The sequence below is a fragment of the Lytechinus pictus genome, chromosome 8 (genome assembly GCF_037042905.1).
Source record: "Lytechinus pictus isolate F3 Inbred chromosome 8, Lp3.0, whole genome shotgun sequence".
NCBI classification, from domain to species: domain Eukaryota; kingdom Metazoa; phylum Echinodermata; class Echinoidea; order Temnopleuroida; family Toxopneustidae; genus Lytechinus; species Lytechinus pictus.
Genome location: NC_087252.1, coordinates 35,917,436 through 35,989,524, shown reverse-complemented (window position 1 = coordinate 35,989,524; position 72,089 = coordinate 35,917,436). Strand labels below are relative to the sequence as shown.

At 36.5% G+C, this 72,089-nt stretch overlaps 1 protein-coding gene across 1 annotated transcript; it reads left to right on the top strand.

Moving 5' to 3' along the window:
* The first annotated feature begins 34,021 nt into the window (after positions 1-34,021).
* On the top strand, positions 34,022-53,795 carry LOC135155294 (uncharacterized). Its single transcript, XM_064104243.1, has 4 exons — positions 34,022-34,088; positions 35,096-35,149; positions 49,100-49,447; positions 53,467-53,795. The coding sequence occupies exons 1-4, from the start codon at positions 34,022-34,024 to the stop codon at positions 53,763-53,765; spliced, it is 768 nt and encodes a 255-aa protein (XP_063960313.1). The 3' UTR covers positions 53,766-53,795.
* Positions 53,796-72,089: the final 18,294 nt, after the last annotated feature.

The window sequence follows — 72,089 nt, the reverse complement described above, 5'->3', positions numbered from 1 at the left end:
CTAACTCGAACATGCTTGTTTTGTTTTTTATTATTATTTTCTATCACAATAACATTAAACCACAAGCAAAATTCAGTATTAATGCCATGTTTCTTCTCACCCATCAGAGAACGTTATTATGCCTATAGGCCTTTAGCAAGAAAACACTAAGATTAAGCCTAGTAGTTTATGATTCTTAAATTGATTAGAATTATTTTATTTTGATAGCCATAACTGTTGAGATACGGAAAAGGCAGTACAAGCTCAAATTGATTTTTATATTTAATTATTGATTTTCTTTTAATTATCATAATTATCATTTTGACGATTATCATCACCATCATCCCTGTAATTATAATTGTTATTTTGTATTATCATTATTATTATTTTCGTTAGTATTATACTATCATTATCATTGTAGTTACCCTGAATCACGATTATCGTTGGTGATTGTGATTGATTAAGCAATCGATCTTTTTTTCTTGTTTCATCTCTCTATTGGATTTGTTGGTATCTTTGTTAACATTTCGCTAATGCTATTGTTTCTTCAAACGACATGAGAAAATTTGACGGCGAGAGGTTTGAATCATAAAGGGTTTGATATGATTCTAATCCCTATAAGTTCACAAAGTGTACAGTAAACAGTATACATTTCCAGATCCCGCTTTCCCTATCTTGAATAAGTGATTATGATTATTCCCGCTACAGTTTTAGTTCAGTTCAGTTTCCCAAAAAATACAAAATTACAAGTATCATGAAAATAATGCAAAGTAGAATACATGCAATCTACCTTTCAGTTATATTTATATATTTTCAGTTACATTTGTAAATGTGAAACCAAAATTGATAAAAACTCATTGCAATAAAAAACTATGGTGAATATTCCGCTGGAAATGAAGAGGTCCACTTAGAAGCTGGATCGTAGACCCCTCGGATAACAATAGTTATAATGAATTACATATGAAATAAATACATATGACAATGGCCAACAGAGAGAACCCTACAAAAAAAGAAAAGACATGGGAATACACAGTGAACCAACATAGTGAGGGGAGAATGATAGATTTGATCTCTTTCGTTCTCTTGAACTTAATAAATACACACGGATTCACTGACGATCAATATTTTAAAGGATTTGAGAATCATTCTTTTGAAAATGCCATCTCAAGTTTAACGCTTAATGAAAAAATCCTGATAATGGGCCTAAGATTAAATAAAATATTATTTCTCAATTCAGCATATCCTTTGTAATTTCAATGAAATTAATCCTCACTTACAAACCGTGTTTTGAATACGTTTTGTCCTTGGCTTTTATTGAGACCCAATAATCGAGCTCATCGCCCACGCCCCCGCCCTTCCCAGTTCTATAACAACCTTCCCGCCCGCGCTTCAAAAAGATAGATCAAAAGCATCGCTTTTCAAAAGCATGCCTGTTAAGAAAGATTTACTAACGGGATGCAAATTCTCAACTCCAGCTCATCGATTTCAGCTAAATAATCCCCTTCATGCACCGGCTACGTGCGAGTACTATGAATAGCCAATCAACAATGGCGTACGTTGCTAGGGGCGGAGCTTAGTACAGCGCGAAGATTTGAGCTTGCTGAACGAGCGGAGTGTCAGAAAAGTTCGAACTGACCGAAAAAAACACTCGCAGAAAAACGGCTTTTTCGATACTTTCCCGTTATCATTTTCGATTGATTTTTTAACAGACTATACTTGAAACATTAAACATCCCTAAAATGTAGAAATAAAAATTTCGACATTTTTGAAAATTTTTAGCATTTTACCCATTTTCTCAATTCGGTATCGAGCGACTTCTGTCTGATTTAGACAAACCATGTCACATATAGTCAATAGACCAGCATGTTTCCAATTATATTACACTTTCATTTGACCGACATGTTTCCATTTTCATTACAGTGGACATTGTATAATAATTTAATGAAACACAAGTGAAGACTCTCTTTAATTGATATGTAATTGCGAAAATATTCTGAGGAAAAAATAAAAGATATGTTCTAAAACAAACAATTTAATCAAATATTTGGAATGTAGCAATCATTATAAAAATTTTAGCTTGAAAAGATAATCATTTAATTATAAATAAACCCACTGAGCTGTAAGAAACTTCAACCCGGGCTTCAACCCTTCACAATCATATGCGCACTGTTACTAAACCCATGCCCACACGTCCAGAGAACACATGTACAGCACGCTATGCATTACCTAAAGCGATGTTCGTGCAGGCTCCACTCCACTTCACTACCGCTACACTGTACGCTCCAACAAGGTCGTCAACATCGCTTGAGCTGAGGTAGCTTCGCATCACACATACACACACGGAACACACAGGCACCACACTGTCTTAACTGAATATTCAGTGAGCGGCTGAGAATGGAAACCGTCGGTCGCTAGCCAGCACTAAGTCATTACTAGATCTACCTCGAGCGAAGTTCGTGCAGGCTACACTCCACTTCACTGCCGCTAGTGACAAAGGTGGGATGAAAATGTAATTTATTGTAAAAATTATAGAAGAAAAAAAAAACGAGGAAGAAAAACATTTTCCCAAACTCGTAGAATATTTTTGGTATTTTCTGAACCATCCAATAATATAAATATTTATGCTGTTTGACCTGTGAGCGATCGCATGCGATGTGTTGAAATCGGCCGTGAATAGTGACGTGAGGAAATAGATACTGGCCCAAAATCAACAATTTAGAGGATAACCAAACGATGGACACGGAGTGAAATATGGGTGAAGAATAAGAAATTAAGCCATTTTTCTTTCTCGTTATATATTTTTTAAATGATTTTTACAATGAATAACATTTCCATCGGCCACCCCACCTTTGTCACTCGGAATATCCGATCGAGATCACCGTCCCGAAGTTTGGGTAGGTGGAGTGTAGTGTAGCGGTAGTGAAGTGGAGTGGAGCCTGCATGAACTTCGCCCGAGGACGGTATACACTACACTACAGTTGACATTGTCATTGATTTGATTTATTTAGATCTAATCTATCTACCCCTTTAAATAAATTTAATTGCACAAATTTTATATTTTGAGGTTTATATTTTCTTCCTGACATTTACAAATGAAGATACAAATGAATATATAAATGGCATCATAATATAAATATCCTTGTGAAGCTCATAAAACAAGCTTGGCCCACGGCTTCGCCCCTTCATTTCGTTCAACCACAACGTCAAAATGTCCAACACTCAAATGCACCGATGGGACTGTAGCAGCGCACACGCGACGATACATTGCATCGTCTGGACTTGTCATTGCCAAAACCTTGTTCGTAATCATGAAAACCAACACTATTAATTTCATATAACTGCATAAAACGTATCAATATATTCTAGAGAAGTACAGCGGGAATTTCTTTTACGAATTCAAAGCAAAATACTTACGAATTTCTGATCAAGAAGTCACTTGACACATCCAAGACCGCAAGGAAAATTCTCTTTGCTTCGCGGACTTTTCACAAACTTCTCAAGTGCGCATGCTCGAAAAGGTCAGGAAATTTATCATTAACTTGATTTTTCTGTAGATTTTACAAATTTTCCGTAGAAATTGCACTTTATACATATCTGTTAAATCGTGTCCGTAAACTTACATCTACTTTACAGTTAATTTACAAAGAAGAATGTAAACGTCTCCTTACGTCAGTAAATTTACAATTTAACCTGATTTTTTGTAAATTTTACAAATTTTCCGAAGAAATTGCACTTAACACATATTACAAATTAATATGTTATATCTTGTCCATAAACTTACATTATACTTAACAGTAAATTTACAAGACGTATTGTAAACGTCTCCTTTCAATAAATGATCTTCACTACAATTACGGGCAACGTCAGTAGATTTATTATTAACCTGATTTTTCTGTAAATTTTACAAAGTTTCCGTAGAAATTGCCATTTCTGTTAAATCTTGTCCATAAATTTACAGCTACTTTCTAGTAAATTTACAAAGATTTGTACCGTAAACCACTAAACGTCTCATTTCTGAGATTAATTTTTAATATGTGTAAAGTGGAATTTCCACGGAAAATTTGTAAACTATACAGAAAAATCAGGTTATATGATAAATTTTCTGACGTTGTCCGCAAACTTACATCTACTTTACAGTAAATTTACAAGATGTATCGTAAACGTCTCCTTTCAATAATGATCTTCTGTACAATTACGGATCAAAACGTTTGTAAAATTGATCATTTACCTGATTCTTATGTAATTTTTACAAATTTTCCGTAGAAATTGCACTTTACATGTATAGTACAAATTAATCTGTTAAATCTTGTCCGTAAACTTACAGCTACTTTCTAGTAAATTTACAAAGATTTGTACCGTAAACCACTAAACGTCTCCTTTCAAGAATGATCTTCACTACAATTACGGACAACGTCAGAAAATGTATCATTAACCTGATTTTTTTGTAAATTTTACAGAATTTTCCGTAGAAAATGCACTTTTCATGTATTACAAAGTAATTTGTTAAATCTTATCCGTAAACTTACATCTACTTACAGTAAATTTACAAGATGTATCGTTAACGTCTCCTTTCAATAATGATCTTCTGTACAATTACAGAAAAACGTCCGTAAAATTGATAATTTACCTGATTATCATGTAATTTTTACGGGTTTTCTGTAGAAATTCGTAAATTTACCATTTTATTCTGTATTTTATCGTTTACGGATGATTTCTGTTAAATTTTGTCCGTAAAATTACGGCAAATTTTAACAGTGTATATATAGGAGCAAGAAGCGCGAACTGAAAAATATTGAAAAATTGACCCCAGAATGAGCCATTTTTGAGGGTTTTCAGGGTTATTTCCCTTTTATATGGGCTCTTTTAAATTTCAATTTTATTTTGTTTTGTTTGTTCACCACTTATTATTCATCATAAAACCAGGATAAAGAATAAAAAAGTTACATTTAAAAGGGTGTTAAAATAAACAGGACACACCTAAATAACACCCTTAGTGCTTGGTTGCCGGTTGCATGCGAGGAGGCCGGGTTACAAAAACATAAACATGAACATATATTATTCTACTTAATTCATCTATCTCTTTCTTACGATACAGGAAAAGAATTAAATGGAGTGTCCAGGCTAGAGATATTTCTCAATAAATAGAGTAAAATTCACAAAGCAAAATGCTGAAAAATTGATCAAAATCGGATGACATATAACGAAGTTATTATTTTTAAATATTTGCACTATTCTGGTGAAACAGTTCTAGGCATGTCTTCGTGAGTAGTCATTAGGTGGGCTGATGATGTCATATCCCCACTTGTTCTTTTGTATATCATATGAAATTAGGTTTATTCAACATATTTCTAGCAAGAACTTAAACAATTGGATTGTCAACTGATTAGGTGTATTAGTTGTTTAATGCAGCAATTTATTTCATCGCAATGGAGACATATCATTTACACATGTATTGAAAAAAATGATACAATTATAATTTCATGTAATAACATAAGGAAAATGGGGATGTCACATCCTCAGCCCACCTAATGAATATTCATGACGATGTGCACATATCTGTTTTCACAGAATATTGATAAACTTTAAAATTCAATAACTTCGTTATTTGTTATCCGATTTTGATAAAATTGTCATCATTTTGCTTTGTGAATTTTACTCTTTTGTTAATAAACAAATTTTTCAGCCTGGACCACACCTTTAGGGTTCATCAAATAAATTAAACATCAGAAAATTCAGCTTTGAATGTTGATAAACAATTATGAATCTCAGTTAGAATGCCATCTTGGATTTTTGTTTTACATGTTTAATGCGATACCGGCCCCTGGAAGTTTTTGTTGCGAGAAGATATATTTTTCCTATTTTCTTTATATTTCTAAAAATATAACTCACTGACAATTTTTTTTGTGCTATTTATACAGGTGAAATAAACTAAAAATAGGATATTTATTTTCTATTTTTAGGCCTATTTTGCTTTATATCTTTGCAACCTTAATTGCCATGTTAGCAAGGCTGTTTTATAAATATATTTCTGTTTAAATCAAATAAATTTGTATATTTTCAATCTATTTTTCTTATCTATTTTCATGATGCGAGGCTATCTATTTTTTTTCTATTGCAAGAACGATCTTGTATCTATTTTTCAACTGTTCTTATTTTGCATCATGAAGCCAGCTTTTTTTCCAATTTGTGACTGAGAAGTTTGTATATTTTCAAATTATTTTCCTTAATTTTCCTTAAAGTGTCACGATGTCAGGTTATTTTTTCCTCCTTTTTCAAAGTTTGATTTAGACTTTTTTTCTTAGTTGTTTCGCTTTAAAATGCTCTCACTATATTTGCTTGTCTTGCTCTGGCCCCATCCCTTATCAAAATACCCTAGCTGCCGGCACTTGATCTAAGTTTATTTTCTTTTACTAATTGAAAATTATAAAGGGAACTACTTTCCTTCGATCGCCAGACAGGATAAATGTGTGTTTGTAAAAAAATAAATAAGATTAAAACATTTTATGTGCATATATACCAATAAATAAATAATAACATATAATATGCACGAACGCACGGATTGCGGCTAACTAGCTTTGCATGCGTATACGGTACGTATTTCCGGTTCCGCCAGTTTAAAAAAAAAATCGTTACCGCTCAGCTAGCTTCAGCTGAACCTGAAGCTGAAAGAAGAAGGCCGTCAGTAATTCAACAAAAACTAACAGAATACGGATCAGATTCGGACGACTTTAAAGTCATTTACGCAATAGGCTAAACAGTAAGTAGATCCATTTTATTTTCGTAGTTTGGTGCGACATGCAATTAGATTTCGACTTACGGCCACTACACTGGCACTGGCATGCCTTGGCCTTGTTCCCGATCGATCCCGCTCGCTCACCGGGCGGGCGGTGGCCGCTGATCTGCGGTGTGCGCTCCCGGGGACGGTCGACTGCTGGCTATGATGGCGGCGGTGAGGGTGTTTGTAGCCAGCCAAGGGCCCCGTTTCTCAACACCGTCGTAAGTCTAAGTTTTTGACTAAATCGAAGATAGTGAGCTATACTTCTACTTGTCCGCTAATTGTTTAACGAAGCCCTCTTTGCCAAGAAATAAATACAAGATCGTATCGGGGACAATTGACAACTACCTCAACTTCCATGACTTAATTTCAAGCGATGTTCGTTCAGGCTCCACGTCCACTTCACTACCGCTACACTACGCTCCACCTACCCGAACATCGAGCCCGTGAACTCGCTCTGATATTCCGAGTGACAAAGGTGGGATTTTATGGGGGGAAATATAAAATTCATGCAACATCACGATATTTACTTTAGAGCCAACATGGAGTTCCTCACACGTATTCGCTGCCGATTTCAAAAAAACACACGCGTGGGTTCGAGCTCAGACCCTCGCGAATGCATTGTTTTTAAATAGACAGCGAATTATTAATTTTACTGTACGTGTGAGGTTCTCCATGTTTGCTCTAAATCACAAATTTTGAGACTGATAGAAGCATGGAAAAGAAGTAAAACTTTGTGTAAAGTAAGAATATTAGTTTTAATTGTTTTTAAAAATCATGATGTTGCATGAATTTTATATTCCCCCCCCCCCATAAAATCCCACCTTTGTCACTCGGAATATCAGAGCGAGTTTACGGCTCGATGTTCAGGTAGGTGGAGCGTAGTGTATCGGTAGTGAAGTGGAGTGGGGCCTGCACGAACATCGCTTGAGGTAGGGGACAGCAACCTAACTAAATATTTGACACCTCTGAACCTTCAGCTTGTCATAACTTCTTAATGAAGGATGGCATCACGTGGGTAGACTCTATGACATGCAAAAGTGCCTAGAAGTAGAAATATAAAAATTATAATCTTAAGTAATCAATCATAGAAGTTGAAATTACATCACAAAACAAGTGGGATAAGGCATTTCAATGTAATTTCAATACAAAGAAACTATATTCATTTTGAAATCTAGTAAAATAATTTAATCAATAAAGATTCTACCACGTCAGGTCATCCATAACTGGACTCGTATTTGTTGTTTTCAGACCCTATTAACATTTGGATAATTTCTATAGATTCTAATTTATGCATGAAATTTGCCAAATCGTATTTTGGTATGGTATCAAAGATTTAAAAAGTTTATGTTAAACTATATTTTGATGTTTGGAATCATAAAAGACCGTATGATCATCATTTTACAAAGAAAACCGTTATGATTTAGTTTCGTAAACTATTAAATTTTGATATCCTGGAGGTACCCATCTCAACGTCCACATGTGATTTTTCTGGTCATGAAATTAATTATTGATTTAATTTTCTCAGCAATTTAATGCTCCAGTCCTCATGTTCTAAGTATGTATGATGCGTAATTTACCTGTGCTTTTATTTTGAAAAGATTTATTTCCCAATTCATCACAATATTTGCAATTTTGTCATAATTTTTCTTTATGAAAATTATGCTATTTTGTGACTACATGACATGCTACGTCTCGTCTGCTCTTTCTAACGAGAGCATCAATATCAAGGTATTCTAGTTAAAAAGCTTTTTTTAAACGGGTTAAGTAAGATTGGAACTAACTTCGTGGTTGGTGGATACTGATATGAACTTGTCCAGGGGTTGAGAAAACGGGCCTGAGATTATTATCACATCGCTGACGTGCGTTATCTCCACGGAGCCAGGGACGGGATGCCATTGCACTACAAGCACCGAGTATTTACCAACAATAAAGTTGCTCAAAAACACACATTTCCTTTAGGGTTTTGAGCCCAAAGTACAATGTAAATGGGCTTCAAAGTACAATATAATTTGGACCTTTTTTGCACTGAAGAGTAAAGAGTCACATTTTTAAATAATATTAAATATAAAAGGAATGAAAATATCAAAAGTAGAGGAGGGTTTACTCACACTCCTTTATTGTCACCATCTTGCCGTCTTTGCTATTGTAGCCTAGCTACAAGACGTGTATAGAGGGCAATATGATGAGCAGTGCTATTAAACTGTTTCAGATGGAAAAAAATTGCATCATACCATTTTGATAGTGAGGACTTTTTTTGCACCTGAATTGTAACACTGAAATAAGGAACTGAACAAGTTTTACTATCACGTTTTTTTTATTATTCTGCAAATAGAATTTTACAATGTCACTCAAATATATTTTATTTCATTAAAGATTCAAAGAGGGATCTCTGGATGACAAAGCAGCAGGTCCAGCATTATCTGAGGAAGATACAGGTGTACACAGAAAAGTCCATGTTCATGTTCAAGACACAGTTGGAGTTCATAAAAGGTGATTATGTAGGCATTCACTTCAGTATATATTATAATTGCAAAATTAAGCAGATTGTATTCATGCAGTGGCATACAGTGTAGTTGAAAAACGTCAGGAGAGGTAAATTCATTCTTCATTTTTTTTTATTCAAAAGTTTCAATATGTGCTTATAACAATTTGTTTGCATTGTTAATTGTTTGCCATTCTTGAATATTCGGCTTAGTTTGCTTAAGGGAGCTTGTCAAAAGTCCATGCACCGTTCTTTATCGTTCTTACCGCATCCGGGTTTCGCTTCGGCTTTCCCGCCCAACGTTCCCTTGTCTTCAAAGGAACGGCCGCCATGAAAGGCCCATTGATGCCACCGTTCTTTTGTTCGTCTTTCCTGCAAGTCTTAATTTCTGTCGAAAGACCGAAGAATCTATTCTAAATAGCTCCCTCTACGACCAAAACAAATGCGTGCCTTCATATTGACAGTCGGATCGGAGAGTTCGGGTCACTGTTCTGAACTGTGGTTCGCATCTATAATGGAAGTTCGGGTGCATTCTTAAAGCCACGGTAGCTTAATAAAAAATCACGCAAGTGTTTATAAATTCACTACTGATCTTTCGAATTTGCTGCAATAAAAATGAAAACTTTTTTTTTGCAATTGGAAGAGAGTCAATTCATGATATTTTAGTCGGGAAAATAAGATTCCACACATTTTCGTTTCGTAGACCCAAGCCATTCGTAGAATTCACGTCAACTTGGAATATTCATTAATACTCGCATCTGAAACAAGTGACGGGACCCCCCCCCCCCCCCAAAAAAAAAAAAAAAAAAAAATACAGAAGGAAATAGAATGATAAAATAAATATGACCGGAACAGCTTTACACCATTAGGCATTAGATAGATCAAAGATTAATTAGAAACTGTTTTAAATAGTTTGTTCAATTTTTGGACGGGCAACCATTTCCCCCAGATAAAGTTTTGTCTCTTAATTTTCTTTATCTCCTTGTTTTAATGAAGCGGGACCAAAGGGAAGGTGAAAAGAGGAAGAAGAAAACTAAGAAGTCATAGGGAGAGAAAAGGAAAGGGAAACAGAGAGAAAATAAGAAAATAATATTGGGATGGAAGAAGAGGAAGAATGAAAAAAATATGGAGGAAATACAGTTAAACAGAAAAAAACTAGGAAATTTGAGAGGGGAAGAAATTTAGGATCGAGAATCAACGGGAGAGGGGGACAAATTGGAATATGGAAATGGATAGAGACAGAAAATAAGGGGAAAGAAGAAGATAGAGCTGGTGGACGATGGGGGAGAAATAAAGGGGGAGGGAAAGAGTGAAAGCGCAACAGAGGGGAAGACATGCGGTGGCCATGCTGAAATGGTTCTTTATTCTTTGTTCATTGTTCACTCAGGTAACAAGAAGAGAATGAAGAAAAAATGAAAGCTCGGAGTTAAATTGGCCGCAATATAAATCTGATTGCGAACCCTTTCTAGCAATATATACAGAGCAAAATAAGTGAATAAAAAAAGGAAAGATAGAAGGAAAATTAGTGAAAATAAATTGAGAGAAAATGAAATAAATAACTAGAAGATTTAAGAAAAAACATGATAAGGAGAAAGGAAAAATCATCTACAGAAGAACTACATGTATAGTTATCGAATTGTTAATGTAGGAACCTAAAGCACTTATACCACATCAGTAATTATCAGGATAGGAAAGATAACAAAAGCAAAATGATTATAGGGGTTGAAGCGGGTTCCTATTTGCGGCGAAAAAATGGATTAAAAATTCAAAGATAAAAGGAAGAAGAATTAATGCTAGGAAACATGAAAAGGGGAAGGGATAAAGAAATGAGGAGGTGAAAACATTAAAAAGAAAGACACTTACACAATTGTGGTCGTCTATTTCGAAAATTGCATTCGAAAATCGATTATTGGCGGAGCAACAAAAATGGAAAGAAAGAGGGAAAGAAAGAAAAAGAATTGAAGTCTGTCCCGACAGATGGTTTCCAATACAAAATATGCAGACATTTTTATCGGTCGCCAAATCGCTGGAAAAAAAAGAATGTGTGAAAAGGGCTAGATTTTCCAATAAAACACATTTGATTTCATACCCATCACATCATAATCATTTAAGGGCCATGCTCATATAATATAGTAATCAGGAATGGAATGGTGACATGAGCTTTTCTGACCGGGATTTACCAAATGAATATGATTATAAACTTTAAAGCTTTAAATCATAAAGAATGAATATAAGAGGACACAATGCAGTTCAAAAAATAAGAATGAATTAATTAGAAGGCTTACAAGAAGCATGAATTGTGTGTGAATTTTATTTCATCAAAAAGTATGTTTCTTGGTATTATTCATTGAATGTGTGACCTTCGTAACTTTCAGTATTTTCATTTATTATAATCATCAAGGCTACCGCTACCACATTCACTACCACCACCACCATCATTATCAGTGTTAATTATCATAACTATCATCAGCAGGATCGTTATAGTCAATCATGTCAACAGAACCATCTTTGTCATAATCGTAGTTATTGAAATGTGGATAATTTTGGTAAGGAAATAATAAAAATGAGAGAAAGTTTGTAGCGGGAAGGGGGGTGTGAGTTTGTTCTAAAGTAAAATCAATGTGAGTAGAACTAAATTAATGTTATATCTATATTGCAGTGATGGTAAACATCATTACAATACAAGGATGCCATGATGTTCAATAATTTAAGCTTCAAAATTCAGTACTTCACGGGTGAAGATATGGGGCCGTAAGCTGCAGGGAGATATGTAAAATAATCTTAACATTAGATCATTACTCTAAAATAGATGGAATGTAATTATTATTTATATTAGTTAGTAATCTTACTGGCCTAAAAGCAAAAACAAATGGGGCCATGATATAGTCTTCTCCATCAGGACAATTGACCATTATTGTCCTTTCAGGATTGCTTGGCATTGATACTCATCGAACTGTTCTTAGTCATTGCCCAGGCCTATGATCATGAAAACGCAAGATCACTCACCCGTATAGTAGAGAATCATTGACAATAGCATGCTCAGCGGGTTCGCACAGAAAACAATGGGAGAGACGCTCACAGACTTTAATTCCCCATATCTGCTGTCGTAATTATTGTCGTGATTATTGTCGTAAATTAATATAAGCAAAAATATCATAAGAAAGATAAGCGCAATTATCCAGGCTGAGATTGTTCATAGCTTAATAAATAGAATCGAATTCACTGAGCAAAATGCCGAAAATTTCATCAAAATCAGATTAAAAAAAACTAAGTTATTGAATTTAAAAAATTAGCAATATTTTGTGAAAACAGTCGTCATGAATATTCATTAGATGGGCCAATTATGTCACATCTCCACTTGTTCTTTTGTATTTTATTATATGAAATTAGGTTTATTCAATTTTTTTCCTCCAAGAACTAGAAAAATTGGATTGACAACTGATTTAGTGCATTCGAAATTAGGGAAACATAATTTCACACAAGAATGAAATAATGAAAAAATCATGAATTTATGTGAAAACATAAGAAAACGGAAAGTGTGGATTTTACATCATCATCCCACCTAATGAATATTAAGGACGACTGTTTACACAAAATATTGCTAAACTTTAAACTTCAATAACTTTATCATTTGTTATCCGATTTTGATGAAATTTTCGGCATTTTGCTCATTGAATTCTACTCTATGTATTAAGATATAAATATTTTCAGCCTTGACCATCTCTTTAAGGTACTCATGGTCCTACAGGTATGTACTTGTACAAAGAGATCTAGATGGTGGCAAGACACCTTATTTCTTTTAATTTAATGTTCATGTTATGATCGTAATTGTACGTGTTTTTTTTTCTACAGATAAAGCAACCTCATGCTCTACAGACGTGGATGAAAAAACTACTTAAGGAGGCTACCAAAACAAGCTGTCCAACGAATGGTGACTACTCAAGAGGAGTCAGAAAGCCGATTCAGGTTTAACCTATCTAGGCTGGGGTATTTTGGGAGTTCATATGGCCGGGGGGGGGAGCCTCCCAGGCCCCCCTTCAGATCTCGATCATTGACTGCGTGATCGCGCTGAAAATTGGCACGCGGGTTGTCCGGGATATTATTTACAAAATTAACGAGTAATTAAATTCTTAAATTCAGTCAAATCGCTATTAACCCTAGAAGGACTGGACTATTTGAGATATATTGAGGACGGTGGGGGCAGATGGCCCCCCCCCCCCCCCTTCTGATCTCGGCTGCCGGTCCCGCGATCGCGCCGAAATTCGGCACGCTCATTCCTTACCACATAAACTACAAGATAGTATTAAAAAATATCTGAAAATAATTATTTTTTAATTATTATGAATAGATATGCAAATTTATTCATGAAAAATATTATTTGCATATTTAACACCCAATTACATTTCAAATTTTCGTTTTTTTTCTCATCTTTGTAATCTAATTTAAAGGTTTTCACACTAAAAATTGTGAAAGCCAATTTTTCCTTTATGTATTTCTTTCTTTTTATAATTTTATTTTTTTGTTTTTTCATCTTTTGTTCTTTCATTGTTTTTTCAATGGAAATTATTACAGACCATTTAGCAACTAAATTACACCCTAAATTAATTAGGCAGACCTATAAGAACGAAAAATAATCACCCTTTTATGAATTTCATCTCCCATAGATTTTGTACACAAAGTATGAAAATGAGCCATTTTCGGCATGACTTTGTCTCGTAAAAAGTCATGTGACATCACGATGCTATACCCACATGTCGCGTATTTGGTCTCAAAAGTTGCACGAGATTTAAAAAAAAAAGGCATAAGATTTTGCGGCGCTATCTTTTTGCGTTTCAGAAATATTGCGTGAAGCGTCGAGGGGGGCATCATGGCCCCCAATCCTTTTATTAAATAGTGATTATACTAATTTATTCGTAATTAGTATGCGAAATCATACTTTTTCCTGTAACTCCCTAAATAAAGCTCCAAATGTTCTAATTTTTGGTATAGAAACTTTGACACAGTTTGTGGTGTTCTTATCAAGTGTACATGAACAAAATTTGATTTTAAATCATTAGCTATGTCTTATATTAATTTTTGGCAATTTCTTATGTATTTCTTTGTTTTTTGACCTTTTGTTTTTGGAATGAAATTTGTTGCCGACTCTTCTGCGATCATAAAAAGCATAAAATAAATACATTTAGACCAGGGGTCGTATTCTCAAAATTGTCTTAACTTTTCTTGTAACTTTTCTTGCAGGTCAGTAAAATAACAGCTCGCTAAAATTTTCTTTAATTGGTATTCTGAAAATTGTCTTATCTCTGTAAAGACATCCTCTATTTTATCTCTGACACGCCCAATATTTCATCAACCAATCGTTAAGCTTTTATATGCTTAGGCCAACCAATAGAAGCGTCTTTTCTGAAAAAATAATGAAGCGCATTGTTGAAATGAGGCGTGATTTCCTTGCGCCCCCGATGCTTATGCTTGTTCGCTTGTATGTAAAAAATACACGTAGCTCTTTTCAAAGACATATTTTCTCTGAAAAGATTCGTCGTCTAGAACACCAATTTTTTATTTCTGAAAAATCTACCAATCCATCGTTGTAATGTGTTTGGAATAACTCCTTTTGTAAAACATGACGTTCTTGCGGGATGCAGCAAGAAATAATTATTAAAGACGGACAAATATCGCATGCAACAATAAGTTACATGTACAAGAATAGCCCCCTACCTCTTGTAAATTTTCTTGAATTTTTTTTGCAAGAAAATTAACAGAACGCAAAGGATAAGATAATTTTCAGAATACCTTTTATCTCGATATGTTATCTTGCACAAAGGAATATTTATGCGCCGTTTTTAACTTTACCCTAATTCTAGCTCCGATATCATATGCACTCAGCGAAAGTTACAAGTAAATTTACAAGAAAAGATACAAGAACTTTCGGAATACGGATTTTTTGTAACTCTAAAGATACAAGATTATTTCTCTTCGCATAATCTTTCAGAATACGGCCCCAGGAAAACTAAAAATAATCATACATTTATGACTTCTGGTTGAAAACAAAGTTGCATTGACTTTGTACACAAAATCATGTTTTTAAACAAATTTTTGGTCTGACATGCACTTACATAATGTTGGGTCGTTTCGGAACCACGTACCTGGGTGATGCAAACTTGGTCTCAAAAGATGTGCAATACTGGAAAGGGGCTTGGTAAATAAAATGTGCGGCGGCGTAGTCGCAAAATCTGGAGAAGGGGGGATCAAATTGGTCTAATTAACTAAGGGTTAATAATTGGCTGTTCGCTGACTTTTTACTTTCAAGTCTTGCACATCTTTTGAGACCAAATTTGCGATGCCTGGGTATGCTGTTCCGAAATTACACAACATTTTTATGAACTAATCCAACACAAATGCTGTTTCTTGCTAAAAAAATTCACAACCAGTATTATATTAATTTATTCAAGATTAAAGTCTATTTATTTAAGTACATTCATAATCATAAAAGCTTTGATAAAGTAGAAGAAAAAAAAGGGCTGTATAAGAAATTTCAAAAAGAATGAAAGGCATAAGAAAACACAAGATCACAACGTCCATTGCTAGGGGGCTTGTCTATTCAGGAATAATTGGGATTTTATTCAGTTTTTCACTTGACATGACATTCTCACAAGATCCCTCCATTTAGTGTATGAGCAGCACACGGCCATGATTAAAATTCATATAACATTAAAAGCCAAGTCCACCCAAGAAGAATGTTGATTTGAATAAGTAGAGAAAAATCAAACTAGCATAACACTAAAAATTTCATCAAAATCGGATGTAAAATAAGAAAGTTATGAGATTTTAAAGTTTCAATTATTTTTCACAAAACAGTGATATGCACAACTGAGTGACACGCACATGATATAGTCGATGATCTCCCTCACTCACTATTTGTTTAGTTTTTTTTGTTTGAATTATGCAATATTTCATTTTTTACAAATTTGACAATAAGGACCAACTTGACTGAACCCTATTTAGTATTGAATAATGCTAATTCCACATGTTCAGGGAGGAATTTATCGTTGTTTCACTCGACAATGAGGAGAAAATTAGAATATTTCATATTTCATATAATAAAATACAAATACAATATTAATATACAAATACAAATACGGATCAATGCGGCCGGAACGGCGTAACAGAAAATATGCGAAGCTTTCGAGCGGATTTCTTTAATCTTTTTTCTCGATAAGAAGAAAATGCCATGCCTCGGAGCGGCTTTCTTAGTTCTTTTTCTCAATATGATAAAAATGCTATGCCCTATTTGAGTGTAAAAATGGGGGTCCCCTCCGCGGCACATACCCACTATGCATTATATACTGAGTGCCCCCCCCCCCTTGGGTTAAATAATTGATGTTGCTACTTCAAATAAATGAGGTCAATCAAATTGGTCATACTTATTCAAGTCAATTTTGAGCTATATGTCATAATTGTTTAGGTCATGTACTAATTGAAATTACTAAATGACTCGAGTAGGTATGAATTCAATTTGCCACATGACCTTAATTATTTTATGTGGCAACATCAAGTATTGAACGTCATTAAGTTATTAATTATGACATGTAGCAAATCGAATTCCATGCCGCAATGTCGTGTTTATGATCGGATCATGCTTACATTCATATATAACCCTTCGATCCGTAGTTGGAGCTATTCTTAGACAAGAAGACTGTGCAAAACAATGATATGCCTATTCAATGTCAAAAAGATTAATGTCTCAATAGATTTGATCTACATTTCGGCAAAGTAATCTTATATTCATAGTTTTTCTAACCTATGGTGAACATTCTAAATCATGTGAAATTCATTCAAAAATGTCTTTCATTATTTATGGACTTTAGTGAATTCTGTGCAAAATGAGTGATTATGATTACGTTCATGTACTTTAAATTTATACTGGTGATCACCACATCATAATTTCATCCCTTACCGACCATATGTGCACCATGCATTATCTGTACATGCACAAGTGGTCATCCATTGTTTCATAACATGGTTGAGTAAAGAATGTTCTACGTTTAGTATTAATCCAATCGGGTGTTGACAAAAAGGGGAAAATGCAATTGCTCAGCTAGTAGAGGTTTTTTTACAACTATAATATTGGTTAAGCCTTGGTTACATTCGCCGGCTGGTGGCCTTACGGCGAGTCAAAATTGGCCGTTTTAATCATCCTTGTACCAGCTACTACCAGCTAAACGTAGGTGGTTTGTACAGGAATACCTAAAACTGCTGATTTTGTCTCGCCGTAAGGCAACCGGTCAGCGAATGTGACCGAGGTATTAATAATACTTGCTTATTGTTGTGTTAGAGGGAAGGATTCTGGATCGAATCTAGCTTTCTTTATGTGATCTCAAAATGGCAGCAATGTATGAATAGTAAAATTAATTCATGTGGCATCTCAATGTTGGTGGATATAAATCTTTGTACATGTATTATCTCAAAGATGAAATGTTACTGCATTATTCTAGCAGTCATTTTTAATATCAAAGATGTTTTATATTGTGCATAGTACAACTCATACATAATAAAGGTATGTAAATATGCTTTTAACGTCTTTGCAATTTTTTTTCACGCCTCTTTTCATTTGTGAAGATGTCAAAATTGTTGAGCTGGATCACAGAAAATCCTTACAAACTACTACGCCTAACAAACCAGTGCAGGACGGTGTAATGAGAAAATCGCACAGACTACTACAGTCCTGTGATACTATACCATAGGATCGTCACAGGAAATCCACAAGAAGACCCCTACGGGATAACCACAGTAAAGTATCACAAGAAAGCTGCAGGATGAGACCAATAATGCCACACAAGATATCAAAGAACATTATCACAGGAATACCACTGCAGGAATTGTACTGCGGTAAGGTCTCTTGGTATTCCTGCAGTACTGCCCTGTAATATTCTTGTAGAAGTGTCCTGGGATACTGTCCTGTAGTACTGTTCTGTAGTACTTTCCTGTAATACTGGTCTGCGGAATTCCTATATTACTGTCATGTCATACTGTCCTGTGATACTATCCATCACCACAGGATAGTATCACAGGACAGTACTACAGGAATACCAGACCAGTATCACAAGACAGTACTACAAGAATACCAGACCAGTATCACAGGACAGTACTACAGGACACAGTACCACAGGCCTGCGGCATTCCTGTAGTACTGTCCTGTGATACTGTCCTGTAATACTGTCCTGCGATACTGGTCTGGTATTCCTGTAGTACTGTCCTGCGATACTGTCCTGTAGTACTGTTCTGCAGTACTTTCCTGGCATACTGGTCTGTGACACTATCATGTGATATTCCTGTGATACTGTCCTGTAGTACTAGTAGTAGTGTGGTAGTGGTTGTAGCGATTGTGGTGATCATGTCCTGTCATACTTCCTGCCATACTTATGCGGTTATTACCACAGGAAGTATCACGGGACACGGTCCTGTTGTACTCCTGTTGTACAGTTCTGTGGTACCGTCCCAAATTACGTGCACGTAATTTATGTAGTACTTTCCTGCGATAGTTCCTGTGATAATAACCGCATAAGTATGGCAGGACATGATCACCACAACCGCTACATATCACAGAGTATTACAGGAATTTGTTGTAAGGGCGTGCTAGTGTATATGTAAGATAATATCTACTAACGTTTTATAAACAAACTCAAATGGATATCCCCTATAATTCTTAAATCATTATATTCAACGCTAGTCCTACACCACTTAAATTACGGAATACTAGCACGGGGAAGTAGTGCAAAATATGCATGTATGATAAAATATATTATTTTGTTCAATAAAAAGGCTATGCGGATTATTAATCAGGTTAATTCTAGACATCACACAGACGGTGTCTTTAATGCAAAAAATGCCCTCAAAACTAATGATATTTATCAATTGAACCTGGCAGTACTAATGTAGCAGTATAACAACCACGAATTACCTTCCGTTTTCAACAATATTTTTCGAGTAAATAATTCCCCATTACCCAACTAGGCAAATTGATTTGTATCACCTGTCAATGTCTCGTACAGCACTTTCTCAGAAACTTTAATATTCACTCCCCCCCCTCCCCCCCCCCCCCCAATTTGGTAATTCCCTTCTTCTGAATATAAGAGACATCCTAAGGTTAAATACATTTAAACTAAAAGTAAAATTAAAATACTCTTTGCCTCGAATATTTGACAACTTATAAATCCCATCTCTGACGATGTTCCCCACCCCCCCCCCCTCCCTCCTACTTCTCCACTGATATTAAGTTGTATCTTTTTACTGGCAAAGTAAGTCCCCTCACAGCTTTGTTCAGTTATTTTTATCATACATGGCCATGCATTTATCATCCGTGAAATGAAATATCTGCTTACACTCTAATAATTTTCTATTTCCTTTTTTTATATATTTGCGTTCTGTTCGAAAGATCAGCGTCATACAGGCCTCGTTTCTTAGCTGGTCTGTTTTTTGCATTGAGGCCTACAGGCGACAATGCATTGTTCTTGTTCCGTATTCCTATTCCGCAATCTTCTTTGCTTTGACGCCCAATGGCGACAATGCATTGTTCTTGTTCCGTATTCCTATTCCGCAATCTTCTTTGCTTTGACGCCCAATGGCGACAATGCATTGTTCTTGTTCCGTATTCCTATTCCGCAATCTTCTTCTTCTTCTGCCCAAAACCCCATTCACTTAACACATAGAGTTTGTTAACTCTGCCCAGGCCACGTCCCTTATCCAAATCCCTCCAAACTTGGGAGACATGTTTTCCAGCACCCCTAGTTGTGCACCTTTTATTTCATTTTCAAAAATCACTCATGCATGACCATCCAGGCGCCATTTTGTAAATTTCAAGTCCATTTGCATACCATTCCTGATTTCGTCCTAACCCCCGCATCCTGCATGCTACAGACTTCTAACAAATTGCAGTAGATTGTTTAGGAGTTGCCCTTTCATATAAAAATTACGACGTGCCCCTCAAAATGCCGTCTTCTTGTCCTAAATTCGAATCGAAGATAGTCTACATTCAAAATGTTCATATTTATTGAAATGCAAATTAGGAAAATCGTAAAATGGCCATAACTTCCTTGTTTGTACTCAATTTCGTCTCATATTTTGATGGTTTACTAATGGTATCATCCTTCATTTCTCAACAATTTTTTACGCATGAGTGACTTTCAAATTTACAAATAGCGCCCTCTATTGCAAAGTCAACAAATAGTAAAATGACAATAACTTTGTTCAGGGCTGGCTAATGATATCATCCTTCATAATCCATATTCTTTTTACGCATCAGTGACCATTACATTTAGAAATAGCGCCCTCTATTGCAAACTAAAGAAATATTAAAATGGCCATAAGTTCCTTATTTTCATTAATTTCGGTCTCATATTTTCAGGGTATGCTTATTGTATCATTCCACATAATCTATATTTTTCCTCGCATCAGTGACTATTACTTTTTAGATATAGCGCCCTCTATTGAAATATAAAAAATACTAAAATTGCCAACTTCCTCGCTTTCTTTCATTTTGGTCTCATATTTTCATTGGTTGCTTATGGTAATATCTTTGGAAATTCACAGGCGTCAATGCATGCACATCGTTCTGATATGATTGCAGTTCTAGTTGCATTGACGTCCAATGGCGACAATGCATTGTTCTTGTTCCGTATTTATATTCCGTCGTCTTCTTCTTCTTCCACGAAATCCCATTTGTTTAACACATGGTTTTTGTTAGCTCTGCCCTGGCGTTTACCTCCTCAGAGGAGGAAGCAGTTGCAGACTGCTTTCTGTGAGATCCATGATTTGGAGGTGAAGTTCCCTGATTGAGACATCAATCGTGCTGGTAGGACCTAAGGATTGGACTGTCAACATATTCAGTAGAGATGATGTGAGGTAGTATACCTTCTCCATTTGCCCGCAGTACGTTGCAGCTGATGCGCGGCCATGCCGAAAAGGAGAATTCTGTAACGTAGTGTCTATTGTCCTTGACTGATCTTGAGTCCCTACACCTGCATAATTTTGCCCTTCCTCCTTGACATTGACTTCTCAGCAGAATCTGGGGTCTGCTAATCCTGAACAGGTCGGATGTTCCCATTCTAACTGTTGGTGTGGTCGCACTTCTTCCCCAGTGCGAGGTACATGTACACGTAGCTCACCAAGGCGCTGCTGAGATGACATCTCTAAGTTACCTTCAGGATGATGATCAGCTTGATTCCTGCCCTCCTTACCATCAACACCAGATGTGACAACATGATAGGTACACTGGCGAGACAGAGGTTTCATTGACCCTGCTTTGACCACCGGACTTCTACCAGAGTGATGTTGCTTCTGAGGGAATTCCCAGCTTTGCTTTGTGGACACTGAGCCGTTTGATGTTGCATTGTGGCTGAACAATGATTCAGTAGGCAGACGGGTGCTGTTTTCATCCCTAAGAATCCCAGGAACCACATAAGTATCAATAGCTAAACTCTCGAATCTGTTGCTAGTTGGAATGGTATATAGACCAGTCTCATCGTAGTGTGTAGTTTGTGCAGCTTGAAAACGAGGCGACAGGTCTTTGCTGTTGTTCCCACGATGTGTTGCATGATCTTTCCCACGAGCAGATTGATAATGGCCACCCTAGTGTTAACCCATAGGTCTAGAAGAAAGGTTGGTGCGGGCCTGTTGACCATGATGGTATATATTGATGATTCAGGTTGTGAGCGATGGTGGTATTTCTCATGACTATTGTTATCCCTACTCTTTTGACGCTGGGCACTATTTATAAAGAATCGGTTCCTTTGTAATCTCGGGGGATGTGATGTATTAACACCAGATGGGCTTAGTGAAGGTGACCTGTCCAATGGGGCAGAATCATTTCTCATGACTATTGTTATCCCTACTCTTTTGACGCTGGGCACTATTTATAAAGAATCGGTTCCTTTGTAATCTCGGGGGATGTGATGTATTAACACCAGATGGGCTTAGTGAAGGTGACCTGTCCAATGGGGCAGAATCACACCGAGTTGGAGGGATCGTAGCTCGGCTTCCTTTTTGACCAGCACATTTTACAACGAAACTACTTCTTTGTCCTCATTTTCGAGTAGGAGCTTATCATCAATATGCTGATCTTGAAGACTCTTGAAATTCCTCCGCAACTGTCGGAGTTGATTCAGAAGTTGCTCGTTCTCCATTAGAATAACAGTTTTGATACTGGATTTTCCTTTATGACATCCCTGAGAACTTTCAACTGTTTGGAAGAAGAATCACACTCCACGCAAGTAGATGGTCGGATATCATTGGTGTTATGGATAGCATCGTTGACTCCCACTTCATGACTACTGTCTCCCGGGTTTAGAGAATCCTTCTTTCCATTTGCACATTCACAACCAGCAACTGGTGGGTAATCATTGTTGTCGGTGACAAGAGTAGCCATTATGGATTCAGTTCGGGTGGCATGTTCTTGATCATTAGGTGCTTCACCACTGCTGTCCTTTGATTTGTTAGTAACATCAAACATCAGGCTGATCCGGCGGTATGGAAACACGTAACACACCATTGATGGAGGAGCGAGGGCTAGAAGATATGGAATGACCATCCACCGGGCATGTCAAGACATCTAACTATGATTCAAATTGATCTACCGTAGAGGATTCTCTGGATAGATGACTTGGCGAGGAGAACTCACTGCGCTTGTCATGGGCAGGCTTGTCTCGAGGGTGCAAACTGGCAGGCAAGGGTTCAACTACACTCGGGCATGTCAGGAAGTCAAGGTCTGGGCCTGATTGCTCTTCAGTATTGGATTGGTTTGGCAAGGAAACTCGCTGTTATCAGATGTGGGTGAATTTGAGGCAGACTTACATGTAATAGCAGCACGCGACACACAAGTAAAAGGGGCATTCTTGTCACCGATAAGCTGTGCTAAATCTTGGTCCCCCACCCTTGTACACTCAAAGTCAATCCATATGCTGCATGCACAGTGCCGTACCTAGGATTTTCCACTGGGAGGGCAAAACCGTCCGCCAAAAAATGTGACAAGCAAAAAAAAAGGTCTTCAATCAAAAATAAAGGAATTCGTACCGGAAAAAAAAATTGACAAGCAAAAAAAAAAGGTCTTCAAGCTCGTCAAGGGGGGGCAATATAGGTCTTCAAGCTCGTCAGGGGGGGCACAAAAGGTATTTCAAGCTCGTCAGGGGGGCAGGTATACGTCCTCTGCATGGGTTGTGGCTCGTCGGGGGGGAGGGCAGAGTGCCCCCCCCCCCCGTAGGTACGCTAGTGTGCATGCATGACATTGAATCGTATAGTAGCATGCATGTGTCTTGTAGATGGGGCACAACACATTCAGCTCGTCAGGGGAACACTCGCATACCTTGGCAGTAACACTACTACCAATTTTCTGTGGCGAGCTTGCTATCCTGCAGATTTCATCCATGAGGCAATTCAAGCTAACTCTTATTGAGGAGTCAGATGTGACATCGCTAACTTGTAGGTTGACTTTTTGGAGTAGAGAAGACTTGAGCTCGTTGAGCAAATGAAATTGCTTGCCACTGACAAACATATTGTGGGTCTTCTCAAAGATTACGATGGATACCTTCTTTACCTTTCCTACATCTCCACATTTTTTCTTATTGTAGATATCGAAGCCACATCTCACTTGGCCACTATATGGAACGGCCATGTGTGTTGGATTGAAAGAAGGATTTCTAATCAGAGAGTCACATACAATATTTTTTGTATTCTTGCGTACAGATAATTTTGGAGTGCTACGTTTACAAATTTATGACCACCTTTTGTACGACCCTCTAAAGAGAAAGTCCATGGGCTTAGCACATTTTGAGGGTGTACATGATATTGACATGATGAATGTTAAGCGTTTTGCAGAAAAATTGCCCCAGAGATATTGTAAGATGACAGTAGCATATAAATCTCTGGCAAAATTAATGTAGATAATGAATAAATGAAGTAATAAACAAGGACGATAGACACTTCAGTAATAGTAATACAGATGACAGCACATTCAAACCTGAAAGATTGAATCTGGGCTAGTTTTTATTTAAGCAGACACAACAGACTTGGGTGAACAGTACACTCCACATGTATAGCTACATACAAAGCAGGATGAAGGGAGACTACATACATACAGCGACGTTGGATTGGCAGATGCAGTACAAATACAGTAACAAAATCTGACGTGACAGTAATACAAACTTTACAGCATGCAGAACAGGAAACAGGGCCACATACTTGACAGACAGATGACAACAAGTACATGTATACTGACTTGATTAAGAAGTGATAAGGCTCTCATTCAGCTCTCAGAATCCAGAGACTCGGTTTCAGCCTGGGGCTGTCTTGCAATCCTGTCGGGATTCCAGAATAGCGCTTTACGAATTATCAGGGACCAAACGTATTAACAATTTGCCTAATAAACTATAAATAATCACAACTGTCTAGTTCAAATGACAGAATATGAAAATTTATGCTCAAATTTTTGCAGCAAAATTGGAAAGCAGCCTTCACACAGCGCTAAGACCACTCCAACCCCTATGCTTGATACCATTACATCTGCTCAAGCAAGGTATTCTGGAAGCATGAAGTTGGTCCCTCCTTTCCTGTTCTCCAAGGAGTAAGGCAGGGGGAGTGTTTTCACCATGGTGTACACTCTCTACATCAACGACCTTATTAGGCGTCTGAGGGAGTGTCATCTTGGCTGCTCAGTCGGCAACCTATATGTTGGGGTGATAGCCTTCGCGGATGACATTGCACTTCTTAGCAACATATGTTGAACGTCAAATGTCATTACACCCAGAAGCGGAAGTACAAGATCAACCTCTCCAAGAGTGCAATTATTGTGCTCGATCTTCAGAACAGTGACAACTCTTGGCAGATCAATGGTGAACCGATTGCACAGGTCTCCTCACACAAGCACATTGGCATCGTCAGGACTGACAATCTTCAGTATGACTACGCTGCTGATGATATCACGAAGGGATACAGATCATTTTACGCCCTTGTGGGAACCTCACCACTGGGGACAAGTTTAGTTCCCCATGTCGCTGCAAACTGTGGAAAACTTTTTGTGTTCCCATGATGATCTTCGGCTGCTCTAGCATTCCCTTCTCATCGGCAATGTTTAATCGCTTAGATAAAGCACAAATTCACCCATTTAAGCGGATTCTGGGTCTACCAACCAACGGCCAACGTAGCAGTACATGTATATCTTCTCACTGACATAATCCCAATTAACCTGTCAGTTATCCAGGAAAAGCTCCTACTCCTGGGACAGATCTTGAGCACCGACATGGACAGGATAGAACGAAGGATGCTTCTTCATAGTATCTGTGCCAACACCAAATCCATACAAGAATGGCATGCTGCACTTCCAACAACTCAGCCTTCCCCTACTTGATGAACTTTTAAGGAATCCCCCTAACTACCATCTATGGAAGCGAATGGTTCAGTCGGCAGTGATTCAGGTGTCTGAGGCCAGACAGCACAACGTCCTTACCAACAAGACATCCTTGTCGTTATGGACTAGAACCCTTAAACCAAAGGCGAAAGATCTGTACCCTGTGCACATTTCCAATCCAATTCTGCGCTCAGCCATCATCATCTGTGCTCAGATCTCTTGCCAAGTCTATCTGAACCAAGTCAGGCTCGCCAAGATAGGCAAAGCACCTGATGATTGCTGCCGTCTGTGCATGTCAGCCAGCGAGGATGTGGAAGATCTGGTTGCTACCGGTCCAGCCATAGCACCTGTCCGACAGGACCTTATCCAATGGTTTAAGGCTAATGCTAACACCAAGCAGTTTGGACCATGCTTTGAATCTACACCTGCCCTTTTTGTAGAGTTGGTCCTTTTGTATCTCCTGGGCGTATCAGCAACAACACAAAAGCCCAATTACATACGCTTATTCTATACTTCTTACGAAACCTCCACACAACTCGTCAAAACTAACTCAGTATTTCTTCATGATTGCAGCTTAGAGCCTTCAATGAATTGCGGCCCTTCCAATGGTGCCGTTGATCTCCGACCTTAGCGGAGGAAGAACACAGGAGCGAGAGAGAGAGTTGCCAGTCAGCCGTCAAATCATATATTTCATAATTCATAGTGCAAGTGTGAAACGAACGGACAGCTTGTCGAATAGGAATGGGTAAGAGGACAGTTGAGATATAATGAGGAGATAGTTGAGATATAATAGGGAATATAACAGGACATGTTGTAAAATGTTACATTTGTGTATATGATTTGGAATCGCATGGATTGATTTGATAAGTACTGATAAATTCCTGCGTCAATTTGACCTTTCAAGAGCGCAAATGACCTAAGGCGTCTTGTCAAAGGTGTGCGTGCGTCTTTACCTTTATATTCAACGGCGAACCCGCTCAGCGTGCAGTTGTCCATTTTTCTTTCTACGGGTCAGTGCTCTTGCCATTCAAGACGCCAGCGTGCCCTTTTGCAGCGAAAACGGAAGCGTGCGCTTTTATCTTGTCTTTTGACACCCCCCAGTTGGCTCTCCGATAAGATGTTTTTGCATGAGCGCCCTCTATGTCCACGATATCGGCGTTTTAGGCAAACTATTAAACGCCCGATCTGTATTCACTGATCTGAATATCGTTGTGTCCTTTTATCGGTGTGCCTAGTCCAATGGGGTATATATTTTCCAAAGTTACGCTTTCACAATTTATTTTGATAATTTTTCGTTTCAGGTTTCAGTAGTGACAAAGTTTAATTTGATTTAGATTTGATTTTTTTTTAAATAGAACAATTAAGCTTTAGCACGAGTTGTTTTATTTTGAAGAATATACCGTTAAGACGTTGACTTTCTAAAAGTAAATGTTCAGGCGCGGGTAAGATTTTTTTTCATCACACTGAGCCCACACAGTCAGCATTGTCGGGTGAAAAGGAAAAATATGGAATTGTCCTTAACTTCTTTGTAAACGAAATGCAAAACCCTTCGCAAAAGATGCAATATAAATCATACCTGGGTTCCAAAATGATGGCATTTAAATTTCTACATTGAAACGCTACTGTGACAAAAAATAATAAACACATAAAATGCAAGCGTTTTTTAATGGGGAAAAAAATAAAACTAAGGGCATCGTTGAAATTCATATTTGAGCTAAACATAGGCCTATATCTAATTCATTGTACATATGTTTAAACATTAACATGTTAGAAACTAATATATTCACACATAATACAGATGTCGTGCAAAACAAACGAATAAAATATCATTAATTTGAACTTTTAAAAAATAAATTGGATGCTCAAGCAGTCATATCGGTCATTGTTGATTAAATGCACAATTCTTGAATTTCATTGCCCGAAATTTAGAACAAAAAGTACTTTCGTTACTTTGTAAGACCATTTCAAACATCTTTACCTTCAAACGAAATCAAAAGCACTTAACAAATTAGTATTAAAATTATCAAATTTGAGGTAGTCTTGACCATGAATTTAGTTGAATGTTTATAAAGGAATTATAGCGTCTTTTAATGAATCCCGTTCTAAACTTTGAATGACCGATCTCTTCGGGGGGGAAATATCGCGTGAATTAAAATGCAAATCAACACATTTAAGTGACTCCGACATGAAATCGGACAGAAAAACCTATATTATATTTTTACCTGGGATCTGTCTTTATTCTTTTATCAATTTCCCCTGTGATCTAGAGTACTAAGTGACCAAGTGTTCTTGATTACCATCCAGGAGCCACAGAACCGAAGGGGTCTGGGCTGAAGCCTCCACACTATTTCCCCCCCAAATAGCGTACAAAACGTAAAAAGTACCATGAGTTTATGCATGGTGATCCCCCTTCAAAACCGTTCTGCAGTTGGGGGAGGTTTAATTATTTCTTTCAATTTTCCAGGTCTACTCACAATATTTAATTTTTTCAACTTAATTTTATGGCTCCTTTTTTTCATCCAACTTCATTTCTTCCTTTGAATTTGTCTAAATCTTTTCTATACTTATTTCTTTAACCTTCACGTTTGACTTATGCAGTACGTGCATATTGCCGTTGATTTCTTCTTCCTATCAAATATCTGAATTTATCTGCAATGTGTGTGTGTCAAAATGCAAATTAGATTCCCAGTGTCTAAGGTAAACATAATTTACCGACGTGACGTAAGTAATACGGAAGGCTCTTTGGCCTAGTTTCCCTTCTAACTTTGTACTTCACCTCTTAATCGCATAGTTGTATTCTGTATAGCTTTTTTATTTTTTTATTTAAATACTTTTACACACAAAAAAAAATCAATAAACCTTCAGGAAATGGTAATGCCTCGGTCACATTTACTCTACGGCGGCCGTACGGCGAGTCGAAAACAGCCGTTTTATTCATTTTTTATTCAAACCACCTATATTTTAATAGCTGGTACGAAAACTGTTAAAACGGCTGTTTTCGACTCGCCGTACGGCCGCCGTAGAAAAAAACGTGACCGAGGTATTAGGCATACTAGATCAAGAAGGATGGAGTGTATGCTGGCGCAGATCCTGCCGAAGTAACACAATACAATCTAATAGGCGCCGTATTTATTTTGAACAATAGTTGGCCTCTCAAAAGTATTGTGGTTTATTCTGTGACCTCTACTAAAAGAAGTCAGTGGGTCTATATTCTGCACCTGGAGGGTACGGTAGTGATTCCGGGGGGGGGGTGGCATCCGGCCCGTGCACTTTGAGAGCCATTATCAATTTGTTAATGTAAATATGCCATTTTTACACAAGTGTGCCCCCTTTGAAACTCACAGCATGTATTTTAATGAGGATATGTCGTTCATGCACAAGTGAGGACCTTCACTTTCGCCTGGTAAACACCCCTTTTCCAAATATATTTGATTATAAAAATGCACGGAGAGATGATAGGCAAAGAATATAACTCTATGTATATATTAAGAGTAGACCTATAAAGAGGAAAGTTACATGGTTAATTAAAAATGTGTTGATGAAATATCGGTGGAACGTTATGTTATAATTTCCTGCGCCAAACAGGTTTTATGTAATAATGTTCTTTATAAAGACAAGTATTAAACTACATTAAATGTCGAAATGCTGATAAATATAATGGAAAAGATATTAAAATACACATTACGAAAAGAACCAAAATCAAGGCTCTAGTATGGGGACAAAACGAGTACAAGAAAACTACCCATTTGATGCTCATTTTAATTCCCCGAAAGCCGGACGTTGAAAATGACCTGGGCCAGTGCATTGCTAGCTGTATTTAATGGGAGAGCTCGGCTTACCCAATTGTCAAGGTAGATTTAAATTACCCCATTTTTGATTGGGGAGATTACCCTATTGTTGAACATAGAGGTGGTCTGACTGGTGGCGGATTTCAATAGAAGGATGACCCCTTGATTGGTGGGGGTACTTCAATGGGAGATTACCACTTTGTCAGCGCGGGTGACTGTCTTGATACTGGTGTGTCCCCGATGTGTCTTTTACTCGAACACCGTGTTTGCAACTAATCCCAATTAATGAGACTATTTGGCATCAAAATGAAAGTTTAACTTCCACCCTTTTCATAGATTTCGTTTGAAAATATTTACAGTGTACGTTTAAGGTAAAATTGAAATATGAGAAGGCGCTTTTTTATGTAAACCAAATAATTTGTTCATAAGTATTTTTATAATAAATGTTACAAAATCAACTTTTATAGAACAGATGTTATACTCGATTTTATTACAACCAAAATAATTCAAAGTCATCGAGAGGGTAAGTATCAGACTAAATAATGCAAGCGTGATTTGTTCAGGCGCGGGGAAGATTTTTTTTTCAATCCCACTGAGCCTGATCTCTTTTTTTTTCATACAAAAGCCGGGATAGACATGTGGTTAAATAAGCATTAATTGGATTCGTGCTTTCGGGAAAATAGCATTTATTCACGAGCAAGAACATTGAACTGTTCAGTGTTGGCACCACTGCGATGAAGTTAATTCGAATTGTGTTTTTGAACAGGATCAAAACAGGATCAAAATAGTAGAAGTAAAAACGTTAAGCTTATTATATATATATTAATCATTCTGATTTATGCATTATTCTGGACTACACGTGTCTATAATTGAATGATTTAGATGTATTCAATCAGTGGCAGATTTTTAGGTGGGGGCACATTTTCCCTTGAAAACTTTTTAGACAAAAAAGCTGTCACTAAAATAGGGCATTTTGACCCGTTTAAAACGTGGTGTTAAAACATTAAGGTCTTTACTTGTGTGTGAACGACATATTCATATTACAGATATTTGCTGTGACTCTCCAAAAGTGAGTACACTTGCAGGGGCAGATCCAGCCTTCGCAAAAGGGGCGGGGGGGGGGGTCTTTTTAACCACATTTCCCCCGATCAGCCGCTCAAATCTGATTTTTGTTTGTTTAAATAAATGTAAAATAATCTCATAAGCCTTATTTAAATAGTGCGAGCGCGAAGCGCGAGCTATTTTTTTTAAATTATTATTCCATGTATTTTGTCCTAAAATGGCATTCTGGCAATGCTTGTGATCCTAAACGAGATGAATAAATTTAATATACGCTTTGATCATTCTGATAAAAACAATCTGTTAACGGCTGATTGCAGTTAGCCTTGAAGATGTTACATATTTCAAAAGTCAAATAACGCGAGCGCGAAGCGCGAGCTGAATTTTGACCTTTCTACCTGAAGAATTGAAATTTTTGTAATCATGAAAAAGTTGAATATATAACAAAGCAACTGATGCGAGCGCGAAGCGCAAGCGGAAAATTCGAGATTTGTAGGAAAATTGTGAGTGGATATGGATCACAGTTAAAGGAGCTGGTATGTTTCATTATTATTACTTTGAGTTTTGACATACATGTAGGACCGGGACATTCTAAGAACATTATTCCATCGTATGAAAATTATGACTGTCTTCCTATTTCTCTTCCTATCAATGCGCGAGATGAAACCTGTCGATATTTCATTCTGAAAAAGGGACAATTTATCATTAAATTAATTTATTAATCTAATAAGCCTAATCAGAGCGAGAAATCAGTCAATATTATAGCCTGAAAACTGGCCATTTAAAGCACTTTTGTAATAATGAATAAGATGCATGAGTTAATATATTTCTAACAATCAATGTGCGCGCAAATCGCCAGCCGAAAATTGTTGATAAACTGTCATAAAATGGAGATTTTAAGTAGTTTGTTATAGAATTAATATTTAAATTTGTATAACTCACCAATCAAAATGCGAGCATGCAGCACTAGCTGATACGTTTTTACAATCTGACATGAATAGGGATATTTTGATAACTATATGGCATACAGGAAAGTAATAGGTACCTGACAAATCAAATTTTGTGAGCGCGCAGCGCAAGCAGAAAATGTTAATATTCAAACATTCAGACAATAAAAAAGAGATTTTTACAAAACCCTTTTTTTTTTTTAAGTTCGATTTCCGAGCTGAAATATGTTACGTATATCTACTTCAAAATTTGATATTTAAAGTTCCATATATGTAAATCACCTAAAAGGTAATGCGAGCGCGAAGCACGAGCGAAAATTTTATAAAACGATATGACATATTTTTTTTATTGTTTTCGAAGTCTGCCCCTCATCTTATTTATTCACTCGTTTTCCTCCTCTCATGTGTACCATTTCCCCCCCTCTTTTCCTTTTTTTGGTCTTCCTTTCCCCCTTTTTTTGCTCCGCCAATAGGGGGAGGAGGGAGGGCGGACCCCTTGCCCCACCCCTGGATCCAACTCTGGAACAATCTACCAAAAAGTATTAAACAAGCAAATTCAAATTCAAGAGAGAAATTCAAATCCGTGTTAAAACTCTTTTTTGTTTAAATATAGCTTTCTCTCCGCATGTGAAGCCCCTCAATTGTTTACAGCCTACTGTGAGCTGTACAACTACTTTATTTTTGGTGAAATTCCTTCTCTCTATATATTTTTTCTTAGCGTTTAGATAAACGTTTTGTGCTAAGTGGTATACAAATAATGTAAATTATTATTAATTAATGGCGTGCGTTTCCCGATCTCCGTATCGAAATCAATATTAATGAGAGAGCGCAATTTCATTGTTCTCGCTCTAATGGGGGAGGGGGGGGGGGTCAGTGTTCTATCAAGCAGAAGACGTAGGCCTATATGTGCATAAGTTCATGTCATTGGTGTAATGATAAAGAATCTAATGAATTCCGTGTGTCGACGTTATAATAAAATTAATACAATCAATATAATTCAGGCGTACACCGCTTTAATTGCATGGTATCATGCATCCAGAAATCGAAATAGCCGATGTATTAAAAACGTACGTAGCCGGGATGGCATGCAGTTCGGATGTTACAATACTCTAACATTATAATAATCTCGTATTACAAATGCCAATTTTGAGAAAATGCACACAAATTCATAACTTGATAGACTCTGGGGAATGATGTCGATATAAAAATCGCATCGACCTCGATATGCAATCATGTTTGATACTGCGTTGGACTTGAGAACCCGCAAAATCTTTTCCAAAATTAGATGAAGGCCATCCATTCTCTCGATTTTTAATTTAAATATAATCTATGTATTTCAGGATCATGATGTGAAAACTCTTTTAAAACAAACATGATAAAGAAAAAACGCGTATCAAGGTATACATGGTTCATTGCCGCAAAATATACCAATCATCTTTATTTGTTATCATTTAATCATCAACATTATCACTGATATTATTATTCGTATTATCATGACTGTTAATATCACTTCAAAGTTATAATTATCATTATCATCATCACTGTTATCATCATCACCATCATCATTCATTCATTATCTATTTACAATCGTTCTCCAATATCAATTTCATATTTTATATAATTAAGAATATATGAAAGATAATAGTAATGATTATGGTGATGCTGGTAATCATGAACATTAGATCCGTTTTGGGAGATAATTTATGCGATTTTACGTGCTAATCGCTACTCGATGATGGTGAAAGAAAGAGGTCGGGACGGTAGTTACTGTATACACGCACTTTAATACACTATTGTACAAAAGATTCCCCATCGGACGGGCCAACGGTCTTTTGAAGTAGGTTCGTCTATTGAAATTATGACAATAATCACGACAGCGGATATGGGGAACTATTCTCTGAGCGCCTCTCCCATTCATTGTGGTCTGAGCATGCCATTGTCAATTAATGATTCTCTACACGGGTGAGTGATCTTGCTCTTTCATGACCATAGGCCTGGGCAATGGCTAAGAACAGTTCGATGAGTATTAATGCCAGATAATCCTGAAAGGTCAATAATGTTCAATTCTCTTGCTGGAGAAGACTATATCATGGCCCCATTTGCTTTTGCTGTAGGCCAGTTGTGTACAACCTGATATAGATGATAAATAATTATCTTTCATCTATTTTAGAGTAATGATCAAATGTTAATATCATTCTACATAATTACCCTGAAGCTTACGGCCCCATATCTTCACCCGTGAAGTATTGACATTTGAAGTTTAAATTATTGACCATCATGGCATCCTAGTATTGTACTGATTTTTACCATCACTGCAATATAGATAAAAACATAGAGTTAATTCTACTCACATTGATTTTACTTTAGAACAAATTCATCCCCTTCCCTTCCCGCTACAACCTTTTTTTTCAGTCCCTTTCATTATTTCCTTACCAAAATGATCCTAATTTCAATAACTATGATAATGACATAGATGATTTGCACGCCTTTGTTTTGGTCGTAGAGGGAGCTATTTAGAATAGATTCTTCGGTCTTTCGACAGAAATTAAGACTTGCAGGAAAGGCGAACAAAAGAACGGTGGCATCAATGGGCCTTTGATGGCTGCCGTTCCTTTGAAGACAAGGGAACGTTGGGCGGGAAAACCGAAGCGAAAACCCGGATGCGGTAAAAACGATCAAGAACGGTGCATGAACTTTTGACAAGCTCCCTAAAGGTGATCTTTGCTTGCGTTTTATTTTTATAACCTTTACATGTACATTTCATTTCTCATAAACTTCAATTTGATGACAAATATGATATGTTTATTCCGATCATCAGATAAGTCATAACTGAGAGGTACCAAGTTAGCACGAATCGGATTCTTAATGTGCAAACCCTCAACTTAACTTTTACAAAAAAAAATGCATATAATTACTAACTTTTTGTATTTAAAACATGATATATTCCTTACGTATTGTAACGAAATTTGACAATTTATGAGCTTAAATGACCCTTAACTGACATATACGTAATTTAAATGTTCAGTGATCCATACTTTTGCATTTGATTTTACATAAGGTATAAAATAAGACCAAACATGATACGTTTATTGCGTAAAATATTAAAATCATGTTTAAGGGTTATGTGAAAAAGCAGGCATTGCCTTTGACGTCAATTAAAAAAAAATGCCCAAGGGTGTCTAGGTGGCAACTGTCGGTTTCTTGAAGTAGACACCCTATACTGCAACTGTCATACATACCCTACTTGACTGTTATGTTATGATTCTAATTGACAAGGTTCCTTACGCGTCGGTATGGTCCCATATACTGTTAAAGTACCGTTACTGTAAAGGTCGTGCATGCAAGCGTACAATGTAATTGCCACGTGGGAGTTCCTTTTATTATTATTTACCTACTGCTGCTTGACACCAAATAAGGAATATGTAAAACTGATAAATACCGTTATTAAAAGATTTAATCAAATGTCTTAAATCATGTTGTTTCCTTTTGATTTGTTTTACAATAATTTTACAGGAAAATATATACAAATATTGATAGCAAAATATAACTTAACTTAACAATAATTGTTGACTCGAGCCCCCATCATATCTTCTGGCCTGACATACCCCACTCGGGTAATAATTGTACAAAAATCTATGACCTCAACCATGACCTTATTATGATGTCGTTCAGGTCTAGATGAGCTCATGGATGTTGAAGAGATAACCAAACTTAGTTCCAAGTTTGGTAATGAAATGCATAAAATGCCTAGTTCAACTCAAAAGGAGTTTGTAGATAGAGTAGAGATAGATTAAGCTTTTGGTGAAAATGATAAAATTGTCACGTGGGAGTTCCTTATTTTTTTTATTTACCTACTGCTGCTTGACACCAAATAAGGAATACATAAAAATGATAAACACAGTTATTAGAAGATTTAATGAAATCTCTTAAATCATTATCTTGTTTCCTTTTGATTAGTTTTACTAATCAAAATACATGAAAATATACATGAATATTGATATGAAAACAAAATATAACTTAATAATAACTGTTGACTCAAGCCCCCATCATCTCTTATGGCCTAACATGCCCCACTCGGCCCTGTTGCTCGGTCCAATTCCTGGCCTCCGCAGCTTGCGATGTCTTTTCCACTCGGCCTCCGCAGACAGTGTTGCCCCTGGATGAGTATAGCCCCCATATCTGAAAGATGTGGGTTCAACGAACTAGTGGACGAGATCGAGCCCCCAATGATGACATTAATTTTGACGAATTATATCGGTGGAAAACCGGTGTCAGCTAAGGGTCGTTATCTCGTCACCGACGTAGTCGCTCGGTTTTAACTTCGACTGCCTATACTAACATCTGTGGTCTATTCTAGCTTAGGATGTTCACCTTGAATTACTGAAACTAACTTCCGAATATACCCTACCGTTACTAGGACTAACTGTAAAATATCTATAAAGTAATTCAAACAATTTCCTTAACGGATGAGTGCATAAAGCAATACATTCTTTAAAACAAAAGACACTTCCTGTGCAATTGCAAAAATCTATTTATTAAAGAGAACTGTATATATATCTATTAAAAATACTTGTACAAAATATGTAATCCACCTGGTAGGGATGATATTGTCAGGGAAAAATTTATTGAATTTAATTCCTTTGATTAGACTGTGTTGTGAATATTTAAACCTAGGTAAAAATGTACATGTGTAAGGAATATCCTTCACATCCCTATCAGGTGGATGACATATTTTGTACAAGTGTTTTAAATATTCACAGCACATGAGCTATCTTTATAAACTAAGAACATGAGTCTAATCCAAGGAATTAAATTCAGTAAATTTCTTCCCTGAAAGTAATTTATCCTATTAATACCTGTGGCGCTAATAGAGCACTACAAACAGGCCCGGTCACTTATTTCAGTCGGATTGTGATGACAAACGTTGATCCAAGTGACGTATCGCTGTAACATTACTGGTTGTAACGTTGCTTCTGTTAGCGCATCGTTTAGGCTAACAAAGTGTGAGTGCGGCGGGGACTGGTAAACAAGCATGCAATGAACAAAACTATGTTTATTTTCATCAACTCATTTCCGTTCTTTTTCTTTATTATTCGTGAAATCAGCTTTCTTCCACTATGTCATTACCTTTTCTTCATTACACAGATTGGTTGCGGCATTTTTTCCCTTGGGGCTTTAAAGTTGGGCAAGGGGGCAGGACTTTCTTTTCTACACGTGTGCAATCGGATCTGTCTTCCAAAGGAGTTGAGGGTGTAATGGCTGAAAACAGTTGAGTATTTTCATTTTACATGCACCTTGCTTGTATGTTGACATTGTTACCCCCCCCCCCCATCGTTTTTTCTCCTGAACAAGAATAACTACATTACTTTTTGGTGATTTCTAAAGTCATATTGTTTAAAATTCACGTACTCATGTTCTTCATAGAGAGTCTTGTAACCACCTGACAACTTTGAAATTTAAAGAAAAACATTATGGTTATGATGAAATAGATAGACATTAAATTTGTCTGCTTGACGAATTAGGTGATTTCTCTCTCTGATCCTCACAATCATGATCACGGGCATAAATCCAGGAGAGAGGGAGATATAACCCCCATACCTTTAGGAAAGGGTGGGGGTGGCTTGTACAGTCATCCCTAGATACACAAACACAACCATACACACATAAACAACTTATCAAGACAGTAACGATATCATTCAATCATCAAACCATTAATACTACTAAATGCTACTAAATCGTTAATACGTGATTAATAAATAGAGTCAAAGTACATAAACTGGTCATATTCTAAAAGCCCAAACTTCCCCGCGTGTTCGCTCCATTCAAGCGCTCTATCTAAACTCCCCCAAAAAAGAGTGGAAATCTGAGTTTGGCCACTAATTTCTCCAAACCGATTTTACGCAATGCATATTTGATATTATTTAAAAGATCATTTGATTCTCTTTAAAATGGCACCCTACATGATATGATTGTGGCTCACATTGAGGTACAGTGCCTTGAAATGTGGGGCAAGGTCAAAATTATAAAATTGCTAAATGACACAATATTGAAAGTAACTGTTATTTTTTTTTCCGTGGTGATGAGAAAAGCTTCTCAGCGGTTTCTTTTGTTTTCATGCACCTCAACATCAGCATTATGGAATCAAACACACCAATGCACAAGGAAACACATAACAAACAAACAAACAAACATGCATGGGTATTTCAAACCACGACTCAAACCATGATATCTCACATATCTCTATGTTAATGTTCAGTGGCGTAACTACGGGGGAGAATGGGGGCACATGATGCCCCCCCCCCCATCGGCTGGCCAAAAAAAACCGGGAGAAAAGGGAGAGTAGTACTACAGGAAGAAGAAACTAGTGTATATTCTATTATATTAAGTTGTATATATTATATTATTTTATATCATATTATATTATATCGTATTATATTATATGTTATATTAGATTAATATTTTTTCTCATGTATTTATGAAATATATTTTGTTGAGGGCCTATGCGTTCGTCATTAATAGGGCTCGTAATTTCTGTTTAATGAAATATATAATCCTGTTTTACTAAAACATCCCGTTTTCAAGTCAATATACACCAAATGTATTTCCTCGCACTTCGAGTTATTGTTTTATGTAGTGACAATTCTTCTCTTTCATGACTACTTAAGAAATTGCCCCCTTTTAAAGTCTGAATATAAAATATTCCCAGTTAGTGCGTACGTCCGCATTAGTGGATTGGTAAGATATGTCTGCTCTTCATTAATTCCTAAAAATAGTCCTTAAAATTTACGCTTTACTGATCTGAATACTCTGTCAAAAAAATTCAGCTCGCGCTTCGCGCTCGCATCATTTAGTAAGTGAAATACGTGTGGTCTTAGTGAATTTCTACTAACAAGCCTGAGAGTGCCCCTCTTCAGGTCTGGATTTCCAAAATTTTCAGCTCGCACTTCCCGCTCGCAGTATTTGATTAGTGAGATACATGTTCATGTTAAAGTGCTTCATATGTTTAGGTGTAATTCTTACAAAATCAGCAAGCGCTTGACGCACGCATTAGATGACTGGTGAGATTTTTTTGGTCTTCAATAATTCCTAAAACTAGTCATTTTGTCCCTGTTTAGGGTCAATATGTACAAAAATTTCAGCTCGCGCTTCTCGTTTGCATTGTTTTTTTTTAGTAAGACAGGTACGTATCATGATTTTAAAAAACTGCTTATAATGTCCCTTTTTAGGTCTGGATGTCAAAAATTTTCAGCTTGCGCTTCGCGCTCGTATTATTTAATCAGTGAGATACATATGTGACTCGTCACGTCAAAAGCAGACAGAACTCGATTTTTAAAGGTTTGATGATTATGATTCTCCATTTCCCAAGCTTTAATTTGGTATATAGCACATGTTAAGTTACATAGTATTTGGAGAGAAAATAGTCTTTAAATGTCCCAGGAAACGAGAGTTTATAAAAAGTATTTTTACGAGAAAATCGCTTCTGAAGTTTCGCCCGCTTTCAGACTACTCGTAGCCTTTTTCACGTTTAACGCGGCAACTCATCCTTTCATTGGCTGAAAGTGCTTAGCAACCGTCTATGATTTGCAATAAAATTGGGTTTTCCTGAATCCTTGAGATCTCTAAAAAAAAAAAAAAAAGCTTTTGTAATCGTTTCAACCATTAATTATACGTTTTTTAAAGAGAGAAACACAAGCTATTTTATTGGACCGTGATGTATTTTGCGTGGCTTTTGCCGCGTCTGGTATTGTTTCTCTGTCTATTGTCAGATTGTGTATCACTGGTCTTTCAGGTGCGATTGTGTGTGGCGTGCATGTTGAAAGCCGACTGAACCTTTTTTAGTCTATACCAGTCACGCCTTTATCGGCCCTATACTACCATGAGTCTAATCCTGGCGTTTGCCATCTCCTCATTTTTTCTTCTCCATTCTTCTCTTTTTCTTTTTTCTTCTTTCTAGGTTATTATAAATTTCCTGGGCATCTTAAGAACTTTCATCACGTTTATGAGACGAGTTTAAAGCGTTAAATGCCGGGGTATAATGAGTAAAGCGAACTGTGTTTATACAACCGTCAAATCCAACACATAGAGGCACACGCCGTCCTTGTTTTTATTCCGCGCTATTTTTCTTCCATGAAGGATATTTTCACAGACATGTTTCTGACATCCCCCACCCATAGAACCCACTTTTTGTTAAGAACGTGTTACATTTAACTTTTAGTGTTCGTTGTTCTCTTTAAAATTAATTTAAAAAAAACTCACGTTCACTGCCGATCAATTTTTTTGAGGATTTGAAAATCTTTCTTTTGAAAATGTTAAAAACTCTAATAAAAATATCGTGATCATGATTAAAAGAAACTTTCTTAATTCTGCATATCCTTGATAATTTCAATGAAATTAATTACTCCTTACATACAACCGGTGTTTTGAATACGTCTTGTCCTTGGTTCTTTCGCGACCCACTACTCGAGCTTAGTATCATTCGCCCACGCCCCCGCCGTCACTTCTAGTCCTTTAGAATTCGTATCCCGTTTGTACACTTTTCTTAAAATCCTTATAAAAAAGTACCATACAGTATCATTGTATTACTATGGTACATTACTATGGTTTTACTATGGTACATTACAGTACTTCTGTATTTTCAAATGGTACATTTTGTATATACTTTCCGATTCCGTAAGGTACTTCTGTTGTAGTATTATAGTACTAATGAATTTACCATGGATACTATGGTAATACCATAGTAATTCCATGGTACTGTAAGGTATGGTATTTTTTTTACAAGGGAAGGCTGGCTTTTGAGAACAGTAAAAGCGCTGTTTGTTAACTTTTTGAACCGCGGGCGGGGAGGCGCAGTGGACGCCTCCCTTTCTTTACCCCGATCTAGCTTTTATAGTAAGAAGAAAAAAAAACCAAGCCTTTTGAAGTATTGTGTTGTTTGCATTTCGTCATGAAGGTCTACTAAAATCAGACACAGATGCTAACTCGAATATAATTGTTTGTTTTTTATTATGATTTTCTATCACAATAACTTTTTTTATTAAACCACAAGCAAGAATCAGTATTGATGCCATGTTTTTTATCAACCATCAGAGAACGCTATCATGCCTAGGCCTATAACAAATTTAGATTAAGCTTATTAGTCATTATTCTTGAATTGATTAGAAGATATTTCATTTGAATAGCCAGTATTGAGATACGGATAAAAAATCAAGCAATCAATATTTTTTTTCTAAATATCATTCATAATCAACATTTTTACAATTATGGGCCTATCATCACATCATCCCTATAATCTTCATTATCATTGTTATTTTATATTCATCATTATTGTTTTCATTGTTAGTATTAACTGTCATTGTTATATCCATGATTATTACTTTTTCAATTATCATGATTATCGTTGGTGATGGATTAAGCCATCAATTTCTTTATTCTTGTTTCATCTCTCTAATGGCTGTCTCTCTAGATAAATGCCAGTTGTGGTAAATATCTCAAAATGAGTTCTTAATTAATCCAATAAAATGACCATCCAAGTCTGTTCATGAATAAAAAAAATTGTACCAATTAAAGGATTCTGGAAGAAATTGTGTAACTGCTGAGAAATAAGTAAAATAAGCGCGGATTCGGGCATATTTGTCGGGTCTTTTCACAGCAATAATTCACTGTCCCACGTGTGATTTTGTGTTAGTGTGATCGTTTTTCAGCTTAAATTTCATGGTTTCATAAAGTTTAGTTTATGTAATTGTACCAGAGCTAGACCGAGGATGATATAGTGACAATTAATCTTGGTTTTACAGACTTTCTCATGAAATCAGTGTTCACTGCAAATACTTTCATTTAGCTTTATCATTAATTAATCTTGGTTTTACAGACTTTCTCATGAAATCAGTGTTCACTGCAAATACTTTCACTTAGCTTTATAATTAATTTCGCTATCAATATCCTTCCTTCAATAAACATGAGGAAATTTTGACGGCAAATGGTTTGAATTATAAACTGTTTGATATACTCATGATTCTAACCCCTAACATGGGCATCGGAAGGAGTGGGGATGTTTCAGCCCCCACATTTTCCCGGCATTTTCCCCAAACCATGTACAAAAACGTAAAAAGTACCATATTTTTTTTTTTTTCATGGTCACCCTCCCCCTTCCCACTTTGAAAATAGTCCCGTGGCCCCTGTATAATACGTTTTCCAAAGGTAAAATAAACATTTCCAGTCCCCGCTTTCCTCATCTTGAATATTAAGTGATCATGAATTACTCCCCAAGGCCACCCGCTACACCTATATAGGTTAAAGTCCCTTTCACAAATGGTTTTGCGATCGTTTGCGATCATTTTTGTCACAATATGTTGCGTACAGTGTGTTGCACACAATCGCAACGATTGTAAGCAGTCGCACAACCATTGTGAATGTGGCTTCACTTGGATAGCGCAAACGTTGACGTTCGATGTAGTTTATTTATTTATTCTCTTTAAAGCTAGTAGATTAGCTCACGTTCACGGACTATTAATATTTTCTAAAGATTTGACAATCTTTCTTTTGAAAATGCCATCTCCGAAAACAAAAACGTTTTAAATAATGAAAAGATCCTGATCATGGCCTATGATAGAGATAATACCTCTTATCAGTGTCTCCTTGATAGTATCCTTTGTAATTTCAAGGAAATTACTCCTCATAAAAAACCGTGTTTTGACTACGTTTTGTCCTTGGCTTTTGTTTCGCGATTATACTCGAGCTCATTATCCATCGCCCACGCCCCCGCCCGGCCCAGTGCCATTATCGCCATACCTACGCCTTTAGAATTCGCATTCTCTTTGTAAACTTTTCTTAAAAACATGCTTTTGAGAACACTAAAAGCGATGTTTTTTATCTTCCTATTTTAAGCGCGGGCGGGGAGGCGAGGGGGGTGCTTCCCTTTCTTTACCCCAATCTAGCTTTCATTATTATTAGAAAAGAACCTAAGCCTTTTGAAGTATTATACAAAATATTTGCACCTGGCGCAGGCCGGGAGAATCCCCACCCCCATCGCTACATCCTGGATTATCTTCATTGTTTACTATCAAATCTGTCTTTTTTTCTACGTAAAGGCCTATGCTTGCACCATCAAAAGTAAAAAATTGGAATCTTAACAGATTTTTTTTTATTTATTTTTGTAATAATTGCGTTGCTAGCATTCTATCTTTCAGTTATAAATGTCTCATTTAAACGCGAGTTTAAATGGCTTAAGCTTAGCTCTATCTCATCGATTTCAGCTTATTAATCCTCTCCAATCACTGCCGGCCGCACGTGATTATGAATAGCCAATCAATAATGGCGTACGTTGCTAGGGGCGGAGCCTAGTACAGCGCGAAGATTAGAGCTTGCTGAACGAGCAGAGTGTCAGAAAAGTTCGAACTGACCGAAAAAAACACTCGCAGAAAAACTACTTTTTCGACACTTTCCCGTTATCATTTTCGATTGATTGTTTTGACAGAGTATACTTGAAAAATTAGTCATTCCTAAAATGTAAAAATAAAAATTTCGACATTTTTGAAGACTTTTTGCATTTTACCCATTTTCTCAAGTTGGTATCGAGCGACTTCTGTCTGATTTGGACATGACGAGTCACATAATTATGAACCTAGTTCATGAAACTGGGACATTAAAGTAATCTACTGAACATTAAGTATTACTGAACATCCTGCCTTATTTTCAAGTCACATGACTGAGGTCAAATGTCATTTAGGGCCAATGAACTAAGATCTTGTTGGGGGAATAAATATCGAAATCTTAACCATGGGTTAAGTTTTTTAAATGTCGTCATAACTTAGAAAGTGTATGAACCTAGTTCACGAAGCTCAAACATAAGGGTAATCAAGTAATACTAAACATCCTGTCTGAGTTTCAAGTCACATGACCAAGGTCAACGGTCACTTAGCGTCAGTGAACTTTGGCCATGTTGGGGGTATTTGTGGAATCGTCATCTAAATTTAAACGGTGATGGATCTACATGCAGTTCATGAAATTTGGACATAAGTACCACCATGTCTATCCCTAAATATCCTGTGCGCATTTTAGGTCACATAACCAAGGTCAAAGCTAATGTAAGGTCAATTAACTTTGGCCATGTTAGGGGTATGTTTTTAACTCGCATCATAACTTACAAAGTTTATGGATCTAGTTCATGAAACATAAACATAAGGGTAATCAAGGATGAGGGATTGTTTTGCACACGTGCTATGTCACTTGATCATGGTCAAAGGCAATTTTGGATCAATGGACATCATATGAATTTTTCTTATGTGAATATTTTATGCAATAGCTATTTTCAAAGTCAAAGCTGCTGCTATATCAAATCGCGTAATGCAGGTGAGACTGCCAGAGCGTTCTACTTTTCATTAGCTCATTATTAAAGCTAATTACAACATTAACAGTGTTTAAAGTGAAATATGATATCATAAATGAATTCATCGTCATAGAAAACTATGAAATAGCTATATTATTCATGTTTTCAGGCATTTTTTTAATATAAAATGACAAATGAATATATATTCATATGTAATTATAATGCTCATTATGTTAATTAGCGCAGTATACTAATTACGCTAATAACACAATAACATTTGTGAAACAGGTAAAATAATGTCAAAAAAGTATTCTTCATCATAGAAAACCATAGGATAGCTGTAATCGTTTATGTTTTCAGGCTTTCTCAATATAAAATGACAAAGGAATATATATATATTATATATATATGTTAATTAGCGCATTATGCTAATTACGAAAAAAAATATATATTGGTAAAATTAATGTCATGAATGAATTCCTCGTCATAGCAAATCATAAAATAGCTGTACTATTCATGTTTTCGGGCATTATTGATATAAAATGAAAAAGGAATATATATTCATATATAAAAAATATTGCTCATAAGTTAATTAGCGCATTATGCTAATTACGCTAATTAAAACAATAAAATTTGTTACACAGGAAAATTTTATCACAAAATAATTCCTCATCATAGAATACCATAGGATAGCTGTATTATTTAGGTTTTCAGGCTGTTGTAGTACTTTGACAAATGAATCTACAGATATGTTAATTAGAGCATTATGTTAGTTATGCTAATTATGCTAATTAAAGCCACTACATTGGTTAAAATGGGAAAATAATGTCAACTGAATTCGTCGCCATAAAAAAAACCATGGGATAGCTGTATTATTCATTTTTTCGGGCATTCTCGATATGGAATGACAAAGGAATATGTGTTTTTTTATATATATTACACACACATATGTTAGTTAATGCTTTATGCTAATTATGCTAATTACAGCGATTACATTGGTAAAAATTGAAAACTAATGTTATATATGAATTGCATAACTTAAATATTTAAAAATATTGTTATGCATGGATTCATCGTCACAGGACCTCTTAGAAAAATGATATTATTTATGTTTTTAGTCTTTGTGGTTTCAGAGAAGTAACATATTACATAATGTACATGCTAATTAGGCTAATTAAAAAAATGTTCAAGGCTGCCAACTTGGCAACCAAGCTGAATTTACTTCAATACCCATCTAGAACACGAATCAACAACAAAAAATTGTACTAAACAACTTTTCCAGGTCTTGTACATGGCCTATGAGACCACCTGCTGGACTATAAGAGATTATAAGCTTTACAAAGGTAGGTCATTGTCTATCGTATTTGTGATTAAAGGGGTTGTCCTATAAGTCACTTCTTAGCTTTATTCTTTAAATCAATATAAATAGATAATGTCATAATCCTTATTTTATAATGCAAGCAAAGCGCAATCAATTTTTTTTTTTAATTGTATGCATTTTTTTCCCTAAAATTTGAACATTGTGAAAAAAGAAGATGTGCCTGCAATAATTACTACGAGCGCGAATCGCGAGCAGAAATTTTATATACACGTTTTGAACAGATCGGAAAGGTAGGCCTACCTGTTAAAGACTGCTTGAAGTTAGCCGTGAATACGTTACATATTACGGTTACATTTCGTAATTCCGAAGGTTTGTTATGCCAAAGGCTCTTTATTTCAAAGATTCGTAATTCCGAAACACGTAATTTTCCTATACCTCAATGTTCGTTAATCCGAAAACGTAAGAGGGCTCGTTAATTCGAACATTTATGGCGTTATCCCGAAGGTTCGTTATTCCGAAGGTTCGATAATCCTAAAACAAAATAAGGTTCGATGTTCCAAAGGTTCGTTAATCCGAAAACGAAATAAGGTTCGTTGTTCCGAAGGCTCGTTAATCCGAAAACGAAATAAGGTTCGTTGTTCCGAAGGTTCGTTAGTCCGAAAACGAAATAAGGTTAGTTAATCATTTAGTTTTTCGACTAACGAACCTCCGGAACTACGAACCTCATTTCTTTTTCGGATTAACGAACCTTCGGAATTACGTACCTCACTTCGTTTTAGGACTAACGAACCTTCGGAATTACGAACCTCATTTCCTTTTCGGACTAACTAACCTTCGGAATTACGAAGCTTCGGAAATACGAACCTTCGGAATAACAAACATTCGGAATATCCGAACCTTCGAAATAACGAAGCTTCGGAATTACGAATGTATGCGACATATTTCAACAATCAAATAATGCGATAGCGAAGCGCGAGCTGAAAAATTTTGACATTTCTTCATTAAAAAATTGACAATTTTAATGAATTTTTGTAATCATGAACATGATAGCTATATAACTAAACAATTGATGCGAGCGCGAAGCGAGAGCGGAAAAATTCTGGTTTCAGACCTTGAACGGGACACTCTATTCATGTTTTGTAAATCATGAAAAGAATGAGTAGGAGGGGATCTTCCTACATTAATAATGCGAGTGCAACGCGCGAGAAGAAAATGTTTGTATACGTTTTGAACTGATCGAAAAGTGCATTTTAAAGACTGCTTGCACTTAGCCATGAAGACGTTACATATTTCAACAATCAAATAATGAGAGCGCAAAGCGCGAGCCGAAATAACTCAAGATTTAGACCTAGAACGGGACACTCTATTCATGTTTTGTAAATCATGAAAGGGATGAGAAAGGGGGGGGGGGTCTTCCTACATTAATAATTCGAGCACAAAGGGCGAGCAGAAAATGTTTGATATTGTGATCTGAAACTGGATAACTGAATGAACATGCGCGCGCGTATTTCAGATTTAGACCTAGAATCTAGGCATTCTGAATACATATTTTATCATGAAAATGAAGATATTCCGATCTGAAAAAGGCGGTCAATTTCAGCTTTATATTTCAAACACTTTGTAAGAAAATTGAAAAGGTAGATATAAATCGCACTTGATAAAGAGCTGATAATTTTCATTATTACTTTGAGTTTGTGAAATAGGACCGTGACATCCTTAGGACATGTTATCATATGAATATGATGACTATTGTATCTTCCTATTTATCTTGCTAAGCGCGAGATTAAACAAAATGGACAATTTAATTATTAAATTAATATCTTATTTATCAATGCATAATGAGGGCGCGGAATCTGATGATATTATGACCTGAACACCAGACATTTCAAACACTTTTTTATTATGAATAGGATGCATCAGTAATCAGTTGATATATTTTTAACATTAATGTGAGCGCAAATCGCAATCCGAAAGTTTTGATAAACTGTCATTAAAAAGGGGATTTTAAGTGTTTTTACTTTGTTATACACTGTATAATCAATATTGAGATATGCATAACCCGCCAATCAAAATGCAAGCATGGCAGCGCTAGCTAATACGTTTTGACAATCAGACCTGAAAAGGGATATTTTGAAAAATTTCTGGAATACATGGAAATAATAGGTACCTGATTAATAAAAATTCGCGAGCGCGAGTGGAAAATGTTAATATTGAGACCATAGAACTGACAGTTTTACAGAGCACTTTTTTCAAAATCAATTTGTAAATCACACAAATTAAAGAAAGTTCGATTTCCGAGGAATAATATTTTTGTATATTGACTTCCAAACTTCATATTTAAGCTCCATGTTGAACAAGATATGTGAATCGCTTAACAGGCAGTGCGAGCGCGAATTGCGAGCGAAAATTTTATATAGTGACATAAAATATTTGTTTGCCTAGTCTTCTTCTCATCTTATTTTATTCACTCGTCTTCCACCTCTTTTTTTTTCGTTTCCTTTCCTTCCTTTTTTATTTCTTTTCCTTTTTTTCTTTTTTTTTGCTCCGCCAATAGGCAGGGCCCGGGCCCCTCGGGCCCCCACCTGGATCCACCTATGATATATATATATATATATATACATATATATATATATATTTATATATTTATATATATATTCATATACATATGAATAGTTTAGTTGCAAAAGGGGTAAGGTCCACTTTGGAACATTCCGAGAAAAATCATGTTTTTGTTATTCTCACTTATTGCAATATTCTTATGAGAAACTAAATTATCATGATGTACTACCCTCGTGAACATAAAATTGGGTGTAAAAGAAATCTACCTGTCTTCATTTTTTTTCTTTATATTTTTTTTTCAAGAATTATTATTCTGGACCTAACCCCTTTTGCAAGCAAACTGAAATGAATCCAATCTCTTTTGAATAAAAAAAATTATTTTTCTTTGCCACCTTTATTCGTGTTTTAACGTAAATTTCAAATTTTCTTTGATATCATCACAGCGACTAAAAATCTAAAGGTTTTGAGAGAAAAAAACAATGAAATTTATGAAAAATGGACCTAATCTCTTTTTGACAAATGAGCTCTTCACAGTTTTGTTTTGTTTTTGTTTGTTCCAAAATTGGTAAGGTCATATGGGTTAGGTCATATTAAAAAGAATGTGTTTGTTCTCCCATATTGCAATATTCGCATGCGAAATTAAGTGTTCATGTTACCCTACCATGTAAACATAAACTTGGGTATAAAAGAAATCTACCTGTCTTCATATTATTTTTTAGTGTTCTTTTCCTAAAAAAATCTTTGTGGACCTATGCCCCTTTGCAACCAAACTAAAATGGACCTAACCCCTTTTAAAAAAGTGATTTTTATTTGCCATTTTTGTTCAATTTTTAACTCTTCTTTGGTATCATATCTTATAGATCTACTAAAAATCCATACATTGGGACATAAAAATTTGATGAAAAATGAACCCAACCCCTTTTGCACTTGAGCTCTTTATATATTATAAGTGACATGTTTTTTTTTTTTCTTGCTGCCCTTTCAAAAGTTTGTAGATTTTTGTTTGTTTTCAGACACCCTGTACAACGCTGTTTAGTATGTGAAATTATAGTACTTGTTAAAACAGTTTACGAAGTTTATAGAATCGTAAATAACAAAGTATAATAAGATTTTTCAAATTAATCAAGCATGGTTGTTTAAGTAAAACAACTGCTGTGAGGTTCATATAGTAAACATCGTTGTATGAAATTTAAAACAATGTTGCAAGAAAGGATATTTATGATTTCCGGTTTCTCAAGTCAACTCTTTTTTAATAAATTAGATCAAAAAAATCATTACATCAAAATCTTTATAAATTTACAAAAATCTGTGAGTCATGTGTTGTACTATTCTTTTGTCATTTTCATCGGTGACATCGGATATCTCAGAATGCCCGCTATCACATACAAAATATTTCTAAGAACTAGTTGGAAGTTTGAGGTAAGATGTTAGCAAGAGAAATCAAATACAAAAAATGTTTTATAACTTTCAGTACCTGGCAAAGGGAATGTCGAACTAATCAGGAAGGAATGCTACAAGAGTGTTGGAGCTGACGGTGGTACACTTCAGCTGAAGTCATTTGGGATTGATCTTGAGATACCTCCTGGTGCAATCGACAGCAAAGAGCCACAGGAAATCTCTATGCGAGTCCTAACCGATACTCCTGATCTTGGTTACACCAAAGACGAGATGTCAGTCTGCTTTGGTGTCCAGTGCTTAGCTCCTGATGACTTAGTCCTTAGGTTACCGGTGACTTACACAATACCTCATTGCGCTGTTGCAACAAGTTACTCCAAATTAGAGGCAGTCCTATACACAGGAGATGGAGAATACTCGCCACGTAAGAACTAAAACGTGCAAGGTTTATCTTATTATTATATCTGTGTATTCTGGAGGCATAAAAGTACTTACCAAATGTTCAGATAATTTTCTCATTGTTTCTACATTATTCAGAAAAATTGTCAGATGACGAGATCTCGTTATATTTGTATCATTTGAAAGGGGCAATATAAAGACGTGATCATAGATTGTTATGTAGAATTCTTGGCAAAGAGTTTATCAGATGACAAAATCTCCGATCTTATCATGTCCAAATATTAAGAGATGATCAGATGCCACAATGTTACATCTCTTCATATCTACATCCAGTGACAGATATCTACTTTCTCATCATTCCTACATCTTTCAGAAGAGATGATCAGATATCATTATCATACATATCGTAATGCAAAAAAATCCAGTGGAAAATAATATAAAATCATTAGATCTTGGATCTCGTCATGTCTTTATATAATAAAGATTATGATCAGATGCCAAGATCATGGATCAAATATCCTGTCATCTCATCATCTCTTCTCCCAAATTATGTAGACAGGACGAGTTGCAAGATCATGGCATAATTATCTCTCCCACTGGATGTTGACATGACGAGATCATGTTATGTGTGGGTGTAGATATGATGAGATGAATATCCGAATATCTTGGAGGCACTTTCAAGCTTCCGTATAGAATCAAATCAAGGAGTGCTGGTAACTCCTTGATTAAAATAAACAATTACAATACTGTGTGTATGTGAAATTAATACAAATAACAGTAACTATTGTGGCCATATTGGTCTTAATCATAGGCGGCGGAAGCGGGGGGCAGGGGAACATGTACCCTCCTAAATTTCAGGAGGAGGGGACTTCTGTTCAATGTTACAAGAAATTTAGTGAATAGTGGAGAAAAGACTGGAAACACTAAAATATTGATATAAATAGATTTGAGTCTGAAAAGTCGCGCAAATTTCCAAGCTCACTCTCTACGGTAGCTCGCATTTCCTCATTTTCCCTTATAAAACCCTCGTATTTCCCAATTGACAATTTTGATTCAATTAGGTTATTGCATTAAAGACTTTGTTAAGCAGCCCAGAGATTGGCACATACAGGGTTACCAGAATACAGAGAAAAGCACATTGAAAAAAAAAAACTAATAAGAAATATAAATATTATGAAGAGTACGGAGAAATATTTTGATTTTGAACATATGACCTTATTATACATCAAAGGAAAGGTAATGACTTTGGGATTATCTAAAAAGGCCATTTGAAAAGGACGAAAATAATACATAAGATGGAAATCGTCAATTAAAAAGTGATAAAATGCCTCTCCGAAATATGCCTCGCATCGGTCTCTGAATTGACTCGAATTTTATTACGTGTATGATGAGACGCGATTGGCTCTCCCACATCAAGCTCCACTTGCGCGCAAAACCTATTGCGAATGCTAGTGAACGTGCGATTTCTCCACTCTGTCACTGAGTATTTCGATTATGAAATGGAAGAAAACCGAGAAGTTATACCTAGATTTGGATTTCGAAACAATTGTAGTTGAAGAAGAAGATATTGATGATGAAGATTCTAGGTCTAGTAGACAACAAAGCGACATGGAAAAGGGGAAATTAGGGGAATTGCGCCGGTGATGGAGAGTGGAACGAACCCGTCGCATTTCGTCAACTCACATTCATTTGCACCTGTGCGGTGCATACAACTCTCGATGGCCAAACAATGAAAAAAAGTCCACGACAGAGTCTCTTTGCTCACTCAACAACTTCGAAAGATAATAATAATAAAATTATATTAAAAATAGTGATTGCACGTACTTACAAACAAGTAAAATAATATGTCCGAAAGGAGCCCGAACCAAATAATGTATGTATCCAAATCAACTCACGAGTAGCAGCAGACGATATGCACCGACGAGAAAGTGAACTTCATGCGTAGAATGGATAGTTGTTACGATCTTAAACTGTAAACTCTTGCTATAGTGTAACTCGCTCCCTAGCTTATTGAAAATGTGTTCAGTGTGTGCGCGCACTGCCTCTGTGTTGTTTGGTACGATTTGTTTGTACACCAACGCACCGGATGCACGCATAGGATCCACTGCATGTACACGTACACGATCGCCTATGATTTGCTGTAAATGAAAAATATGCTGCAGTTTTTACCATATTTTTACCATATATTTTACAATACAATACAATATAAGTATTTATATAGCGCTCTTCACAATGATTGTATCACAGCGCTTTACAAAATGAGCAAAATCAAAATTGTGAAAACAAAATACATACATACATAAATAACAAATAAATTAACTATTAAAAAGAAATGTCTTTAATGACCATATTTTTATTATATGTCTTAAAGCTCTTTTATTTTGTGATGAGAAAGATGTGTTTTTTCTAGAACGGTCTACAACTCCCAACCCCAAAAGAAAAACGTAAGTAGTTGGAAAAAAGAAACATACAGAGTGTTTGCGCGTGAATATTTTATTGGAGCGATATTCTCGCATAAACTCCCCATTCACTGTGCGCTCGTACACTATATTTGCAAAAGAACACTTTTACGCGAACTTACCCGGCGAGTTACACTATAAGCACGATTCGCTTATAAGATCGTAACAATGGTCGATCGCTCGTTCTCTTTGAATTTCGATATCATTATCCTGACTAACTGAATTCATGGGGGGGGGGGGGTTCGTATCAAAATAATTGCACGATTAGAATAATTTTTGTCATTACGATTAACACCTTGTCGAATCAAATATTTGAGATGAATTATGATGAGATGTAAAACAAAAAGATCAACCAGTGACCTGGCACGTGCAGCTCTTAAGATACTCATCTTCCTCATGATGACCAAAAAACTGCAGAATGTCGACATTTTTAGTTCGGGCTTCGTGCTTGCATGAATTTTGTTTAGATAGATACCCATCCCGTTCATGGTGTAAAAAAGGTGCTTTAGAATATTACAAATTTTGGGTCGAAATATAAATCATAAACACTTAAAGGCTTAGTTTAGTTCATGATTATCAAAAGTGCTTAGAATGTCTAAATTGTGGGTCAGAATATCAACAGATTTTACATCGATTTTTTAATAGATGCCCATTATGCTAATTGTCACAAAGGTGTTAGTTATATTATCATTTTTTGTAAGAAAAATAAAAATGTTTTCAAAACATTTATAGTGTAGACTGCCGTGTACACAATTTTTTAACAGCTTTCAGCAGCCGACTTGGAAAATACGGGTGAAAATATTGTTGTCCGTCCCCCCCCCCAAAAAAAAAAAAAAAAAATATGTGTATGCTTCCGCCGCCAATGGTCTTAATAAAGCAGAAATTAGAGAATAGTGTTGGTACAGCTTAATAACTAAAAATCCATCGAAGAATAAAATAATTATTCATGTTTGAATGTTAAATTTGTGACGTCATATGCAAGCATATCCCCATTTATCATGTACCAGTAATATAAATCCCATAGCTCATGAATTCAATTTTAAACTATGATGAATACGCCTAGAAATATTTGAAGTGAAATACTATTAATATATATTTTTCATAGAGAAGGGGTAATAAATAATGGGTCTGATGATATATCCACTGCACAAATGAAAAATATGTATATATACACTCTAAAAAACGAAGAGCTACAAATAACTAATTTAGCTCTTAAAGTGTGTATAGTGACTGCACGTCGGAGTGCTGATTTTTCTCGTTCAAATGTAAACTAGACAAATCAGTACTCCGAAATGCAGTAACTTACACGCTCTTTAAGAGCTAAATTAGCTCTCCGGTTTTTGGAGTGTATAATTTTTGTGAGAAAATAAAATTTGCAGAATTAACGACATATTTGAAGGAGCTGTTCGTCTGTGACGTCACAAAATAAAGTCTTGATCATTATAGGGTAATGATTAAGTTATTTTTTGATGGACTTTCTTTAAACCCACGCCGATATGTTTTCTTCATTTTTATCCTCACTTATTCCACTTTCGCAAATGCCAAAGCTTTGATTTCATACCAATTTTATTATTTTCCAATGCAGATGCAGTTATTAAAGAACGGAAAGTACTCTCAAGGTCTGGAATACCCAGCTGCAACATCATGAAGGACGTACTCGTACTCAAGATGGATCATTTTTCGTGGGCAAAGATTAGGATCATGATCAAGAATATCTTCTTCCGCGGAAAGAGGATGTGCTGTTGGCCATTTAAACAGATGAACCTGCCCCCAGCTAAGACACCTGTTATCTTACATGCACACCTATTCAACGATGTGAAGGGAAACAAGGTTCATTATATTCACCTTTTTCTTGAAGGGCAAGTCCGCCTACCAAAAAGTTGATCTTAACAAAATAAAGAAAAACAAAGAAGCATAACAGTGAAAATTTAATTGAAATTGAATCGAAATAAGGACGGTATGACATGAAATTTAGAATTTGGCTTGCAGTTACACGCGCAACTCGGGGACATGCAAATGAGAACATAATGTCCCTCCGTGACTATTTCTTTAATTTTCTATTTTTTGTACATTATTTCAAATTTTACATAGATTTTACAAGGACCCTCCTATTTTAACAACAGTGTTGAAACAGTGACAGCACACATGTTCAGGGAGGAATAACTTTTTGTTTCCCATGACGATGAGAAGACATTTAGAGTATGTTATATTCCTTGTATTGAAATACAAAAACAGTGAGTGGATGTCATCAGTCTCCTCGTTTGCACCCTAACCAGGATGTAAATATAACTATTTTGAGAAATGAATCCAAACTTAAATATGTCATAACTTTCTTACTTTACAACCGATTTTAATGAAATTGTTAGTCTTTATGCCCGTTTGATTTTTTCTCTCTTTTTATTCAAACGAAAGTCTTAACTTTTAAATCCCCTCCCATAAAATAATGAGGAATGCCTCATTTTAGAGGTTTTGGGTGTGTAAATCCATTTTATCATCATTTTTGCCATATAAGTAATCTTCAAGTCATCTTGAAAAAAATCTGAACCCCTTGTCTCAGATTAATAGGTAATAACTCTTTTTAAGGTTTTGTAGGGTGTGTAGAATCAATTTATGTCATCTATTCTGCAATATAAGGTCGTCTTCAAATTAAATCCAAGACGATGCCATCTTGAGAAATCAGATTTTAAACCCTTTTCCCCAGAAGGATAAGCAATACCTCTTTTTTAAGGGTGTGTAGAATCCATGTTTAAGTTTTTAGAAAAGGATAATCTTTATGTCTAATTCAAGAGGGCCGCTAGAAGTCATCCTGAACGCTTTAATGACCACTTTTCCAAGATCAACAGCTCGTTATGAGAAGTTCCAGTGGTGATTAGAATTGCAAGTTTGAGAACTTAACTTGATTCCCACTCGTCCTCAAGGTATTCAGGGAAAACCTCTTCCTCGTTGTCTTCACCATCCTGATCTACACATATCTAAAACAATTATATACACTGTTGGTCATAAAGGTGGAATATTTTTTAAACCAAATTTTCACAGCGTAATTATTACAACATGATTTGAATATGGCATTTATGGTGCATGATAACCACTTTACTTTATTATTCTGCCTTTTACACACGTTTGACAGTGATATTTTAAGTTTATGTCCTAAGCGATGGATGTCATGAGCATAGATAACAATGACGACAATATACAGTAAATTAAAGGATCATGAGATATTTATTTTCAATATCTCTCAGTTTTCCAGATGACTTTTTTGTGATTTCATGGACAAATTTGCATCAAACTTGAGTCATTGTTCTTACTCAGTTACTAGTATCGGGTATGTCCACCCGTGGCACAAACCAGCGCATGCAGACGTTGTGGCATGCTGTCCACTAGCTTGTTGATGACGTCAACAGGCGTAGCGTCCCATTCTTCCATCTGCCAACTCCTGCAGATTTTTAAGGAATGACCTCTCTATCGTTGATGGCTCGGCCTAGGGCATCCAATGCATGCTCTGTAGGGTTCATATCCGGCGAACAAGCTGACAGCTGGCAACTGTACGACGCCCTCTGCCTCCTGGAATTCCCTTACTGCAGCGGCCCTGTGCGGTCTAGCGTTGTCATCCTGCAGTCGGAAATTGTGCCCATACACTCGTCTTGCATATGGAAGGCAGTGGAACTCTAAGATATCCCTGTAGGCGGTGGCGTTGACATTTCCGTCCAGAACCACCAGTGGCGTTTTCCCTCCATAATGGATGCCGGCCCATATCATCACTGAGCCGCCTGCGCCTTGAGTCATCTCGTGGATACATTCATCGCGAATGTTTTCCCCGGCTAATCGATGAACTCGTTGTCTCCCATCCTTTCGGTCAAGGATGAACCGGCTCTTGTCCGTGAAGACCACATGTTGCTAATGTCCTGGATGAAGCCTCCTGTGCTCCCTAGCCCAAAGAAGACGAGCTACTCTGCGGCGAACAGACAGGCGTGAACATTTGGTCAATCGTCGTGCTCGGTAACCTTGTTAAAGCAATCTGCGATTAACGATTGCCTTGGAAACGTTGATCCCATGATATCTCCTCCACAAGCAACGAAGACGGCTCGTGGACAATTTCCGGTTTCTGTGGCTGAAATTCAATAGTTGGCGATCATCTCTTCTTGTGGTCAATCTGGGACGTCCTGGAGATTTCCGTGGCCGCACATTCCCCGCCTCACGTTGACGTTTCAGGATCTTAGAGACTGCACTCTGTGATATCCCTACGACTTCTGCGATATCAGTATGCTTGTAGACCTCCTGTCGCAGTGCTACCACTCTCTCCGTGTAGCTGTTGCTGTTGAACCAGGCATAGTTCAGGGAACGTCACTTCTGATTTTTATTTCAAACGGTACAAGGAACTCGAAAAAATGCAACCTTCCTATACACAGTGCTAAATCAGGGAAAGGGAAAGAATATCATATGCATAGGCTTTTATAGTCTACAACAAAATAATGTATTACGTAATCTAATTTGTCATGTTATAATGTGACCTGTGTAATGGGGAGATATTATGTAATCACTCAATTACCATTTTGTCTACGCGTAGCCTTTCAAATACCAACAAAACTGTCGATTTTTATTCAAAAATATTTTATTCCACCTTTATGACCAACAGTGTATATATATATATATATATATATATATATATATATATATATATATACATATATATTTTATCGTATCCGGACATCTACCCCCCGGACATCCATCCCCCGGACATCCACCACCAGGACATCTACCCCCTAGGAAAAGTACCCCCTAGGACATCTACCCCCGAACATCTACCCCGGACATTTACCCCCCGGACATTTACCCCCCGGACATCTACCCCGGACATCTACCCCCGGACATCTACCCCCGGACATCTACCCCCCGGACATCTACCCCCCGAACATTTACCCCCCGGACATCTACCCCCGGACATCTACCCCGGACATCTACTCCCCGGACGTCTACCCCCCCCCCCCCCCCCGGACATCTATCCCCCGGACATTTACCCCCCGGACATCTACCCCCCGGACATTTACCCCCCCCCCCGGATATCTACCCCCCGGACATCTATCCCCGGACATCTACCCCCGGACATTTACCCCCGGACATCTACCCCTCGGACATCTACCCCCGGACATTTACCCCCCGTATCCCAAGGACTGTTTGCTGGATTTCATGAAGATGATGCTTATCTTAGCTAATAAAATCATGCGAGTGCGTAGCGCTGGATAAAGATTTTTTATTCTCAGCACTTTCATTTCATGAAAAGGATGCTTATCTTAGCTAATAAAATCATGCGAGTGCGTAGCGCTGGATAAAGATTTTTTTTATTTTCAGCACTTTTAGTGAGCATGAACGTGGTGCGTATCTCTTTAAAAACAAAACAAAAAAAAATCGAATCGCGAGCAGAGTAATTTGTACATATTGACTTCATAATGGGATCTTTAAAGCTATATGTTTTCATATTGAGTAGATTAACATCTCACTCAATTTGCAATGTGAGAGGGAGGCGAGAACTTGTCCTTTTGATATAATCACGTTTTTTTTTCTATTTTCCAATAATTCTACCCCCCTTATTTCGTTCACCTTTCTTCCCCTGCTTAAGTTTCTTCTTGTATGTTTCCTTCCCAACTCTCTTTTTCCCTTTTCGTTTTTTTTTTAAAAACTTTTAAAGAGGTTGAACGCTTCATTTTTTAGTCAAAATGTCCCGCTTGACAGAAGGTTCTTTGGGTCAAAAGAAAAAGATTCATCCAATAAGACACTCTGTATACTCAAATAAGCTGGTTATTTGCATACATTTGCATATTTATTATCTATGAGATCTTTAATATATGTATATGATGAACCCAAACACCTCTAAAATTTGACACAAAGACTCTAAGGACGAAAGGAATCAAAATTGCGAATAAATATTTGGGGGTATCCCTGTATGTAACTACCTATCTTACAAAACTTATTAGAGTATTTTCACGTATCCTTAACTATTTATGTGGAGTAAATCATAATGGAAATATATCAAATGGAATTTATCAATCTTTAAAAAAGTATTCATAAAAATAAACTTACTATGTCAAAAGTCAAAAAATTTGAGGGGCCAAGCATGGCATAAAGAGCAATATTTTTAACAAACAAATGTTTAAAGCGATTGAAGCGAACAAGCGATTGTGACAATATGTTTAGAAAATAATATCACATTTACTAATTTTCCTTTCTTTTTTTCCTTTTTAAAAGTTTTTTTTCGTGGTGGTAGAACTTCTTTTCTCTCTCTCTCTCTCTGTTTTTTTTTTGGGGGGGGTCTGATATTTTTTAAACAGGCGAGAAAAGAGGAATGGAGAGAGAGGGGGAGAAGGAGGAGAAACATGTGAGGGCGTAAGAAAAGACGGGGTGACAAATTTGGCTGGTTAGGCAGAATATTTATACTGCAATATCAGTTAATAAGTCGATAGGCAGAACATCTAGTCTAAATTTCATATATTTTGTTTTGGGTCTAGTGTCTTAGATTTACAAAACAAAGTAAATAAATGTTTACTTCTTTTTAATCATATGGTTCTGCAGTGAATTTCATTTCACTACAGTTTCAAGGAAATACACAACGTATTTGTTTTTGTGTCAATATGGTTTAATAGAGAGCTCTATTTTACTGTTTCAAGAAATTATTAAGATTTACCCCCCCCCCCTTTCCAACTAAGGACATGGGGTGCGCCCCGTTTATTTCATATCCTTTTGAATATAACTTCATTTTGTTAGTATTATTTATTCCGTTTTTAATGTAAAACAAGTGGAGAAGATACAAAACATGAGAATTGAAATTTAAAAGTGGTTGTAAGCAGAAAAAAAACATGAAACTGACAAGAGTCCTTAAAATGACTCATTTTTAGTTCAGCATTTGAAAATTTCAACTTGCCATGTGTGCTCTCTTGCCCCCTCTAAAAATTCCCTTTAGGAAAAAATGCCCCCTTTTCAAAATCGAAAATGCCTTTTTTCCAAATGAAATATATCCTTTTTCAAAAAGAAATACCCTTTTCATAGTAAAACATAATACATTTTAGATTCGAAAATCGCAAAATTTTGGATCGCGCTCGCATGAATTGTAAAGTATGGTACTAATCCTGTTCATAGTTATAAAAATGTTAAGAATGTCCAGTTTTCTGGTTGGAATATCACAAATGTTGGCTCTCGTTTTGCATTCGCATCAATTATCGTTAAGCAAGGTACTCATCCTGTTCCAGTTTACAAAAAAAAAATCTTAGAATGTCCAGTTTCAGGTTGGAGTATCCAAAATGTATGAGCTCGCACTTTGCGCTTGCATTATTTGATTGGTTAGTTATGTATGCTATTTATGAGTGACTAAATGCAGTCCTTTACAGCTTCCTATTTTGGTAAGTATATAAAAAAATCCATAATTCTTTAGTTAGATATACATCTTTTTCATGATTACAAAACAACTCGGAATATTTTATGTTCCTTTCTTACTGCACGAAATGTACAGAGGTTTGAGCTCGTGATTCACGCTGGCTGTTTTTTCCCCAGATGACTTTTTTGTGATTTCATGGACAAATTTGCATCAAACTTGAGTCATTGTTCTTACTCAGTTACTAGTATCGGGTATGTCCACCCGTGGCACAAACCAGCGCATGCAGACGTTGTGGCATGCTGTCCACTAGCTTGTTGATGACGTCAACAGGCGTAGCGTCCCATTCTTCCATCTGCCAACTCCTGCAGATTTTTAAGGAATGACCTCTCTATCGTTGATGGCTCGGCCTAGGGCATCCAATGCATGCTCTGTAGGGTTCATATCCGGCGAACAAGCTGACAGCTGGCAACTGTACGACGCCCTCTGCCTCCTGGAATTCCCTTACTGCAGCGGCCCTGTGCGGTCTAGCGTTGTCATCCTGCAGTCGGAAATTGTGCCCATACACTCGTCTTGCATATGGAAGACAGTGGAACTCCAAGATATCCCTGTAGGCGGTGGCGTTGACATTTCCGTCCAGAACCACCAGTGGCGTTTTCCCTCCATAATGGATGCCGGCCTATATCATCACTGAGCCGCCTGCGCCTTGAGTCATCTCGTGGATACATTCGTCGCGAATGTTTTCCCCGGCTAATCGACGAACTCGTTGTCTCCCATCCTTTCGGTCAAGGATGAACCGGCTCTCGTCCGTGAAGACCACATGTTGCTAATGTCCTGGATGAAGCCTCCTGTGCTCCCTAGCCCAAAGAAGACGAGCTACTCTGCGGCGAACAGACAGGCGTGAACATTTGGTCAATCGTCGTGCTCGGTAACCTTGTTAAAGCAATCTGCGATTAACGATTGACTGGGAAACGTTGATCCCATGATATCTCCTCCACAAGCAACGAAGACGGCTCGTGGACAATTTCCGGTTTCTGTGGCTGAAATTCAATAGTTGGCGATCATCTCTTCTTGTGGTCAATCTGGGACGTCCTGGAGATTTCCGTGGCCGCACATTCCCCGCCTCACGTTGACGTTTCAGGATCTTAGAGACTGCACTCTGTGATATCCCTACGACTTCTGCGATATCAGTCTGCTTGTAGACCTCCTGTCGCAGTGCTACCACTCTCTCCGTGTAGCTGTTGCTGTTGAACCAGGCATAGTTCAGGGAACGTCACTTCTGATTTTTATTTCAAACGGTACAAGGAACTCGAAAAAATGCAACCTTCCTATACACAGTGCTAAATCAGGGAAAAGGAAAGAATATCATATGCATAGGCTTTTATAGTCTACAACAAAATAATGTATTACGTAATCTAATTTGTCATGTTATGATGTGACATGTGTAATGGGAAGATATTATGTAATCACTCAATTACCATTTTGTCTACGCGTAGCCTTTCAAATACCAACAAAACTGTCGATTTTTATTCAAAAATATTTTATTCCACCTTTATGACCAACAGTGTATATATATATATATATATATATATATATATATATATATATATATATATATATATATATACATATATATTTTATCGTATCCGGACATCTACCCCCCGGACATCCATCCCCCGGACATCCACCACCAGGACATCTACCCCCTAGGAAAAGTACCCCCTAGGACATCTACCCCCCGAACATCTACCCCCGGACATTTACCCCCCGGACATCTACCACGGACATCTACCCCCGGACATCTACCCCCCGGACATCTACCCCCCAGACATCTACCCCCGGACATTTACCCCCCCCCGGACATCTACCCCCGGACATCTATTCCCGGACATCTACCCCCGGACATTTACCCCCGGACATCTACCCCTCGGACATCTACCCCCGGACATTTACCCCCCGTATCCCAAGGACTGTTTGCTGGATTTCATGAAGAAGATGCTTATCTTAGCTAATAAAATCATGCGAGTGCGTAGCGCTGGATAAAGATTTTTTATTCTCAGCACTTTTATTTCATGAAAAGGATGCTTATCTTAGCTAATAAAATCATGCGAGTGCGTAGCGCTGGATAAAGATTTTTTTTATTTTCAGCACTTTTAGTGAGCATGAACGTGGTGCGTATCTCTTTAAAAACAAAACAAAAAAAAATCGAATCGCGAGCAGAGTAATTTGTACATATTGACTTCATAATGGGATCTTTAAAGCTATATGTTTTCATATTGAGTAGATTAACATCTCACTCAATTTGCAATGTGAGAGGGAGGCGAGAACTTGTCCTTTTGATATAATCACGTTTTTTTTTCTATTTTCCAATAATTCTACCCCCCTTATTTCGTTCACCTTTCTTCCCCTGCTTAAGTTTCTTCTTGTATGTTTCCTTCCCAACTCTCTTTTTCCCTTTTCGTTTTTTTTTTAAAAACTTTTAAAGAGGTTGAACGCTTCATTTTTTAGTCAAAATGTCCCGCTTGACAGAAGGTTCTTTGGGTCAAAAGAAAAAGATTCATCCAATAAGACACTCTGTATACTCAAATAAGCTGGTTATTTGCATACATTTGCATATTTATTATCTATGAGATCTTTAATATATGTATATGATGAACCCAAACACCTCTAAAATTTGACACAAAGACTCTAAGGACGAAAGGAATCAAAATTGCGAATAAATATTTGGGGGTATCCCTGTATGTAACTACCTATCTTACAAAACTTATTAGAGTATTTTCACGTATCCTTAACTATTTATGTGGAGTAAATCATAATGGAAATATATCAAATGGAATTTATCAATCTTTAAAAAAGTATTCATAAAAATAAACTTACTATGTCAAAAGTCAAAAAATTTGAGGGGCCAAGCATGGCATAAAGAGCAATATTTTTAACAAACAAATGTTTAAAGCGATTGAAGCGAACAAGCGATTGTGACAATATGTTTAGAAAATAATATCACATTTACTAATTTTCCTTTCTTTTTTTCCTTTTTAAAAGTTTTTTTTCGTGGTGGTAGAACTTCTTTTCTCTCTCTCTCTCTCTGTTTTTTTTTTTGGGGGGGTCTGATATTTTTTAAACAGGCGAGAAAAGAGGAATGGAGAGAGAGGGGGAGAAGGAGGAGAAACATGTGAGGGCGTAAGAAAAGACGGGGTGACAAATTTGGCTGGTTAGGCAGAATATTTATACTGCAATATCAGTTAATAAGTCGATAGGCAGAACATCTAGTCTAAATTTCATATATTTTGTTTTGGGTCTAGTGTCTTAGATTTACAAAACAAAGTAAATAAATGTTTACTTCTTTTTAATCATATGGTTCTGCAGTGAATTTCATTTCACTACAGTTTCAAGGAAATACACAACGTATTTGTTTTTGTGTCAATATGGTTTAATAGAGAGCTCTATTTTACTGTTTCAAGAAATTATTAAGATTTACCCCCCCCCCCCCCCTTTCCAACTAAGGACATGGGGTGCGCCCCGTTTATTTCATATCCTTTTGAATATAACTTCATTTTGTTAGTATTATTTATTCCGTTTTTAATGTAAAACAAGTGGAGAAGATACAAAACATGAGAATTGAAATTTAAAAGTGGTTGTAAGCAGAAAAAAAACATGAAACTGACAAGAGTCCTTAAAATGACTCATTTTTAGTTCAGCATTTGAAAATTTCAACTTGCCATGTGTGCTCTCTTGCCCCCTCTAAAAATTCCCTTTAGGAAAAAATGCCCCCTTTTCAAAATCGAAAATGCCTTTTTTCCAAATGAAATATATCCTTTTTCAAAAAGAAATACCCTTTTCATAGTAAAACATAATACATTTTAGATTCGAAAATCGCAAAATTTTGGATCGCGCTCGCATGAATTGTAAAGTATGGTACTAATCCTGTTCATAGTTATAAAAATGTTAAGAATGTCCAGTTTTCTGGTTGGAATATCACAAATGTTGGCTCTCGTTTTGCATTCGCATCAATTATCGTTAAGCAAGGTACTCATCCTGTTCCAGTTTACAAAAAAAAAATCTTAGAATGTCCAGTTTCAGGTTGGAGTATCCAAAATTTATGAGCTCGCACTTTGCGCTTGCATTATTTGATTGGTTAGTTATGTATGCTATTTATGAGTGACTAAATGCAGTCCTTTACAGCTTCCTATTTTGGTAAGTATATAAAAAAATCCATAATTCTTTAGTTAGATATACATCTTTTTCATGATTACAAAACAACTCGGAATATTTTATGTTCCTTTCTTACTGCACGAAATGTACAGAGGTTTGAGCTCGTGATTCACGCTGGCTGTTTTTTCCCCAGATGACTTTTTTGTGATTTCATGGACAAATTTGCATCAAACTTGAGTCATTGTTCTTACTCAGTTACTAGTATCGGGTATGTCCACCCGTGGCACAAACCAGCGCATGCAGACGTTGTGGCATGCTGTCCACTAGCTTGTTGATGACGTCAACAGGCGTAGCGTCCCATTCTTCCATCTGCCAACTCCTGCAGATTTTTAAGGAATGACCTCTCTATCGTTGATGGCTCGGCCTAGGGCATCCAATGCATGCTCTGTAGGGTTCATATCCGGCGAACAAGCTGACAGCTGGCAACTGTACGACGCCCTCTGCCTCCTGGAATTCCCTTACTGCAGCGGCCCTGTGCGGTCTAGCGTTGTCATCCTGCAGTCGGAAATTGTGCCCATACACTCGTCTTGCATATGGAAGACAGTGGAACTCCAAGATATCCCTGTAGGCGGTGGCGTTGACATTTCCGTCCAGAACCACCAGTGGCGTTTTCCCTCCATAATGGATGCCGGCCTATATCATCACTGAGCCGCCTGCGCCTTGAGTCATCTCGTGGATACATTCGTCGCGAATGTTTTCCCCGGCTAATCGACGAACTCGTTGTCTCCCATCCTTTCGGTCAAGGATGAACCGGCTCTCGTCCGTGAAGACCACATGTTGCTAATGTCCTGGATGAAGCCTCCTGTGCTCCCTAGCCCAAAGAAGACGAGCTACTCTGCGGCGAACAGACAGGCGTGAACATTTGGTCAATCGTCGTGCTCGGTAACCTTGTTAAAGCAATATGCGATTAACGATTGACTGGGAAACGTTGATCCCATGATATCTCCTCCACAAGCAACGAAGACGGCTCGTGGACAATTTCCGGTTTCTGTGGCTGAAATTCAATAGTTGGCGATCATCTCTTCTTGTGGTCAATCTGGGACGTCCTGGAGATTTCCGTGGCCGCACATTCCCCGCCTCACGTTGACGTTTCAGGATCTTAGAGACTGCACTCTGTGATATCCCTACGACTTCTGCGATATCAGTCTGCTTGTAGACCTCCTGTCGCAGTGCTACCACTCTCTCCGTGTAGCTGTTGCTGTTGAACCAGGCATAGTTCAGGGAACGTCACTTCTGATTTTTATTTCAAACGGTACAAGGAACTCGAAAAAATGCAACCTTCCTATACACAGTGCTAAATCAGGGAAAAGGAAAGAATATCATATGCATAGGCTTTTATAGTCTACAACAAAATAATGTATTACGTAATCTAATTTGTCATGTTATGATGTGACATGTGTAATGGGAAGATATTATGTAATCACTCAATTACCATTTTGTCTACGCGTAGCCTTTCAAATACCAACAAAACTGTCGATTTTTATTCAAAAATATTTTATTCCACCTTTATGACCAACAGTGTATATATATATATATATATATATATATATATATATATATATATATATATATATATATACATATATATTTTATCGTATCCGGACATCTACCCCCCGGACATCCATCCCCCGGACATCCACCACCAGGACATCTACCCCCTAGGAAAAGTACCCCCTAGGACATCTACCCCCCGAACATCTACCCCCGGACATTTACCCCCCGGACATCTACCACGGACATCTACCCCCGGACATCTACCCCCCGGACATCTACCCCCCAGACATCTACCCCCGGACATTTACCCCCCCCCGGACATCTACCCCCCGGACATCTATTCCCGGACATCTACCCCCGGACATTTACCCCCGGACATCTACCCCTCGGACATCTACCCCCGGACATTTACCCCCCGTATCCCAAGGACTGTTTGCTGGATTTCATGAAGAAGATGCTTATCTTAGCTAATAAAATCATGCGAGTGCGTAGCGCTGGATAAAGATTTTTTATTCTCAGCACTTTTATTTCATGAAAAGGATGCTTATCTTAGCTAATAAAATCATGCGAGTGCGTAGCGCTGGATAAAGATTTTTTTTATTTTCAGCACTTTTAGTGAGCATGAACGTGGTGCGTATCTCTTTAAAAACAAAAAAAAAAAAAATCGAATCGCGAGCAGAGTAATTTGTACATATTGACTTCATAATGGGATCTTTAAAGCTATATGTTTTCATATTGAGTAGATTAACATCTCACTCAATTTGCAATGTGAGAGGGAGGCGAGAACTTGTCCTTTTGATATAATCACGTTTTTTTTTCTATTTTCCAATAATTCTACCCCCCTTATTTCGTTCACCTTTCTTCCCCTGCTTAAGTTTCTTCTTGTATGTTTCCTTCCCAACTCTCTTTTTCCCTTTTCGTTTTTTTTTTAAAAACTTTTAAAGAGGTTGAACGCTTCATTTTTTAGTCAAAATGTCCCGCTTGACAGAAGGTTCTTTGGGTCAAAAGAAAAAGATTCATCCAATAAGACACTCTGTATACTCAAATAAGCTGGTTATTTGCATACATTTGCATATTTATTATCTATGAGATCTTTAATATATGTATATGATGAACCCAAACACCTCTAAAATTTGACACAAAGACTCTAAGGACGAAAGGAATCAAAATTGCGAATAAATATTTGGGGGTATCCCTGTATGTAACTACCTATCTTACAAAACTTATTAGAGTATTTTCACGTATCCTTAACTATTTATGTGGAGTAAATCATAATGGAAATATATCAAATGGAATTTATCAATCTTTAAAAAAGTATTCATAAAAATAAACTTACTATGTCAAAAGTCAAAAAATTTGAGGGGCCAAGCATGGCATAAAGAGCAATATTTTTAACAAACAAATGTTTAAAGCGATTGAAGCGAACAAGCGATTGTGACAATATGTTTAGAAAATAATATCACATTTACTAATTTTCCTTTCTTTTTTTCCTTTTTAAAAGTTTTTTTTCGTGGTGGTAGAACTTCTTTTCTCTCTCTCTCTCTCTGTTTTTTTTTTGGGGGGGGGGTCTGATATTTTTTAAACAGGCGAGAAAAGAGGAATGGAGAGAGAGGGGGAGAAGGAGGAGAAACATGTGAGGGCGTAAGAAAAGACGGGGTGACAAATTTGGCTGGTTAGGCAGAATATTTATACTGCAATATCAGTTAATAAGTCGATAGGCAGAACATCTAGTCTAAATTTCATATATTTTGTTTTGGGTCTAGTGTCTTAGATTTACAAAACAAAGTAAATAAATGTTTACTTCTTTTTAATCATATGGTTCTGCAGTGAATTTCATTTCACTACAGTTTCAAGGAAATACACAACGTATTTGTTTTTGTGTCAATATGGTTTAATAGAGAGCTCTATTTTACTGTTTCAAGAAATTATTAAGATTTACCCCCCCCCCCCTTTCCAACTAAGGACATGGGGTGCGCCCCGTTTATTTCATATCCTTTTGAATATAACTTCATTTTGTTAGTATTATTTATTCCGTTTTTAATGTAAAACAAGTGGAGAAGATACAAAACATGAGAATTGAAATTTAAAAGTGGTTGTAAGCAGAAAAAAAACATGAAACTGACAAGAGTCCTAAATGACTCATTTTTAGTTCAGCATTTGAAAATTTCAACTTGCCATGTGTGCTCTCTTGCCCCCTCTAAAAATTCCCTTTAGGAAAAAATGCCCCCTTTTCAAAATCGAAAATGCCTTTTTTCCAAATGAAATATATCCTTTTTCAAAAAGAAATACCCTTTTCATAGTAAAACATAATACATTTTAGATTCGAAAATCGCAAAATTTTGGATCGCGCTCGCATGAATTGTATGGTAGGAAAAGTATGGTACTAATCCTGTTCATAGTTATAAAAATGTTAAGAATGTCCAGTTTTCTGGTTGGAATATCACAAATGTTGACTCTCGTTTTGCATTCGCATCAATTATCGTTAAGTAAGGTACTCATCCTGTTCCAGTTTACAAAAAAAATCTTAGAATGTCCAGAGTCAGGTTGGAGTATCCAAAATTTATGAACTCGCACTTTGCGCTTGCATTATTTGATTGGTGAGTTATGTATGCTATTTATGAGTGACTAAATGCAGTCCTTTACAGCTTCCTATTTTGGTCAGTATATAAAAAAAATCCATAATTCTTTAGTTAGATATACATCTTTTTCATGATTACAAAACAACTCGGAATATTTTATGTTCCTTTCTTACTGCACGAAATGTACAGAGGTTTGAGCTCGTGATTCACGCTGGCTGTTTTTTCCCCAGTTTTTTAATATTCCCTTATCCCCTATAACCTATGTAGTTACTGCCCCCCCCCCCATTTCTTTCCTTGTTATTCAAACCTATTTTGCCGTTCTTTATATATGGTCTAGATTGTCTTACTTCACTTTTAATTACATACGATTAAGATTACTATAAATTTATCCTAAGGGACTTACAATTACAAGCTTCGCTTTTTAATAAGTCCCTCATTTTCATTTTCACATGCTAACTGTAATCTATAATTTGTCTAATCATCAAAATGTATCTGGAACAAAAAAATTATATATATTCCATCAATTTCCTACGAATTTGTTAATTAATTATTGAAGTATTCTTATGACACTTATTCTGTTTTTTGTACATTCATACATATGTATGTGACACTGAAACATCTCGCAAGGATGCCCTTTTAACAGTGATTAGCGCCATAAATTGACCAAAAATCGAGTTTCATAACTTCAGAATTGATTTTTTAAACCGCTTACTCGCGGAAAAAATAAAGTCTAAATCAAAATATCTATCTTATCAATAATATGAATCACTAAAGCTTAATTTGCTCAACTAAATTTTTACAGAACACACAACTACTTCACGCAGTTGATAATCTCATTTTGAAAATATCTGTTTGCACTAAAATTCCCATTTTGGCATATAAGTGCCCTTTTTAGGTTTGATCCCCCCCCAAAAAAAAAAGAACGTTCTGACGCCCCTTTCTAAGGGAGGTTTACTGACGGATGGTCTATTATCACTTGGTCTAATCATCAGATGGGCTAACAACATTCGGGCTAAACCCACTTAGTCCAATTATCTTTTGGTCTAATGACCACTTGGTCTAATAGCCAATTAGTCTAATGACCATTTGGTCTAATAGCCACTTGGTCTAATGACCATTTGGTCTAATAGCCAATTGGTCTAATGACCACTTGGTCTAATAGCCACTTGGCCTAATGCCTAGTTGGGCTAATCGTCACTTGGTCTAATTATCATTTGGTCTAATTGCCATTTCGTCTAATGTATTTTATTGTCACTTGGTCTAATTGCATTTGGTCTAATACCAGTTCGTCTACATTGCAGTTGGTCTAATGTGCAGTTGGTCTAATATGCAGTTGGTCTAAAGTGCAGTTGGTCTAATATGCAGTTGGTCTAATGTGCAGTTGGTCTAATGTTCAGTTGGTCTAATTTCCATTTCAGCTAATTTTCACTTTGTCTAATTTCCAGATAGTCTAACACCATTTCGTCTACATGTCACTTTTTCTTAGTTTGTAAAATTAAGTGACTTGTTTTCAATTTTCTTGTGAAATTTTGAAGTTACTTTCCGCGCGCGGATTTGAATAAAATTATTCACACGCTCGCCCCTCTTGGCCTCGGAACGGAAATAAATAACGGAAATAAATAAATCTAAAAATCTAAATCTTTCGATTGGAGTACCGTACGGTACCGGTACTCATTGTTTCATTGACCAGACTCATTACTCAACTTCTAAAGTGATACCTGCCGATCTCCGAAGAACGGAGGAACATAAACGAGAGAGAGAGAGGGTACAATTTCAAATCATGGAGCTACTAGTATATTACTTGATTTAGTTCTATGATGAGACTGACCATCGTACTTTCGACATTTGGGCTGATCAAATTCCCTTATTATGCCCTCATTTGAAGCATTTCCCCCTGATTTTAAATATTTTAAAAATCAAATTCCCTGATTTTTTTCCTGAATGGAAAAATATACCAAAAAATCCCTGGTTTCCTTGATTTCCCTGATGGACTGGGAACCCTGCCAATCCATTTTAAGGAGGGGGTTAAGAAGTAGATTAAAAAAAACAGAATGAGAAGATAAGATGAATGACTATATACTATCAAACTATTTGAAGAAAAACAATTATTCGGGATCTATTGGCTGTGTAATTTTTGGAATTCCCGAAACTACATAATATTTTCATCAAGTATCGTCCGTAATGGTGCATAGCAATGATTTAAAGAGGCATAAACATGTTATATCATCGTATCAACACAATCAATTATATTTTCGTTCCTTCATAATAACGTTATTCTGATGAAACACCGCTATTCGACCATTAGCTACAAGGTCCCCAACTTATTGTTCTGTAAATGTGCATTCGGTGATGTAATGATTATGAGTATGATATAATTTTCATTTTTTTTACGGTAAAACATCTTCATCAACATAAGCGATTATAAGCCTAATTATAAGAATTATATTCACGGTGAGGTTTTGCGCCCAACAGCCCTATAAATACCCAGCTCTACCCTTTCGGATCCTGGCGACATGTATTAACTGATCGATGCATGGTATTTATCCATTGCGTACCATATTTGTGAACTGTAGATGAAATAAATAATAATGATTTTATATTATAATAAAGGACATTAGACCAAGTGTGAATTGGACCAGGTGACGATTAACCCAACTGAACATTAGACTATGTGTGAATTAGACCAAGTGACGATTAGCCCAACTGGGCATTAGACCAATTGGCTATTAGACTAAGTGGTCATTAGACCAAATGAAAATTAGACCAATTGGATATTAGACCAAACGGTCATTAGACCATGTGACAATTAGACAAAATGAAAATTAGACCAAGTGGAAATTAGCCGAAGTGGAAATTAGATCAAGTGGTGTTAGACTAACTGGAAATTAGACCAAGTGGTTTTAGCCCAACTGCTGATTAGACGGATTGGATATTAGACCAAGTGGTCATTAGACCAAATGAAAATTAGACCATATGGATATTAGACCAAGTGGTCATTAGACCAATTGGATATTAGACCATATGGATATTAGACCAAGTGGTCATTAGACCAATTGGATATTAGACGAACTGGTTGTAGACGAAATGAGTTTAGACCAAGTGAAGTTGGACGAACTGATAAGTAGACCAAGTGGTATTAGACCATCCGATAATTCACCCTAAGGGAGTGGAGAAAGACATACGTTGAGAATGGGCATGTCAGGATCAGATGACCGTGGTAATAATAATTATTGCAATAGAAATCGCCTTAAAAATAATTCATTAAAATAATGTACAGAGGTAATTATATTATTGTTTTAACATTATGTCTAAATCCATCATGAAATTGTTTTTGTTTTACATGTACAAGGGTCAAAAATTTTGCTCGCTCACACGCTCACACATTTTGCCCTGGTTTGCCATGTCTGCCGCCTAAGCGTTGTTGGCTAATTGTTACACATATCGAAAGTTTGAAAAGTCTTGTCCTTGGGTTTCCATGCCTTGGTCTTGGATATTGAACCGTTGGCCCTTAGTATAAAAGCCTTGGGGGTTTGAGCATTGACGACAACACTGTTAGCAAGTATTTCAGGCCTTGGCCTTGGGTATTTAAGCCTTGGCCTTGGAGGTTTGAGACTTGACTATGTTACGATACTGCAACAAATAACAATGAAATATTTTTGAATTTTAGATGTGATTTCCTCTTTTTTTATTACAGGAAATTAATAATACATTTACTATCATTAATAAAACATAAATAAATATTGATCTTACGTCTCTTGAGATTAGTTCTGGCAATTAATCCAAATGATAGTATCCAGATAAAACTCCACAATGATGGCGATGATGACACTGATGTTGAAGCACGATGAATAACAAGAGTCACTGTAACAAGTTGAAATGTCCGTGAAGACGATGTTGATGACGATTAACAGTCAATTTCAGTAATCCATGGGTTGAAAAGCGTTCATTAAACAACTTGATGATCTCGATGAGAACTGAGAATTCCTCTCTCAAAATAACTGCAAACTGTTCATTGATGGCGGGTAAATAATTCCACAGAAGATAAATGTTCCAAGTGAAAATAAACTCGGCTCTGACATAAAGTCTGGTGTGAAACTCTGAGTTATGATCTGATATGATGAAATGATCTGATATCATGTCCTTATATACAAATTATTCACTATTCTAGAGGTTTATAGTATTCACTATTATGGAAGGTTCTAGTATTGTCTTTAAAAATATTTTTCTTTCAGGAGCAGTCAAATTCCAGAAGACTCTTAAATGACCTCATTGAAATCAACAGTGTCAACAAAATAGCTAAGCCTATTGTTAATTTCCACTACCAATACAAGTCTAATATAAAGCAATATCTATTCAGAAATAACAGAGTATTCAATGATTAGTGTCCAACAAAGCTGTAGTTGAACATTCTTGATCATTCTATGCTATAAATATCCTTAAAGAAGAAATAACTAAATAAATGAATGTAATTGCTCTTACAATTCTTCTTATATGTAACAATTACAACACTGTTTGCAAGTTGTTTAGGCCTTGGCCTTGGGTTTCCATGCCTGGGCCTAGGCC

Excerpts from the sequence above, each read along its gene's own strand:
- LOC135155294 (XM_064104243.1), top strand. The coding sequence starts at position 34,022 with ATGGCTGCCGTTCCTTTGAAGACAAGGGAACGTTGGGCGGGAAAACCG. Across the intron at positions 34,089-35,095 it reads GAAGCGAAAACCCGGATGCG|GTCTAGATGAGCTCATGGAT; the intron begins GTAAAAACGATC and ends GATGTCGTTCAG. Across the intron at positions 35,150-49,099 it reads CAAACTTAGTTCCAAGTTTG|TACCTGGCAAAGGGAATGTC; the intron begins GTAATGAAATGC and ends TATAACTTTCAG.